The sequence below is a fragment of the Salmo salar genome, chromosome ssa07 (assembly GCF_905237065.1).
Source record: "Salmo salar chromosome ssa07, Ssal_v3.1, whole genome shotgun sequence".
NCBI lineage: Eukaryota > Metazoa > Chordata > Actinopteri > Salmoniformes > Salmonidae > Salmo > Salmo salar.
The window spans coordinates 2183047-2255135 of NC_059448.1; the positions used below are offsets into that span (position 1 = coordinate 2183047).

The 72089-nt window shown below is 46.3% G+C and overlaps 2 protein-coding genes across 2 annotated transcripts in view; one reads left to right on the forward strand and one right to left on the reverse strand.

The window, feature by feature from the left end:
• LOC123743864 (proline-rich protein 2-like) overlaps positions 1-162 on the forward strand; it is a 927-nt gene extending 765 nt beyond the window's left edge. The window contains exon 1 of the mRNA XM_045722570.1: positions 1-162. This exon is cut by the window's left edge and continues 765 nt beyond it. Within this exon, the coding sequence (XP_045578526.1) occupies positions 1-162 (162 nt within the window).
• Positions 163-22367: 22205 nt separating this feature from the next.
• On the reverse strand, positions 22368-40484 carry LOC106608413 (E3 ubiquitin-protein ligase Topors). The gene is made up of 11 exons (XM_045722571.1): positions 40307-40484; positions 39601-39779; positions 37291-37342; positions 36611-36962; positions 32292-32599; positions 30908-31075; positions 30598-30741; positions 28830-30187; positions 23609-24545; positions 22836-22852; positions 22368-22479 (listed from the first exon to the last, which is right to left on the reverse strand). Exons 2-11 carry the CDS (start codon positions 39774-39776, stop codon positions 22368-22370), a joined length of 3624 nt encoding a protein of 1207 aa, XP_045578527.1. The 5' UTR covers positions 39777-39779; positions 40307-40484.
• Between the last annotated feature and the right edge of the window lie 31605 nt (positions 40485-72089).

Consider the following 72089-nt stretch of genomic DNA (forward strand, 5'->3'; position numbering starts at 1 on the left):
CACTTCAATGGGACCACAACCCCACTCCAATGGGACCACAACCCCACTCTAATGGGACCACAACCCCACTTCAATGGGACCACAACCCCACTTCAATGGGACCACAACCCCACTCCAATGGGACCACAACCCCACTCCAATGGGACCACAACCCCACTCTAATGGGACCACAACCCCACTCCAATGGGACCACAACCCCACTCCAATGGGACCACAACCCCACTTCAATGGGACCACAACCCCACTCCAATGGGACCACAACCCCACTCCAATGGGACCACAACCCCACTTCAATGGGACCACAACCCCACTCTAATGGGACCACAACCCCACTCCAATGGGACCACAACCCCACTCTAATGGGACCACAACCCCACTCCAATGGGACCACAACCCCACTCCAATGGGACCACAACCCCACTCCAATGGGACCACAACCCCACTCCAATGGGTCCACAACCCCACTCTAATGGGACCACAACCCCACTCCAATGGGACCACAACCCCACTCCAATGGGACCACAACCCCACTCCAATGGGACCACAACCCCACTCCAATGGGACCACAACCCCACTCTAATGGGACCACAACCCCACTCCAATGGGACCACAACCCCACTTCAATGGGACCACAACCCCACTCCAATGGGACCACAACCCCACTCCAATGGGACCACAACCTCACTCCAATGGGACCACAACCCCACTTCAATGGGTCCACAACCCCACTCCAATGGGACCACAACCTCACTCCAATGGGACCACAACCCCACTTCAATGGGACCACAACCCCACTCCAATGGGACCACAACCCCACTCTAATGGGACCACAACCCCACTTCAATGGGACCACAACCCCACTTCAATGGGACCACAACCCCACTCCAATGGGACCACAACCCCACTCCAATGGGACCACAACCCCACTCTAATGGGACCACAACCCCACTCCAATGGGACCACAACCCCACTCCAATGGGACCACAACCCCACTTCAATGGGACCACAACCCCACTCCAATGGGACCACAACCCCACTCCAATGGGACCACAACCCCACTTCAATGGGACCACAACCCCACTCTAATGGGACCACAACCCCACTCCAATGGGACCACAACCCCACTCTAATGGGACCACAACCCCACTCCAATGGGACCACAACCCCACTCCAATGGGACCACAACCCCACTCCAATGGGACCACAACCCCACTCCAATGGGTCCACAACCCCACTCTAATGGGACCACAACCCCACTCCAATGGGACCACAACCCCACTCCAATGGGACCACAACCCCACTCCAATGGGACCACAACCCCACTCCAATGGGACCACAACCCCACTCCAATGGGACCACAACCCCACTCCAATGGGACCACAACCCCACTTCAATGGGACCACAACCCCACTCCAATGGGACCACAACCCCACTCCAATGGGACCACAACCCCACTCCAATGGGACCACAACCCCACTCCAATGGGACCACAACCCCACTCCAATGGGACCACAACCCCACTCCAATGGGACCACAACCCCACTCCAATGGGACCACAACCCCACTCCAATGGGACCACAACCCCACTCCAATGGGACCACAACCCCACTTCAATGGGTCCACAACCCCACTCCAATGGGACCACAACCCCACTCCAATGGGACCACAACCCCACTCCAATGGGACCACAACCCCACTCCAATGGGACCACAACCCCACTCTAATGGGACCACAACCCCACTCCATTGGGACCACAACCCCACTCCAATGGGACCACAACCCCACTCTAATGGGACCACAACCCCACTCTAATGGGACCACATTAGCACTTATTCCCCTCCTCAGACAGACAGACAGCTCTTATACCTCCTTACCCCAACTTGGAGACTTTACAGTCAGTGGTCCAACCAACTACACTACTACACTACTACTACACTACAGTGGACTACACTACTACTACACTACAGTGGACTACACTACTACACTACTACTATACTACAGTGGACTACACTACTACACTACTACTATAATACATTGGACTAAACTACTACACTACTACTATACTACAGTGAACTACACTACTACTATACTACAGTGGACTACACTACTACTACACTACTGTGGACTACACTACTACACTACAGTGGACTACACTACTACACTACTACTATACTACAGTGGACTACACTACTACACTACTACTACACTACAGTGGACTACACTACTACTACTAATATACTACACTACTACTACTATACTACAGTGAACTACACTACTACTACTATACTACAGTGAACTACACTACTACTACTATTATACTACAGTGGACTACACTACCACTACTACTACTACTACTACTATACTACAGTGGACTACACTACCACTACTACTACTACTATACTACAGTGGACTACACTACTACTACAGTGAACTACACTACTACTACTCCTACTACTACAGTGAACTACACTACTACTACTACCACTACTACTACAGTGAACTACACTACTACTACCACTACTACTACTATACTACAGTGGACTACACTACTACTACTATACTAAAGTGGACTACACTACTACTATACTACAGTGGACTACACTACTACTACTATACTACAGTGAACTACACTACCACTACTACTACTATACTACAGTGGACTACACTACTACTATACTACAGTGGACTACACTACTACTACTACTACTACTACTATACTACCAGGACTTCTCCCTATTTGAAACTATGGATCTTTATTGCCTCACCTCTAACTCCAGACCGTTCTTCAACTCTGGGCTGACCCTTTAACCAGGTCTAAAACCAGGACAATACCAGGACAAAACCAGGACAATACCAGGTCTAAAACCAGGACAATACCAGGGCGAACCAGGTCTAAAACCAGGACAAAACCAGGACAATACCAGGTCTAAAACCAGGACAATACCAGGACAATACCAGGACAAAACCAGGACAATACCAGGGCGAACCAGGTCTAAAACCAGGACAATACTAGGACAATACCAGGTCTAAAACCAGGACAATACCAGGACAAAACCAGGACAATACCAGGTCTAAAACCAGGACAATACCAGGACAAAACCAGGACAATACCAGGTCTAAAACCAGGACAATACCAGGTCTAAAACCAGGACAATACCAGGACAATACCAGGACAATACCAGGTCTAAAACTAGGACAATACCAGGTCTAAAACCAGGACAATACCAGGACAAAACCAGGACAATACCAGGACAAAACCAGGACAATACCAGGACAATACCAGGTCTAAAACCAGGACAATACCAGGTCTAATACCAGGACAATACCAGGACAATACAAGGTCTAAAACCAGGACAATACCAGGACAATACCAGGGCGAACCGTTGGACCATGGATGATGTTATCATGGATTATAACAAGGGTTCTTTTTTTGGAACTCTAAAGACAAGTGTCGTTAGACCAGGACTAACTAACTGGCAAAGGAACAGAACTTTAAGGACTCCAGAAGGTTCCGCTCTTTTCCTCATGTTCCAAGAGGAGTACAACTACAGAACTGTCTGGAATCAACACATAATATTCCAGAAACATTTTGTTTGCATCCCAAAACAGCACCCTATTCCCTATATCGTCCACTACTTTTGAATTTTGCATATAGTGCATTATATAGTGCATTACTTTGAAAGTAGTACACTACATAGGGAATAATAGGGTGCCATTTGGGATCCTTTTCGTTGAATAAGCCCCTCCTCTCTAAACGGTCTGGGGATCCTTTTCGTTGAATAAGCCCCTCCTCTCTAAACTGTCTGGGGATCCTTTTCGTTGAATAAGCCCCTCCTCTCTAAACTGTCTGTCGCATGGATAAAAACGTGTTTTGTTTTTTGAAAGGTTCCAAAACGTTTGTATATTAAACGTTGTGATTCCTCCATGTGTCGAGTAATAAAAAAGTTTGAAATAATCTGTGTGTGTGTGTACACCTGTGTTTGTGAATATGTAGAGAAGTACTGCTATAATACAAAATGGGCCTGGATAGGTATTTTACATATCAGTTAACCACATCATATGTTACAGCAATCTGTCGGTCGATGACGTGGCACGCCTACTCCTGCTCCTTCCCGCCGGCGCTCGACGTCGATGGTCTACTAACCAACGGTCCTGGCAACCATCACACCTGGACTTCATCACCATCCTGTTTACTCTCCCTTCAGAGATGTTCCATCGGGCTCAAGTCCGGGCTCTGGCTGGGCCACTCAAGGACATTCAGAGACTTGTCCCGAAGCCACTCCTGCGTTGTTTTGGCTATGTGCTTAGGGTCGGTGTCCTGTTGGAAGGTGAACATTCGCCCCAGTCTGAGGTCCTGAGCGCTCTGGAGCAGGTTTTCATCAAGGATCTCTCTGTACTTTTCTCCGTTCATCTTTGCCTCGATCCTACCTCTGAAATACTTCCCCACAGCATGATGCTGCCGCCACCATGCTTCACCGTAGGGATGGTGTCAGGTTTCCTCCAGACGTGAAGCTTGGCATTCAGGTCAAAAAGTTTAATCTTGGTTTCATCAGACCAAAGAATCTTGTTTCTCATGGTCTGAGAGTCTTTAGGTCCCTTTTGGCAAACTCCAAGCGGGCTGTCATGTGCCTTTTACTGAGGAGTGACTTCCATCTGGCCACTCTACCATAAAGGCCTGATTGGTGGAGTGCTGCAGAGATGGTTGTTCTTCTGGAAGGTTCTCCCACCTCCACAGAGGAACCCTGGAGCTCTGTCAGAGTGACCATCAGGTTCTTGGTCACCTGCCTGACCAATGTCAGTCGACTTTTCATAGCCGATCATTGAGAGTATCTCTACCGCTCCTGCTGTTTCTAGAGAGTTGAAAACAGCAGGTCTGGGACAGGTAGCACGTCCGGTGAACTGGTCAGGGTTCCAGCAGGTCTGGGACAGCAGGTCTGGGACAGGTAGCACGTCCGGTGAACAGGTCAGGGTTCCATAGCCGCAGGCAGAACAGTTGAAACTGGAGCAGCAGCACGTCCAGGTGGACTGGGGACAGCAAGGAGTCATCAGGCCAGGTAGCCCTGAGGCACGGTCCTAGGGCTCAGGTCCTCCGAGAGAGAGAAAGAAAGAGAGAGAATTAGAGGGAGCATAGTTAAATTCACACAGGACACCGGATAAGATAGAAGAAACACTCCAGATATAACAGACTGGCCCTATCCCCCCGACACAAGCTATTGCAGCATAAATGCTGGAGGCTGAGACAGGAGGGGTTGGGAGACACTGTGGCCCCGTCCGACGATACCCCCGGACAGGGCCAAACAGGCAGGATATAACCCCACCCTCTTTGCCAAAGCACAGCCCCCACACCACTAGAGGGATATCTTCAACCACCAACTTACCATCCTGAGACAAGGCCGAGTATAGTACATGAAGATCTCCGCCACGGCATGAACCCGGGGGGGGAGGGGCGCCAACCTGGACAGGAATACCACGTCAGTGACTCCACCCACTCAAGTGACGCACCCCTCCTAGGGACGGCATGGAAGAGCACCAGTAAGCCAGTGACTTAGCCCCCCGTAATAGGGTTAGAGGCAGAGAATCCCAGTGGAGAGAGGGGAACCGGCCAGGCAGAGACAACAAGGGCGGTTCGTCGCTCCAGTGCCTTTCCGTTCACCTTCACACTCCTGGGCCAGACTACACTCAATCATAAGACCCACTGAAGAGATGAGTCTTCAGTAAAGACTTAAAGGTTGAGACTGAGTCTGCGTCTCTCACATGGATAGGCAGACCATTCCATAAAAATTGAGCTCTATAGGAGAAAGCCCTGCCTCCAGCTGTTTCCTTAAAAATTCTAGGGACAGTAAGGAGGCCTGCGTCTTGTGACCGTAGCGTACGTGTAGGTATGTACGGCAGGACCAAATCGGAAAGATAGATAGGAGCAAGTCCATGTAATGCTTTGTAGGTTAGCAGTAAAACCTTGAAATCAGCCCTTGCCTTAACAGGAAGCCAGTGTAGCGAGGCTAGCACTGGAGTAATATGATCACATTTTTGGGGTTCTAGTCAGGATTCTAGCAGCCGTATTTAGCACTAACTGAAGTTTGTTTAGTGCTTTATCCGGGTAGCCGGAAAGTAGAGCATTGCAGTAGTCTAACCTAGAAGTGACAAAAGCATGGATTCATTTTTCTGCATCATTTTTGGACAGAAAATGTCAGATTTTTGCAATGTTACGTAGATGGAAAAAAGCTGTCCTTGAAACAGTCTTGATATGTTCTTCAAAAGAGAGATCAGGGTCCAGAGTAACGCCGAGGTCCTTCACAGTTTTATTTGAGACGACTGTACAACCATCCAGATTAATTGTCAGATTCAACAGAAGATCTCTTTGTTTCTTGGGACCTAGAACAAGCATCTCTGGAAGATTCGATATAGGCTGATAGTTTTTTATATTTTCTGGGTCAAGGTTTGGCTTTTCAAGAGAGGCTTTATTACTGCCACTTTTAGTGAGTTTGGTACACATCCGGTGGATAGAGAGCCATTTATTATGTTCAACATAGGAGGGCTGAGCACAGGAAGCAGCTCTTTCAGTAGCTTAGTTGGAATAGGGTCCAGTATGCAGCTTGAAGGTTTAGAGGCCATGACAATTTTCATCAATGTGTCAAGAAATAAAGTATTAAAAAACTTGATTGTCTCCCTTGATCCTAGGTCCTGGCAGTGTTGTGCAGACTCAGGACAACGGAGCTTTGGAGGAATACGCAGATTTAAAGAGGAGTCCGTAATTTGCTTTCTAATGATCATGATCTTTTCGTCAAAGAAGTTAATGAACTTCACTGCTGAAGTGAAAGCCATCCTCTCTTGGGGAATGCTGCTTTTTAGTTAGCTTGGCGACAGTATCAAAAATACATTTAGGATTGTTCTTATTCACCTCAATTAAGTTGGAAAAATAGGATGATCGAGCAGCAGTGAGGGCTCTTCGATACTGCACGGTACAGTCTTTCCAAGCTAGTCGGAAGACTGACAGTTTGGTGTAGCTCCATTTCCGTTCCAATTTTCTGGAAGCTTCAGAGCTCGGGTATTTTCTGGAAGCTTCAGGGCTCGGGTATTTTCTGGAAGCTTCAGAGCTCGGGTATTTTCTGGAAGCTTCAGGGCTCGGGTATTTTCTGGAAGCTTCAGGGCTCGGGTATTTTCTGGAAGCTTCAGAGCTCGGGTATTTTCTGGAAGCTTCAGGGCTCGGGTATTTTCTGGAAGCTTCAGGGCTCGGGTATTTTCTGGAAGCTTCAGGGCCCGGGTATTTTCTGGAAGCTTCAGGGCTCGGGTATTTTCTGGAAGCTTCAGGGCTCGGGTATTTTCTGGAAGCTTCAGGGCTCGGGTATTTTCTGGAAGCTTCAGGGCTCGGGTATTTTCTGGAAGCTTCAGGGCTCGGGTATTTTCTGGAAGCTTCAGGGCTCGGGTATTTTCTGGAAGCTTCAGGGCTCGGGTATTTTCTGGAAGCTTCAGGGCTCGGGTATTTTCTGGAAGCTTCAGGGGTCTGGAATTTTCTGGAAGCTTCAGGGCTCGGGTATTTTCTGGAAGCTTCAGGGCTCGGGTATTTTCTGGAAGCTTCAGGGCCCGGGTATTTTCTGGAAGCTTCAGGGCTCGGGTATTTTCTGGAAGCTTCAGGGCTCGGGTATTTTCTGGAAGCTTCAGGGCTCGGGTATTTTCTGGAAGCTTCAGGGCTCGGGTATTTTCTGGAAGCTTCAGGGCTCGGGTATTTCCTGGAAGCTTCAGGGCACGGATATTTTCTGTATACCAGGGAGCTAGTCTCTTGTGGCAAATGTTTTTAGTTTTTAGGGGTGCGATTGCATCTAGGGTATTACACAAGGTTAAATTGAGTTCCTCAGTTAGGTGGTTAACCGATTTATGTACTCTTTATCTGAGAATTTGTAGCACGGCTTTTAATAATCCTTGGTTGGGGTCTGAGTAGATTATTTGTTGCGATTGCAAATGTAATAAAATGGTGGTCCGATAATCCTGGACTATGAGTAAAAACATTAAGATCCACAACGTTTATTCCACGGGACAAAACTAGATCCAGAGTATGACTGTGGCAGTGAGTAGGTCCGGAGACATGTTGGACAAAACCCACTGAGTCGATGATGGCTCCGAAAGCCTTTTGGAGTGGGTCTGTGGACTTTTCCATGTGAATATTAAAGTCACCAAAAATGTGAATATTATCTGCTATGACTACAATGTCCGATAGGAATTCAGGGAACTCAGTGAGGAACACTGCATATGGCCCAGGAGGCCTGTAAACAGTAGCTATAAAAAGTGATTGAGTAGGCTGCATAGATTTCATGTCTAGAAGCTCAAATGTACAGTCTTTTTTTTTGGTAAATTGAAATTTGCTATCGTAACTGTTAGCAACACCTCCGCCTTTGCCGGATGCACGGGGGGGTATGGTCACTAGTGTAACCAGGGGGTGAGGCCTCATTTAACACAGTAAATTCATCAGGCTTAAGCCCGTGTAGCTCAGTTGGTAGAGCTTGGTGTTTGCAACGCCAGGGTTGTGGGTTCGATTCCCACGGGGGGGCCAGTATGAAAAAAATATATATATATCGATGAAATGTATGCATTCATTACTGTAAGTCGCTCTGGATAAGAGCGTCTGCTAAATGACTAAAATGTAAATGTAAAAATGTTTCAGTCAGGCCAATCACATCAAGATTATGATCAGTGATTAGTTCATTGACTATAACTGCCTTGGAAGTGAGGGATCTAACATTAAGTAGCCCTATTTTGAGATGTGAGGTATGACAATCTCTTTCAATAATGGCAGGAATGGAGGAGGTCTTTATACTAGTGAGATTGCTAAAGCGAACACCGCGATGTTTAGTTTTGCCCAACCTAGATCGAGGCACAGACACGGTCTCAATGGGGAAAGCTGAGCTGACTACACTGACTGTGCTAGTGGCAGACTCCACTAAGCTGGCAGGCTGGCTAACAGCCTGCTGCCTGGCCTGCACCCTATTTCATTGTGGAGCTAGAGGAGTTAGAGCCCTGTCTATGTTCGTAGATAAGATGAGAGCACCCCTCCAGCTAGGATGGAGTCCGTCACTCCTCAACAGGCCAGGCTTGATCCTGTTCGAGGGTGAGTCCCAGAAAGCGGGTCAATTATCTACAAATTCTATCTTTTGGGAGGGGCAGAAAACAGTTTTCAACCAGCGATTGAGTTGTGAGACTCTGCTGTAGAGCTCATCACTCCCCCTAACTGGGAGGGGGCCAGAGACAATTACTCGATGCCGACACATCTTTCTAGCTGATTTACACGCTGAAGCTATGTTGCGCTTGGTGACCTCTGACTGTTTCATCCTAACATCGTTGGTGCCGACGTGGATAACAATATCCCTATACTCTCTACACTCGCCAGTTTTAGCCTAACAGGGAACCCAAACCGGCTGTGCGCGCGCGCGCATGTGCGCCATCGTTTATAAATGTATTTTGTCCCCCTACACCAAACGCGATCACGACACGCAGGTTAAAATATCAAAACAAACTCTGAACCAATTATATTAATTTGGGGACAGGTTGAAAAGCATTAAACATTTATGGCAATTTAGTTAGTTAGCTTGCACTTGCTAGCTAATTTGGCCTATTTAGCTAGCTTGCTGTTAAATAACATAGATTTCTAAATTTATTTTGCAATGCTCGCGTCACGTGGTCAGCCTGTTAGCCTTAACGTCGGTAGCCCTGCCCCCTGGTAAACAGTGTATGATCGCTGGATGATTCATTTTAAGTCTAATAATGCGAGTAATGGAGTCGCCAATGACTAGGGTTTTCAATTTGTCAGAGCTAATGGTGGGAAGCTTCGGCATCTCAGACCCCGTAACGGGAGGAGGAGAGACCAGAGAAGGCTCGGACTCCGACTCCGACTCGTTGCTTAATGGGGAAAACCGGTTGAAAGTTTGTCGGCTGAACGAGCGACACCGGTTGAGCATTTCCAGGTAGCAAACTAATTTCAAACGAAACACACAACTAAACAGAATTGGTTGCTTTTGTGAAATAGCAGATGACAGACTTCAACAACTCTCCATTTTTTTTTTTTTTTATCAAATTAAAATTACGATCTCAAACTCATTGTTAAAATTAACAACATATTTATACCATTTGACTGCTGTTTTTTGTTGATTAGACGGTCTCTGTTTCAATCACCGTTCAACCGTAAAGCTGTTGGGATGCTGAAAAACGCTACATTGCTATTGCGTAAATATAGCCCTGATGATTGGTCGTGAGCCTGCTGGGCGAAGCGTTATATTGGTTCTGATGATTGGTCGTGAGCCTGCTGGGCGAAGCGTTATGTTGGTTCTGATGATTGGTCGTGAACCTGGTCGTGAGCCTGCTGGGCGAAGCGTTATATTGGTTCTGATGATTGGTCGTGAGCCTGCTGGGCGAAGCGTTATATTGGTTCTGATGATTGGTCGTGAGCCTGCTGGGCGAAGCGTTATATTGGTTCTGATGATTGGTCGTGAGCCTGCTGGGCGAAGCGTTATATTGGTTCTGATGATTGGTCGTGAGCCTGCTGGGCGAAGCGTTATATTGGTTCTGATGATTGGTCGTGAGCCTGGTCGTGAGCCTGCTGGGCGAAGCGTTATATTGGTTCTGATGATTGGTCGTGAGCCTGCTGGGCGAAGCGTTATATTGGTTCTGATGATTGGTCGTGAACCTGCTGGGCGAAGCGTTATATTGGTTCTGATGATTGGTCGTGAGCCTGCTGGGCGAAGCGTTATATTGGTTCTGATGATTGGTCGTGAGCCTGCTGGGCGAAGCGTTATATTGGTTCTGATGATTGGTCGTGAGCCTGCTGGGCGAAGCGTTATATTGGTTCTGATGATTGGTCGTGAGCCTGCTGGGCGAAGCGTTATATTGGTTCTGATGATTGGTCGTGAGCCTGCTGGGCGAAGCGTTATATTGGTTCTGATGATTGGTCGTGAGCCTGCTGGGCGAAGCGTTGTGGGTTTTTTTTCTCTCCATTCATCTCCCGCCGGGATTCTAATCTCCTCCTTTCTCTAAAATCTATGGCCTCGCCAACCTGCTACAGAAACTAAATTGAAACTCACGAGTGGCAATAAAACTTAACACCGGCTTCATAGTAAAAGACCCAGAGGTGGTGGTGGTATAGGCACAGATCTAGAACCTGATTAATTTAACTCAATCGTTTTCTAACCCACTAGGGTAGGGGAAGACAAAACTGACCCACAATCAGTTTTTTTTCTATGTCAAAAATTGATTGCGTAACACATAGGCTAGAGATGCATATGTACATACAGGTAACTGCCAAAATAATGGAAAACACATCCCATCATGCATTAGGATCACGTATAAATGCTGGGCGGGCCATTATTCCTGCTACCTTGGCTTTGCCCCCCATAGGATGATAATGTCCCCCATCCACAGGGCACGACTGGTCACTGAATGGTTTGATGAGCATGAAAACAAATGCAAACCATAAACCGTGACCCGTCTCAGTCACCAGATCTCAAACCTACAGGAGGATATCTCTCCAGGAACAGGGTTGGAGTGTAAACCTACAGGAGGATATCTCTCCAGGAACAGGGTTGGAGTTAATACCTACTAGAAGAGATCTCAGTGACTTTGAAAGAGGGCTCTCCAAGGACCAAAGGTAGTTTACAGGGTAGGTCTCAGTCACCAGATCTCAACCCCCAATTGAACACTTACGGGGAGATTCTGGAGCGGCGCCTGAGACGGCGTTCTCCACCGCCAACAAAAACACCAAATGATGGAATTTCTCATAGAAGAATGATGTCACATCCCTCCAATAGAGTTCCACTTGTAGAATCCATGCCAAGGCTCATTGAAGCTGTTCTGGTTGGTGGTGGCGCCCAAAAGCCCTATTAAAAAAACACTTTCTGTTAGGGTTTCCTTTATTCTGGCAGTTACACGTAGGGAGCATATTATGACGTCATCGATGACTTCACCACTCTGACACATTACTCTGTGCTTGTGTGTGTACGGTGTGTGCATGCGTGCTTTCCTTAATGTGTGTGAAAACACTTTATTTTTGGATGTTTCCTTTATTCTGGTAATTACATGTACATGACGGATTGAATTGATCAGACAACAAAGTATCAATGAAACAGCAGAAGGTACATGGACGACGATAGCGACTTGATAATATTGAAGTGGTATTATACAGAACGTCCCAGCTAGTCTCACAGATGATGGTTATTATAAAACATTTATTAGGTTTTTATTATTATTATTATTATTATTATTAGGTTTATTATATTTATTAGCTTGTGTGACAATTAGTTACCATACAGCAAGGGTGTCAAACTCATTCCATGGAGGGTCTACTCAGTGGCCGTTCTAGACCATTTCAACTAGGGAGGGGGCCAAGCTGGGGCCAGTTGTACTGTTAGAGGGGCCAGTTGTACTGTTAGAGGGGGGGCCAAGCTGGGGCCAGTTGTACTGTTAGAGGGGGCCAGTTGTACTGTTAGAGGGGCCAGTTGTACTGTTAGAGGGGGCCAGTTGTACTGTTAGAGGGGGGGCCAAGCTGGGGCCAGTTGTACTGTTAGAGGGGGGGCCAAGCTGGGGCCAGTTGTACTGTTAGAGGGGCCAGTTGTACTGTTAGAGGGAGGGGCCAGCTGTACTGTTAGAGGGGGCCAGTTGTACTGTTAGAGGGAGGGGCCAGCTGTACTGTTAGAGGGGCCAGTTGTACTGTTAGAGGGGGGGCCAAGCTGGGGCCAGTTGTACTGTTAGAGGGGCCAGTTGTACTGTTAGAGGGGGGGGCCAGCTGTACTGTTAGAGGGGGGGCCAAGCTGGGGCCAGTTGTACTGTTAGAGGGGGGGCCAAGCTGGGGCCAGTTGTACTGTTAGAGGGAGGGGCCAGTTGTACTGTTAGAGGGGCCAGTTGTACTGTTAGAGGGGGGGCCAGTTACATTAGACGTTATTGTTGTCATATCGTTTTGCATGTGGTACGATACTGCTGTGTTCCATCCTAAATCCGTCCCTCTAGAAGATGTCTGTGTTAAATTAGTGTTCCGCGTTGCCACTGTCTAATAACGGATGTAAAAAAAAAAGAACGATAGCAAAAAATGTGTTATGTAAAAATTATTTCATACTTCACATTTAGGGGGGGCCACAAGGGGGTCCAAAGTTGTTGTCACAGGGGCACTGCCCCCCCCCCCCTCTTACTGAGTTCCTTACTGAGACCTGGACAACCAGGTGAGGAGAGTTCCTTACTGAGACCTAGACAACCAGGTGAGGGGAGACCTAGACAACCAGGTGAGGAGAGTTCCTTACTGAGACCTAGACAACCAGGTGAGGAGAGTTCCTCACTGGGACCTAGACAACCAGGTGAGGAGAGTTCCTTACTGAGACCTAGACAACCAGGTGAGGGGAGACCTAGACAACCAGGTGAGGGGAGTTCCTTACTGAGACCTAGACAACCAGGTGAGGAGAGTTCCTTACTGAGACCTAGACAACCAGGTGAGGAGAGTTCCTTACTGAGACCTAGACAACCAGGTGAGGAGAGACCTAGACAACCAGGTGAGGGGAGTTCCTTACTGAGACCTAGACAACCAGGTGAGGGGAGTTCCTTACTGAGACCTAGACAACCAGGTGAGGGGAGTTCCTTACTGAGACCTAGACAACCAGGTGAGGAGAGTTCCTTACTGAGACCTAGACAACCAGGTGAGGAGAGACCTAGACAACCAGGTGAGGGGAGTTCCTTACTGAGACCTAGACAACCAGGTGAGGGGAGTTCCTTACTGAGACCTAGACAACCAGGTGAGGAGAGTTCCTTACTGAGACCTAGACAACCAGGTGAGGGGGGTTCCTTACTGAGACCTAGACAACCAGGTGAGGAGAGTTCCTTACTGAGACCTAGACAACCAGGTGAGGGGAGTTCCTTACTGAGACCTAGACAACCAGGTGAGGAGAGTTCCTTACTGAGACCTAGACAACCAGGTGAGGGGAGTTCCTTACTGAGACCTAGACAACCAGGTGAGGGGAGTTCCTTACTGAGACCTAGACAACCAGGTGAGGGGAGTTCCTTACTGAGACCTAGACAACCAGGTGAGGGGAGTTCCTTACTGAGACCTAGACAACCAGGTGAGGAGAGTTCCTTACTGAGACCTAGACAACCAGGTGAGGAGAGTTCCTTACTGAGACCTAGACAACCAGGTGAGGAGAGTTCCTTACTGAGACCTAGACAACCAGGTGAGGAGAGACCTAGACAACCAGGTGAGGGGAGTTCCTTACTGAGACCTAGACAACCAGGTGAGGGGAGTTCCTTACTGAGACCTAGACAACCAGGTGAGGAGAGTTCCTTACTGAGACCTAGACAACCAGGTGAGGGGAGTTCCTTACTGAGACCTAGACAACCAGGTGAGGAGAGTTCCTTACTGAGACCTAGACAACCAGGTGAGGGGAGTTCCTTACTGAGACCTAGACAACCAGGTGAGAAGAGTTCCTTACTGAGACCTAGACAACCAGGTGAGGGGAGTTCCTTACTGAGACCTAGACAACCAGGTGAAGAGAGTTCCTTACTGAGACCTAGACAACCAGGTGAGGGGAGTTCCTTACTGAGACCTGGACAACCAGGTGAGGGGAGGTCCTTACTGAGACCTAGACAACCAGGTGAGGGGTGTTCCTTACTGAGACCTAGACAACCAGGTGAGGGGTGGTCCTTACTGAGACCTAGACAACCAGGTGAGGGGAGTTCCTTACTGAGACCTAGACAACCAGGTGAGGAGAGACCTAGACAACCAGGTGAGGGGAGTTCCTTACTGACACCTAGATAACCAGGTGAGGAGAGTTCCTTACTGAGACCTAGACAACCAGGTGACCGGAGTTCCTTACTGAGACCTAGAGAACCAGGTGAGGGGAGACCTAGACAAACAGGTGAGGGGAGACCTAGACAACCAGGTGAGGGGAGTTCCTTACTGAGACCTGGACAACCAGGTGAGGGGAGTTCCTTACTGAGACCTAGACAACCAGGTGAGGGGAGTTCCTTACTGAGACCTGGACAACCAGGTGAGGGGAGACCTAGACAACCAGGTGAGGGGAGTTCCTTACTGAGACCTAGACAACCAGGTGAGGAGAGTTCCTTACTGAGACCTAGACAACCAGGTGAGGAGAGTTCCTTACTGAGACCTAGACAACCAGGTGAGGGGAGACCTAGACAACCAGGTGAGGAGAGTTCCTTACTGAGACCTAGACAACCAGGTGAGGGGAGGTCCTTACTGAGACCTAGACAACCAGGTGAGGAGAGTTCCTTACTGAGACCTAGACAACCAGGTGAGGAGAGTTCCTTACTGAGACCTAGACAACCAGGTGAGGAGAGTTCCTTACTGAGACCTAGACAACCAGGTGAGGGGAGACCTAGACAACCAGGTGAGGAGAGTTCCTTACTGAGACCTAGACAACCAGGTGAGGGGAGGTCCTTACTGAGACCTAGACAACCAGGTGAGGGGAGTTCCTTACTGAGACCTAGACAACCAGGTGAGGAGAGTTCCTTACTGAGACCTAGACAACCAGGTGAGGGGAGTTCCTTACTGAGACCTAGACAACCAGGTGAGGAGAGTTCCTTACTGAGACCTAGACGACCAGGTGAGGAGAGTTCCTTACTGAGACCTAGACGACCAGGTGAGGAGAGTTCCTTACTGAGACCTAGACAACCAGGTGAGGGGAGTTCCTTACTGAGACCTAGACAACCAGGTGAGGGGAGTTCCTTACTGAGACCTAGACAACCAGGTGAGGGGAGTTCCTTACTGAGACCTAGACAACCAGGTGAGGAGAGTTCCTTACTGAGACCTAGACAACCAGGTGAGGGGCGTTCCTTACTGAGACCTAGACAACCAGGTGAGGAGAGTTCCTTACTGAGACCTAGACAACCAGGTGAGGGGAGTTCCTTACTGAGACCTAGACAACCAGGTGAGGAGAGTTCCTTACTGAGACCTAGACAACCAGGTGAGGGGAGTTCCTTACTGAGACCTAGACAACCAGGTGAGGGGAGTTCCTTACTGAGACCTAGACAACCAGGTGAGGAGAGTTCCTTACTGAGACCTGGACAACCAGGTGAGGAGAGTTCCTTACTGAGACCTAGACAACCAGGTGAGGGGAGACCTAGACAACCAGGTGAGGAGAGTTCCTTACTGACACCTAGACAACCAGGTGAGGGGAGTTCCTTACTGAGACCTGGACAACCAGGTGAGGAGAGTTCCTTACTGAGCCCTAGACAACCAGGTGAGGAGAGTTCCATACTGAGACCTAGACGACCAGGTGAGGAGAGACCTAGACAACCAGGTGAGGAGAGGTCCTTACTGAGACCTAGACAACCAGGTGAGGAGAGTTCCTTACTGAGACCTAGACAACCAGGTGAGGAGAGTTCCTTACTGAGACCTAGACAACCAGGTGAGGAGAGTTCCTTACTGAGACCTAGACAACCAGGTGAGGAGAGTTCCTTACTGAGACCTAGACAACCAGGTGAGGGGAGTTCCTTACTGAGACCTAGACAACCAGGTGAGGAGAGTTCCTTACTGAGACCTAGACAACCAGGTGAGGAGAGGTCCTTACTGAGACCTAGACAACCAGGTGAGGGGAGTTCCTTACTGAGACCTGGACGACCAGGTGAGGGGAGTTCCTTACTGAGACCTAGACAACCAGGTGAGGAGAGGTCCTTACTGAGACCTAGACAACCAGGTGAGGGGAGTTCCTTACTGAGACCTAGACAACCAGGTGAGGAGAGTTCCTTACTGAGACCTAGACAACCAGGTGAGGAGAGACCTAGACAACCAGGTGAGGAGAGTTCCTTACTGAGACCTGGACAACCAGGTGAGGGGAGTTCCTTACTGAGACCTAGACAACCAGGTGAGGAGAGACCTAGACAACCAGGTGAGGGGAGACCTTTTACACGTGTCAAGTAGTATCTGGTCCTATCATCATCATCATCATCATCATCATCTCATAAACAGTAGCCCTGATCTGAGCAGGTTTATTTATACCACATTTTTTCAGATCAAGGGATAGTTCAATCAAATTACAAAAAACGTACACCTTAGTTTCCTCACCCTGTATAAAATCCCCCAAAATGTTCAGCAGTGAAGTTCTCAAGATGGACTTTCAGTACAGCGGTGTTCCCCAATCCTGGTCCCAAGGGATGCACACTGTTGTTTTTTTGCCTCAGCACTCACATACCTTATTCAATTCAAAGGTCCTTTTGATCCCCTGGACCAGGAAACACTGCAGTATAGAGCCAATGAGAGGGATGATGCTAATGATATGATAATAATTATAATAATGTTTCTCATTTGTGTCATCATCACTGTTTGCTCTGTACTGAAAGTGCTCCATCTTGAAAACTTGATTTGCTAACATGCACGATTGTTGGGATTATATTAACAATGGACTAAATAAACAAAATACTACAATAAATATTTTGATAAACATCCCATTCATAGCAGCTACCACTCCATTCAGGAAAGCTGTGTCGAGTAACTTTTGCTCCATCGCCTCCACATCCTGCACAGTATTCACAGGGAAACAGCACCCGTCGTATTCACAGGGAAACAGCACCCGTCGTATTCACAGGGAAACAGCACCCGTCGTATTCACAGGGAAACAGCACCCGTCGTATTCACAGGGAAACAGCACCCGTCGTATTCACAGGGAAACAGCGCCCGTCGTATTCACAGGGAAACAGCACCCGTCGTATTCACAGGGAAACAGCACCCGTCGTATTCACAGGGAAACAGCACCCGTCGTATTCACAGGGAAACAGCACCCGTCGTATTCACAGGGAGACAGCACCCGTCGTATTCACAGGGAGACAGCACCCGTCGTATTCACAGGGAGACAGCACCCGTCGTATTCACAGGGAAACAGCACCCGTCGTATTCACAGGGAGACAGCACCCGTCGTATTCACAGGGAAACAGCGCCCGTCGTATTCACAGGGAAACAGCACCCGTCGTATTCACAGGGAGACAGCGCCGTCGGGTTGTGCTGCTGTCACGGTGGTACCACTGTGAGGTCCTGACTCCTCTTCCTCCATGTCTGAGTCAGTCTGAGATCAGAAGTCTCTTCTGCCTTTTTAAAGTTTGATCCGGGCCTGTTCATAGTGTGAAATGAAAACAACCTTCATTATTTAGACTACCGATCTAGAGCAACATTTGTCTTTATCCAAGGACTCTAAATGGATATTTTTTACCAAGTACCTAGAGCCAGACATGGACAAACCTATGTGGGCTACAACATTGTTCCCTATGGCAGCGTTTACACAAGCTGCCCAATTCTGATCATTGTTTCCACCAAATTGGTCTTTTGACCAATCAGATCAGCTCTTTCGCCAAATAAATTGGACAAAATATAAAAATTGGGCTGCCTGTGTAAACGCAGCTAAATGGACCCTTTAGAATTTTTAGTGGGCTGCAGTTGACATAAAGTAACCTTTTTCGCTTATTATTAATTTCATTTGAAAGACCATTTAGAATAAATTCAAGATGATGTCAATTTGAATTTTTCTGGTCAGTCTGTAACAAACCGAGTTAACCAGCTCAATAATTTAACATGGTATTTCAGTTAGTGTAAGATAAAGTTTCTAGTTTAACATTTAGTTTTGGTTTCAGGTTTTTAACATTTTTACGAAACTATAAAAACAACCTTTTATAAAAAATTAAACATTCCACCATTTTCTTTTTTACTTGATCCCATAAAAATAGATTGAACATATTACAGCATGTGAATAATGTCCCAAGCGACTCCTAAACAAGTCAGAGTTTAAAACAGCAGCAGTCATCGGTCCTGTCAAATTATATTTACCTCGGTACAAAATACAGTGAAGACAGTATGATTAGCTAACTATACTGACAAGTTTACACTCAAAAGAACAAAAAAATTAACTCAGCGGCTATAGGGTTTAGCATGGCTGTCTAGCCGACGTTAGCATGGCTGGCTAGCCGACGTTAGCGCAACAAGGCCGGCTATAGGGTTTAGCATGGCTGGCTAGCCGACGTTAGCGCAACAAGGCCGCCAATAGGGTTTAGCATGGCTGGCTAGCCCAGGTTAACATGGCTGGCTAGCCGACGTTAGCGCAACAAGGCCGGCAATAGGGTTTAGCATGGCTGGCTAGCCGACGTTAACATGGCTGGCTAGCCGACGTTAGCGCAACAAGGCCGGCTATAGGGTTTAGCATAGCTGGCTTGCCAACGTTAGCGCAACAAGGCCGGCTATAGGGTTTAGCATGGCTGGCTAGCCGACGTTAGCGCAACAAGGACGGCTATAGGGTTTAGCATGGCTGGCTAGCCGACGTTAGCGCAACAAGGCCGGCTATAGGGTTTAGCATGGCTGGCTAGCCGACGTTAGCGCAACAAGGCCGCCAATAGGGTTTAGCATGGCTGGCTAGCCCAGGTTAACATGGCTGGCTAGCCGACGTTAGCGCAACAAGGCCGGCAATAGGGTTTAGCATGGCTGGCTAGCCGACGTTAACATGGCTGGCTAGCCGACGTTAGCGCAACATGGCCGGCTATAGGGTTTAGCATGGCTGGCTAGCCGACGTTAGCGCAACAAGGCCGGCTATAGGGTTTAGCATGGCTGGCTAGCCGACGTTAGCGCAACAAGGCCGGCTATAGGGTTTAGCATGGCTGGCTAGCCGACGTTAGCATGGCTGTCTAGCCGACGTTAGCGCAACAAGGCCGGCTATAGGGTTTAGCATGGCTGGCTAGCCGACGTTAGCGCAACAAGGCCGGCTATAGGGTTTAGCATGGCTGTCTAGCCGACGTTAGCGCAACAAGGCCGGCTATAGGGTTTAGCATGGCTGGCTAGCCGACGTTAGCGCAACAAGGCCGGCTATAGGGTTTAGCATGGCTGTCTAGCCGACGTTAGCGCAACAAGGCCGGCTATAGGGTTTAGCATGGCTGGCTAGCCGACGTTAGCGCAACAAGGCCGGCTATAGGGTTTAGCATGGCTGGCTAGCCGACGTTAGCGCAACAAGGCCGGCTATAGGGTTTAGCATGGCTGGCTAGCCGACGTTAGCATGGCTGTCTAGCCGACGTTAGCGCAACAAGGCCGGCTATAGGGTTTAGCATGGATGGCTAGCCGACGTTAGCGCAACAAGGCCGGCTATAGGGTTTAGCATGGCTGTCTAGCCGACGTTAGCGCAACAAGGCCGGCTATAGGGTTTAGCATGGCTGGCTAGCCGACGTGAGCGCAACAAGGCCTGCTATAGGGTTTAGCATGGCTGGCTAGTTAGCTAACTCGACACATCATATAGGGGTGTGTGATAAATTAGTTACAAAGCGCTAGTTGGTAACCATGCCAAACATTAGCTAGTTAGTTATACGAGTCTGCAGCTAGGCAGCAGCAGAAAATACCAAAAAACAGATTAGCTAGTTAACAACACGGAACAAACATTACATTTAGTCAGTTCCAATTACCGGTCGAATCACTGTGTAGATGTCCAGCTCCCGTAGTCTGTGCATGGACATGATGTAGCTACAATCCCAATGTTTATATTGTACAATCTATGGTTTAGCATCTGATTTATGAACACCCCCTCCAAAAAATAAAAATCGGCATTAAAAAATGAGACATCACGCACTAGATACAGGCTTTTCAGGAAAACACACAAAACAAAAAGTTGCCAGTTCACTCAGCATATTTGCAGAGGAATTTCATAAGCATTTATAGGATACGTTTTCTCAGTTAAACCCACACAAAAATTAAAATGTTTCCAACTTTATTTTAGCTTCCTCACATTTCATCAGTTGCCGTTTTTAACAGTACGTTAAAACAGTATTCTGGTCGATTTGGGGCCCTCACTATGACCCACATGGGTTTTCTCGTACATGACCCAGGTGGTATGTCCAACAGAGACAATCTCTGACCATATTCACAGCAGATAGCCCATTTAGAAATGGTAAAGTAACCATTTGGTACCATATGTTGTAGCCCACATGGGGTTTTCCCCCATGTGTGACTCAGTTGGTATACCCAACTCAAGTTTTACATTTAAATGTCAAGTAAAGTGAAATGCCTTTCTACCCAACAATGCAGTAATCAATATCAATCCAGTACTGGGTCCCATAGACAGTCCCTGACCATATTCACAGCATATAACCATTTATAAATGGGCTGTAAAGTAGGCAAAAGGCCAACATTATAAACTACACAGGTTTGTTCATGTCTGGCCCCAAATGTTAACCCACTCAGTACCACCTAAGATAACCGCTTAGAACCCGTAACAAGCTGAAACCCATATAAACTTAGGTGGAGCCCCACTTGGACACGTTGGCTACGGAACAAGGCGCCATGTGGGAGATAATCATTAGTGTAAAGGCCCAATGGATGTCACCTGGATGGATTATCTTATCAAAGGAGAAATGCTCACTAACAGGGATGTAAACAAATACATGCACAAAATTGGAGCTTATTAAGTTTGTTGTGAATATGGGAAATCTTTTATTTCAGTTCATGAAACATGGGACCGACACTTTACATGTTGCGTTTATATTTTTTTGTTCAATATTCATTTCCACACTATGAGTTTGGAATAATAATGTGAAATTGTGAAAATGATATGTCGTTTTAGTGTAAGTGCTGTTTGAAAAGGCGGTCTGAAATTTCAGCCTGTTTTGGTGGGATGGAGTTTTTGCCAAGTTGATAGACCAATGAGAAAGAGAGTTCCAAACCTCTCTGCCAATAACAGCTAGTTTTCCCCTTTACTAAGAAGGTATGTTTATTTTGACAATTTTAATTGAAAACAAAATCACAGTAAGGTACCTAATTGTTACCCATAAATGATTGGATCTTCTACCAATGGTTTCAGAGATGAGAAGACAAAACAGATGACATTTTAAAACTACAGGGTTAGTCTGAAATGGCACCCTATTCCCTATATAGTGCACTACCTCACCAGGGCCCTATATAGTGCACTAACTTACCAGGGCCCTATATAGTGCACTACCTTACCAGGGCCCTATTCCCTATATAGTGCACTACCTTACCAGGGCCCTATTCCCTATATAGTGCACTACCTTACCAATGGCCCACGTGTAGCAAGTGGCAAAATACTGTACTGAAAATACTGTACTGAAAATACTGTACTGAAAATGCAGTACGCTGCACCTGAAATTGATCAAACGTAACAAGAGAAAAGAAAATGATCGTCAAATGTGATTTTATTTCTATTAGATTTTTTTCTTCTGCAGAAAGATAGTTTCATTCACGAGTCCATCTTGGTAGAAGACAACAGGTTTTTAATCAAATAACGAACGGTTAAACAACCTCAGCATATTCAGATGGTGACTGTGCCAGAATGTGTATGTGTGTGTGTGGGGTAGTTCGTGTAGTAGTGTGTGTGTGTGTGTGTGTGTGTGTGTGTGTGTGTGTGTCCAGGTGATCAGTCAGCGCTGTATACTGCGTTAGGCCCCTCCTGATCACGACTGGCCGACACAGGACTGGCCGACACAGGACTGGCCGACACAGGACTGGCCGATACAGATGATCCAGTGCTAGAAGGTAAGCAGGGGTTTTCTACCGATATAGAACCAGCTATGGGTGATGATAAAGGACTGTCAGAATGGTGGACAACGGGTGATACTGCACTAGAGTTGTGATGTACAGGACTATCAGAGTGACCTATAGGAGATATAGGACTAGCAGGGTGACCTACAGGAGATATAGGACTAGCAGGGTGACCTACAGGAGATATAGGACTAGCAGAGTGACCTACAGGAGATATAGGACTAGCAGGGTGACCTACAGGACCGGCAGAGTGACCTATAGGACCGGTAGAGTGACCTACAGGACCGGTAGAGTGACCTACAGGACCGGCAGAGTGACCTACAGGACCGGCAGAGTGACCTACAGGACCGGCAGAGTGACCTATAGGAGATACAGGACAGGCAGAGTGACCTATAGGAGATCTAGGACCGGCAGAGTGACCTACAGAGTGACCTACAGGACCGGCAGAGTGACCTACAGGACCGGCAGAGTGACCTACAGGACCGGCAGAGTGACCTATAGGAGATATAGGACTAGCAGGGTGACCTACAGGAGATCTAGGACTAGCAGGGTGACCTACAGGACTAGGAGAGTGACCTACAGGAGATATAGGACTAGCAGGGTGACCTACAGGAGATATAGGACTAGCAGAGTGACCTACAGGAGATATAGGACTAGCAGAGTGACCTACAGGAGATATAGGACTAGCAGGGTGACCTACAGGAGATATAGGACTAGCAGAGTGCCCTACAGGAGATATAGGACTAGCAGGGTGACCTACAGGAGATATAGGACTAGCAGGGTGACCTACGGAGAAGGACTAGCAGAGTGACCGACAGGAGATATAGGACTAGCAGGGTGACCGACAGGAGATATAGGACTAGCAGGGTGACCGACAGGAGATATAGGACTAGCAGGGTGACCTACAGGAGATATAGGACTAGCAGAGTGACCGACAGGAGATATAGGACTAGCAGAGTGACCGACAGGAGATATAGGACTAGCAGGGTGACTTACAGGAGATATAGGACTAGCAGAGTGACCTACAGGAGATATAGGACTAGCAGGGTGACCTACAGGAGATATAGGACTAGCAGGGTGACCTACAGGAGATATAGGACTAGCAGGGTGACCTACAGGAGATATAGGACTAGCAGGGTGGTAGTCTGTGAATGATTCAGAACTCGGAGAGTGATTGGCTGTAGGTGAAACAGGGCTGTTGAAGTTAGTCTCTCCCTCAGAGGACCAATGAGTCGGTGCGATCTCTCTGGCCGGCCTGGCGTTCTCTCCCTCAGAGGACCAATGAGTCGGTGCGATCTCTCTGGCCGGCCTGGCGTTCTCTCCCTCAGAGGACCAATGAGTCGGTGCGATCTCTCTGGCCGGCCTGGCGTTCTCTCCCTCAGAGGACCAATGAGTCGGTGCGATCTCTCTGGCCGGCCTGGCGATCTCCCTGTGGTCCGGTGTAGTTGAATTACGGCTGTGGTTAGGGTCTGGGTTCAGGTTGGGGAAAAAGGTCAGGTTAGGGAGCGTGATGTGTTCCAGGTCCTGTAGGATGGTCGCTAGGAGACGAGAGTCAGAGGTCGCGACCCCAGGGTCACAGCTCAGATTGACCTGGTGGAGAACATGACCTTCCTTGACGTTGACAGAAAGGCCAACCGCACAGTCGTCGTCGACATTCGTTTCACGGTCGATGACGTCATTGTGGTCGATGTCCGAGTTACGGTCCGAAACGCTCAGAGAACGGTCGAGAATATCGACCGCAAAATCGCTGATATCAACCCCCGTGTCCAGGTTGTGATCGCCTAGCGGAAGACCAGGCACGGTCAGAGAACGGTCAGATAAATCCAGAGCGCAGTCATCTTCCAGCGTGGACGTTTGGACCGTGTGTTTGTTGTCGCTGTCGCTGTCTATAGTGATGACCATGGGAGAGTGTTGGAGGGTGAGGTAGTGACGTTGTTTTCTCCGGCGTTTGTGGTTGTGTTTGATTGGTAAAGGGCTAACAGCGGTCACGGTCACCCCTTCATAGATGATTTCAACACTTGGGCTGCGGGAATGACGTCTCCTCTTCTTCACACTGGGGACGGACGGACGGACGGACACACAAAAAGACAAGACAAAGACAGACGGAGTCAGAAATGACATACCTAGTCAGAACACACTACAGGAGACGTTTGTTAGGAATAAAAACCAACAGTGGATGTGTACCAAATAGCACCCTAGCCCCTCAAACCACCCTTTTTTTTTTTTTTTTTTTACATCGTTCCCCTCGAATCAGGGACTGATTTAGACCTGGGACACCAGATGGGTGCAGTTCATTATCAGGTAGAACAGAGATCAGCAAACTCTGGACCTCGTGGGGTAAGAGGTGAATACCCCTGCCCTACATAGTGCACTACACATAGGGCTCTGGTCTAAAGTAGTGCACTACCCCATAGGGCTCTGGTCTAAAGTAGTGCCCTACCCCATAGGGCTCTGGTCTAAAGTAGTGCACTACCCCATAGGGCTCTGGTCTAAAGTAGTGCACTACACATAGGGCTCTGGTCTAAAGTAGTGCCCTACCCCATAGGGCTCTGGTCTAAAGTAGTGCCCTACCCCATAGGGCTCTGGTCTAAAGTAGTACACTACCCCATAGGGCTCTGGTCTAAAGTAGTGCACTACCCCATAGGGCTCTGGTCTAAAGTAGTGCACTACCCATAGGGCTCTGGTCTAAAGTAGTACACTACCCCATAGGGCTCTGGTCTAAAGTAGTGCACTACCCCATAGGGCTCTGGTCTAAAGTAGTGCCCTACCCCATAGGGCTCTGGTCTAAAGTAGTGCCCTACCCCATAGGGCTCTGGTCTAAAGTAGTGCCCTACCCCATAGGGCTCTGGTCTAAAGTAGTGCACTACCCCATAGGGCTCTGGTCTAAAGTAGTACACTACCCCATAGGGCTCTGGTCTAAAGTAGTACACTACCCATAAGGCTCTGGTCTAAAGTAGTGCACTACCCATAGGGCTCTGGTCTAAAGTAGTGCACTACCCCATAGGGCTCTGGTCTAAAGTAGTGCACTACCCCATAGGGCTCTGGTCTATAGTAGTACACTACCCCATAGGGCTCTGGTCTATAGTAGTACACTACCCCATAGGGCTCTGGTCTAAAGTAGTGCACTACCCATAGGGCTCTGGTCTAAAGTAGTTCACTACCCCATAGGGCTCTGGTCTAAAGTAGTACACTACCCCATAGGGCTCTGGTCTAAAGTAGTGCACTACCCCATAGGGCTCTGGTCTAAAGTAGTGCACTACCCCATAGGGCTCTGGTCTATAGTAGTACACTACCCCATAGGGCTCTGGTCTATAGTAGTACACTACCCATAGGGCTCTGGTCTATAGTAGTACACTACCCCATAGGGCTCTGGTCTATAGTAGTACACTACCCCATAGGGCTCTGGTCTAAAGTAGTACACTACCCATAGGGCTCTGGTCTAAAGTAGTGCACTACCCCATAGGGCTCTGGTCTAAAGTAGTACACTACCCCATAGGGCTCTGGTCTAAAGTAGTACACTACCCCATAGGGCTCTGGTCTATAGTAGTACACTACCCCATAGGGCTCTGGTCTAAAGTAGTACACTACCCCATAGGGCTCTGGTCTATAGTAGTGCACTACCCCATAGGGCTCTGGTCTAAAGTAGTACACTACCCCATAAGGCTCTGGTCTATAGTAGTACACTACCCCATAGGGCTCTGGTCTAAAGTAGTGCCCTACCCCATAGGGCTCTGGTCTATAGTAGTGCACTACCCCATAGGGCTCTGGTCTAAAGTAGTGCACTACCCCATAAGGCTCTGGTCTATAGTAGTACACTACCCCATAGGGCTCTGGTCTATAGTAGTACACTACCCCATAGGGCTCTGGTCTATAGTAGTACACTACCCCATAGGGCTCTGGTCTAAAGTAGTTCACTACCCCATAGGGCTCTGGTCTAAAGTAGTGCACTACACCATAGGGCTCTGGTCTATAGTAGTACACTACCCCATAGGGCTCTGGTCTAAAGTAGTGCCCTACCCCATAGGGCTCTGGTCTAAAGTAGTACCCTACCCCATAGGGCTCTGGTCTAAAGTAGTACACTACCCCATAGGGCTCTGGTCTATAGTAGTGCACTACCCCATAGGGCTCTGGTCTAAAGTAGTACACTACCCCATAGGGCTCTGGTCTATAGTAGTGCACTACCCCATAGGGCTCTGGTCTATAGTAGTACACTACCCCATAGGGCTCTGGTCTAAAGTAGTGCACTACCCCATAGGGCTCTGGTCTATAGTAGTGCACTACCCCATAGGGCTCTGGTCTATAGTAGTGCACTACCCCATAGGGCTCTGGTCTAAAGTAGTGCACTACCCCATAGGGCTCTGGTCTATAGTAGTGCACTACCCCATAGGGCTCTGGTCTAAAGTAGTGCCCTACCCCATAGGGCTCTGGTCTAAAGTAGTGCACTACCCATAAGGCTCTGGTCTAAAGTAGTGCACTACCCCATAGGGCTCTGGTCTATAGTAGTGCACTACCCATAAGGCTCTGGTCTAAAGTAGTGCCCTATATAGTGCCTTCAGAAAGAATTCAGACATCTTGACTTTTTTCAATTTTATTTCGGTTACAGCCTTATTCAAAAACAGGTTTTTCAAAATTGTTAATTTATTAAAAATAATAACTGAAATATCACATCTACATAAGTATTCAGACCCTTTACTCAGTACTTTGTTGAAGCACCTTTGGCAGCGATTACAGACTCGAGTCTTCTTGGGTATGACGCTACAAGCTTGGCACACCTGTATTTGGGGAGTTTCTTCCGTTCTTCTCTGCAGATCCACTCAAGCTCTGTCAGGTTGGATGGGGAGCGTCGCTGCACAGCTATTTTCAGGTCAAACCAGAGATGTTAGATCAGGCTCAAGTCTGGGCTCTGGCTGGGCCACTCAAGGACATTCAGAGACTTGTCCCGAAGCCACTCCTGTGTTGTCTTGGCAGTGTGCTTAGGGTTGTTGACCTGTTGGAAGGTGAACCTTCGCCCCAGTCTGAGGTCCTGAGCGCTCTGGAGCAGGTTTTCATCAAGGATCTCTCTATACTTTGCTCCATTCATCTTTGCCTCAATCCTGCTGCTGAAAAACATCCCCACAGCATGATGCTGCCACCACCATGCTTCACCATAGGGATGGTGCCAGGTTTCCTCCAGACGTGAAGCTTGGCATTCAGGCCAAAGAGTTCGATCTTGGTTTCATCAGACCAGAGAATCTTGTTTCTCATGATCTGAGAGTCCTCTAGATGCCTTTGGGCAAACTCCAAGTGGGCTGTCATGTGCCTTTTACTGAGGAGTGGCTTCCGTCTGGCCACTCTACCATAAAGGCCTGATTGGTGGAGTGATGCAGAGATGGTTGTCCTTCTGGAAGGTTCTCCCATCTCCACAGAGGAACTCTGGAGCTCTGTCAGAGTGACCATCGGGTTCTTGGTCACCTCCCTGACCAAGGCCCTTCTCCACCGATTGCTCAGTTTGGACGGGCAACCAGCTCTAGGAAGAGTCTTGGTGGTTACAAACGTCTTCCATTTAAGAATGATGGAGGCCACTGTGTTCTTGGGGACCTTCAACGCTGCAGAAATGTTTTGGTACCCTTCCCCAGATCTGTGCCTCGACACAATCCTGTCTCGGAGCTCTACGGACATTTCCTTCGACCTCATGGCTTGGTTTTTGCTCTGACATGTACTGTCAACTGTGGGACCTTATATAGACAGGTGTGTGCCTTTCCAAGTCATGTCCAATCAATTGAATTTACCACAGGTGGACTCCAATCAAGTTGTAGAAACATCTCAAGGATGATCAATGGAAACAGGGATGCACCTGAGCTCAATTTAGAGTCTCATAGTAAAAGGTCTGAATACTTATAGAAATAAGATATTTTAAATTTTGTATTTTTTTATGCAAAAATTTCAAAAGAACCTGTTTCCGCTTTGTCATTATGGGGCATTGTGTGTAGATTTATGAGGAAATGTTTTTACTTCATCCATTCTAGAATAAGGCTGTAATGTAACAAAAATGTGGAAAAAGTCAAGGGGTCTGAATACTTTCTGAAGGCGCTGTATAAGGAATGAGGTGACATTTCCCCAGTATGTTATGGTATAGACTAGCCCCTCTCCAAGCCCCAGTCCTCCTCACCTCTCTTCCAGACTGCCGCCGCTCTTCCGGAAGCTAGCGGTGCCCTCTGTCCCGCCTCTCCCCTTCTCTCGCTCCCCGCCTCTCCCCTTCTCTCGCTCCCCGCCTCTCCCCTTCTCTCGCTGCCCGCCTCTCCCCTTCTCTCGCTGCCCGCCTCTCCCCTTCTCTCGCTGCCCGCCTCTCCCCTTCTCTCGCTCCCCGCCTCTCCCCTTCTCTCGCTCCCCGCCTCTCCCCTTCTCTCGCTCCCCGCCTCTCCCCTTCTCTCGCTCCCCGCCTCTCCCCATCCGTGTCCGTGCAGAGCTGGGCGGCTCCCAGGAAGGGTCTTCCAGATGCCGTGTCTTGTATTTCCTCTTCCCTCCCGGCTTGTCGGAGCGCGGGGAACGTCGGGAATGCTGTCTGTCTGCAGAGAGATGGGACAGGGAGCTGGAGGAAGAGAGGCTGTCGGAGGACCGGGAATGCTGGTGTTCCCTAGGAGATTCTGGTCCTTGCTGGCTACTCCGGGATAAGGACGGGGAATGGGATAAGACGCTGTTTTCCAGACTGAAGAATATTCCCGTGTTAGAATATTGTGACCTGGCTGGTTCATATGGAATCCTTTCTCTCTCTCTACCTCTGCTCCTCTCACTTCCTCCACTGGTCTCTCTCCTGCGTTGTCTACAGGATCCTCTGTCGTGGGAATCTCTTCCTCTTCCTTTCACCCGTCTCCTTTTCTCTCGCCCTCTCGCCCGTCTCTTCCGGCGCCGTTCCTGGCTGCTGTCATCGCTCCGTACGGACACGGGGCTCCGTGCTGACCAGCTCCGTTCAGAACTCCTGGATCGACCGGACCGTGACCGATGTCTGCTTCTAGACCGCGACCCTGACCAGGACCGCTCTCGGTGTCTGCCCTCCCTCCTCTCCCCTAGAGGGCAATAGAGGAGTCTCTCTTCTACCTGCTCTCTCCCTCTGTCTAGATGGCTAACTCCCACTCCTCTCTCCCCTCCCTGTCTCTCCCCTCCTCCTCCCTGTCTCTCCCCTCCTCCTCCCTGTCTCTCCCCTCCTCCTCCCTGTCTCTCCCCCCCTCCTCCCTGTCTCTCTGTGCTGGCGTTTGTAAACAGAGCGATGGGGGGAACAGGAGTGGAGAGGGGAGGGATAACGAGAGAGAGAGGGTTTAACGCCGTTTGTGGAACAGTCTCTTTCTTCTCCTGTTTCTCCCCCTCTTCGTCTGAGGGGTCAGAGGAGAGTTGGACCAGTTCAGGAGTTCTCTCAGCCATGGCTTTAACAAACCCTACTATCATACATTGTTCCCCCTCTTCTTCCTCTCCTCCTTCCTCAACCCTCTCTCCATCTCCTGCCGCTGTCGTGTCCTGAGCAGGATTCTGATTAGCCCCCGCTGGACCACAGTCCCGCCCCCCTGGGCTGATCGACAGCGGCATGGGGGATTGGGACGGCTTAGCTGTAGAGTAGGAGGGTCCTGGTGTTTCACCGTCCCAAGCAGATTGGCTCAGAGCGCTACTTCCTGCTACGGACAACGGCCGTCTCTCTCGTTCTCCCTCCGACCCTCCTTCCTCTTCCTAGATAGACAGACAAGACATATTCCTGAGAGGAAATTTCTTACTTCCTCCTTCCTAGATAGACAGACAGACATATTCCTGAGAGGAAATTTCTTACTTCCTCCTTCCTAGATAGACAGACATATTCCTGAGAGGAAATTTCTTACTTCCTCCTTCCTAGATAGACAGACAGACAGACAGACATACTCCTGAGGGGAAATATCTTACTTCCTCCTTCCTAGATAGACAGACAGACATATTCCTGAGGGGAAATATCTTACTTCCTCCTTCCTAGATAGACAGACACAGACATATTCCTGAGAGGAAATGTGTCCACAGTACAATGACATGCTTACTCACCAACTCTTCTCTCAAGGGGTAAAACAACTATTTAAAAAGTAGTAGTAATAAAAAAATATTTTAAAAAAAACCTCTTCATCCGAGATGGCGATGACGGAGTCGTCAGTGTCGCTAGATGATGACGTCATCCTGTCCTCGTAGGACGGCGCTGGAGGGTCGTAGATGGACAGCTGGTCATACACTTCCATACTGAGAGGGGAACGTGCAAAACTGATCTGGAGGGACACACACACACACACACACACACACACACACAAGGGTTAGTGAGGGTGTGAGTGAGTGCGTGATTGGTTTAGGGAGAGGGTGTGTGTGTGTGTGTGTGTGTGTGTGTGTGTGTGTGTGTGTGTGTGTGTGTGTGTGTGTGTGTGTGTGTGAGCTCACAAGCTCGTGAAGGAAGTGATCAGTCCTCGCCAGCAGGAAGGGACGGAGTTCGTCCTGGATGGCCCCACCCCCTCCCTCCATGTCGTGACGTGTGATTCGCGAGGTGATGATGCGCTGGACGATGTTGACCAATGAGCCGTGGGCGCCGTACAGCACCGTCAGCTCCCGCTGTAACCAGGGGTCAAGGGTCATAGGTCAAGGGTTAGGGGTGTCTAATAGTAGGGAATCAACTAAATGTATTGAACTTTGTAGGGAACCAACTAAATGCATTAAACTTAGTAGGGAATCAACTAAATGCATTGAACTTAGTAGGGAATCAACTAAATGCATTGAACTTAGTAGGGAATCAACTAAATGCATTGAACTTAGTAGGGAATCAACTAAATGCATTGAACTTAGTAGGGAATCAACTAAATGCATTGAACTTAGTAGGGAATCAACTAAATGCATTGAACTTAGTAGGGAATCAACTAAATGCATTGAACTTAGTAGGGAATCAACTAAATGCATTGAACTTAGTAGGGAATCAACTAAATGCATTGAACTTAGTAGGGAATCAACTAAATGTATTGAACTTAGTAGGGAATCAACTAAATGCATTGAACTTAGTAGGGAATCAACTAAATGTATTGAAAATTAATTTTCCCAAGTTGATCATAAGACATGAACAGAACACATCAGTGATACAAATTTCCTGAATCTTTCTGAAGAGGCAAACAGAATTCAGATTTTTAATTAGGTCCCTGTACGAAAGTATTATTGTGATTCATAATAAATCGGAATGTTTAGTCAATGAGTATTGTAAACTCAGCACAAAAAGAAACGTCCCTTTTTCAGGACCCTGTCTTTCAAAAGATAATTCATACAAATCCAATTAACTTCACAGATCTTCATTGTAAAGGGTTTAAACACTGTTTTCCCATGTTTGTTCAATGAACCATAAACAATTAATGAACATGCACCTGTGGATCGGTCGTTAAGACACTAACAGCTTACAGACGGTAGGCAATTAAGGTCACAGTTATGAAAACTTAGGACACTAAAGAGGCCTTTCTACCGACTCTGAAAAACACCAAAAGAAAGATGCCCAGGGTCCCTGCTCATCTGCGTGAACGTGCCTTAGGCATGCTGCAAGGAGGCATGAGGACTGCAGATGTGTCCAGGGAAATAAATTGCAATGTCCGTACTGTGAGACGCCTAAGACAGCGCTACAGGGAGACAGGACGGACAGCTGATCGTCCTCGCAGTGGCAGACCACGTGTAACAACACCTGTACAGGATCAGTACATCCGAACATCACACCTGCGGGACAGGTACAGGATGGCAACAACAACTTTCCGACGCACTGTAAGTGGAAACAGCATCTGTAACCACACAAACACACCTGTAACCAGGGGAGGAGTCTATGGAGAGCCACCGGGTTCCGCTGGTAAAACGCCGCAGTGATGTCACGGGGCCTCTCGCAGCCCCCGCGGGCGTTCCTGACACGAACGCCACTGCGGTAGAGCGCCCGGCGGAAAGCGAGCATCTCCCGTGGTCGGAGCGGTCTCACGGAGCGGCCCTCTCTCTGAGATCGTCGCCTGACGGCCAGGCGCACCATGAGACGCTGCACCCCTCGATCGTGAGGTGGGGGCGCGGACGCCCCCGTCAGCCCATCAAAGATGACCCCCGGGTCCTCTCCATCCATCTCTCCTGAGAGGAAAGGGGGAAAGAGAGAGAGAGAGAGAGAGAGAGAGAGAGAGAGAGAGAGAGAGAGAGAGAGAGAGAGAGAGAGAGAAAAAAGCTTTTGACTCAATTTGGCATGAGGGTCTGCTATACAAATTGATGGAAAATGGTGTTGGGGGGGGGGGGGGGGAAACATCCGACGTTTTAAAATTCATGTACACAAACAACAAGTGTGGGGTTAAAACTGGCAAAAAAATACACACATTTCTTCCCACAGGGCCGTGGGGTGAGACAGGGATGCAGCTTAAGCCCCACCCTCTTCAACATATATATAATGAATTGGCGAGGGCACTAGAACAGTCTGCAGCACCCGGCCTCACCCTACTAGAATCTGAAGTCAAACGTCTACTGATTGCTGATGATCTGGTGCTTCTGTCCCCAACCAAGGAGGGCCTACAGCAGCACCTAGATCTTCTGCACAGATTCTGACAGACCTGGGCCCTGACAGACCTGGGCCCTGACAGACCTGGGCCCTGACAGACCTGGGCCCTGACAGACCTGGGCCCTGACTGACCTGGGCCCTGTCAGACCTGGGCCCTGACAGACCTGGGCCCTGTCAGACCTGGGCCCTGACAGACCTGGGCCCTGACAGTAAATCTCAGTAAGACTGTGTTCCATAAAAGGTCCAGCTGCCAGGACCACGAATACAAATTCCATCTAGACACCGTTGCCCTGGAGCACACAAAAAACTATACATACCTCGACCTAAACATCAGCTCAGAAAACTATACATACCTCGGCCTAAACATCAGGAACTGTATGTCCTACAGGCTACGGTACCCACACTGGGGTGGTATATAACCCCTACAGATGAAGGTACCCACACTGGGGTGGTATATAACCCCTACAGATGAAGGTACCCACACTGGGGTGGTATATAACCCCTACAGATGAAGGTACCCACACTGGGGTGGTATATAACCCCTACAGATGAAGGTACCCACACTGGGGTGGTATATAACCCCTACAGATGAAGGTACCCACACTGGGGTGGTATATAACCCCTACAGATGAAGGTATCCACACTGGGGTGGTATATAACCCCTACAGATGAAGGTACCCACACTGGGGTGGTATATAACCCCTACAGATGAAGGTACCCACACTGGGGTGGTATATAACCCCCTACAGATGAAGGTACCCACACTGGGGTGGTATATAACCCCTACAGATGAAGGTACCCACACTGGGGTGGTATATAACCCCTACAGATGAAGGTACCCACACTGGGGTGGTATATAACCCCTACAGATGAAGGTACCCACACTGGGGGTGGTATATAACCCCTACAGATGAAGGTACCCACACTGGGGTGGTATATAACCCCTACAGATGAAGGTACCCACACTGGGGTGGTATATAACCCCTACAGATGAAGGTACCCACACTGGGGTGGTATATAACCCCTACAGATGAAGGTACCCACACTGGGGTGGTATATAACCCGTACAGATTAAGGTACCCACACTGGGGTGGTATATAACCCCTACAGATGAAGGTACCCACACTGGGGTGGTATATAACCCCTACAGATGAAGGTACCCACACTGGGGTGGTATATAACCCGTACAGATGAAGGTACCCACACTGGGGTGGTATATAACCCCTACAGATGAAGGTACCCACACTGGGGTGGTATATAACCCCTACAGGCTGAGGTACCCACACTGGGGTGGTATATAACCCCTACAGATGAAGGTATCCACACTGGGGTGGTATATAACCCGTACAGATGAAGGTACCCACACTGGGGTGGTATATAACCCCTACAGATGAAGGTATCCACACTGGGGTGGTATATAACCCCTACAGATGAAGGTACCCACACTGGGGTGGTATATAACCCGTACAGATGAAGGTACCCACACTGGGGTGGTATATAACCCCTACAGATGAAGCTACCCACACTGGGGTGGTATATAACCCGTACAGATGAAGGTACCCACACTGGGGTGGTATATAACCCCTACAGATGAAGGTACCCACACTGGGGTGGTATATAACCCCTACAGATGAAGGTACCCACACTGGGGGTGGTATATAACCCCTACAGATGAAGGTACCCACACTGGGGTGGTATATAACCCCTACAGATGAAGGTACCCACACTGGGGTGGTATATAACCCCTACAGATGAAGGTACCCACACTGGGGTGGTATATAACCCGTACAGATGAAGGTACCCACACTGGGGTGGTATATAACCCCTACAGATGAAGGTACCCACACTGGGGTGGTATATAACCCCTACAGATGAAGGTACCCACACTGGGGTGGTATATAACCCCTACAGATGAAGGTACCCACACTGGGGTGGTATATAACCCCTACAGATGAAGGTACCCACACTGGGGTGGTATATAACCCGTACAGATGAAGGTATCCACACTGGGGTGGTATATAACCCCTACAGATGAAGGTATCCACACTGGGGTGGTATATAACCCCTACAGATGAAGGTACCCACACTGGGGTGGTATATAACCCCTACAGATGAAGGTACCCACACTGGGGTGGTATATAACCCCTACAGATGAAGGTACCCACACTGGGGTGGTATATAACCCCTACAGATGAAGGTATCCACACTGGGGTGGTATATAACCCCTACAGATGAAGGTACCCACACTGGGGTGGTATATAACCCCTACAGATGAAGGTATCCACACTGGGGTGGTATATAACCCCTACAGATGAAGGTACCCACACTGGGGTGGTATATAACCCCTACAGATGAAGGTACCCACACTGGGGTGGTATATAACCCCTACAGATGAAGGTACCCACACTGGGGTGGTATATAACCCCTACAGATGAAGGTACCCACACTGGGGTGGTATATAACCCGTACAGATGAAGGTACCCACACTGGGGAGGTATATAACCCGTACAGATGAAGGTATCCACACTGGGGTGGTATATAACCCCTACAGATGAAGGTACCCACACTGGGGTGGTATATAACCCCTACAGATGAAGGTACCCACACTGGGGTGGTATATAACCCCTACAGATGAAGCTACCCACACTGGGGTGGTATATAACCCCTACAGATGAAGGTACCCACACTGGGGTGGTATATAACCCGTACAGATGAAGGTACCCACACTGGGGTGGTATATAACCCCTACAGATGAAGGTACCCACACTGGGGTGGTATATAACCCCTACAGATGAAGGTACCCACACTGGGGTGGTATATAACCCGTACAGATGAAGGTACCCACACTGGGGTGGTATATAACCCCTACAGATGAAGGTACCCACACTGGGGTGGTATATAACCCCTACAGATGAAGGTACCCACACTGGGGTGGTATATAACCCCTACAGATGAAGGTACCCACACTGGGGTGGTATATAACCCGTACAGATGAAGGTACCCACACTGGGGAGGTATATAACCCGTACAGATGAAGGTATCCACACTGGGGTGGTATATAACCCCTACAGATGAAGGTACCCACACTGGGGTGGTATATAACCCCTACAGATGAAGGTACCCACACTGGGGTGGTATATAACCCCTACAGATGAAGCTACCCACACTGGGGTGGTATATAACCCCTACAGATGAAGGTACCCACACTGGGGTGGTATATAACCCGTACAGATGAAGGTACCCACACTGGGGTGGTATATAACCCCTACAGATGAAGGTACCCACACTGGGGTGGTATATAACCCCTACAGATGAAGGTACCCACACTGGGGTGGTATATAACCCGTACAGATGAAGGTACCCACACTGGGGTGGTATATAACCCCTACAGATGAAGGTACCCACACTGGGGTGGTATATAACCCCTACAGATGAAGGTACCCTAGTCTAGACCAACCTCAGGCACTGAATTTAATTTATTTGGGTAAAAAAAAACAAAAGACCACTTAAAAATATGAATGAAAATACATCTTTCCAAAATATTCCTCAAAAAAGGTAACAACAAATCACACCTAAGGATTAAAAGACAAGGTTACCTCTCATCCCTCCATCCTCGGGCCTGGGTAGAAGAGGAGGATGAAGAGGAGGGAGAGGAGGTTCAGAAGACAGACCCCTCCCTCTCCACAGTCGTCCTGACTGTCTCCTCTCTCTCCCTCCTCTCCCCTGTCCTCCTCCTCTTCTCCGCGTCCTCCTTCGTTCTCCATGACTACCACCTACCCTGGCGGTCACCAAGGCAGCGGCTGCTGCTGCTTCGGCAGCTGCGATCATTGCGGTTCCGTTCTCCGCAGGAACAGGTGGTGGTCTGAGAGTGAACTCTTTAAAGTTGTCCTGGGCCTTGATCGAGTGAAGGATGGAGGAGAACGGCTGCTTACACAGCGGACACTCCACCTGAAGATCAGGATCAGAAATAACACCGCAGATTCTTTATTCATCCCAGAGGGCAAATCGGTTTGTCCATCATTTCAGTAATCAAAATGCTACTCAGAGCAATGATATTATAAAACACACACAAAAGTCTAGCCTAGTACTTGCTCTGTGCACAAAAAATGTAGTGCTCTAAATAGGGAATAGGGTGCTATTTGGGACGTATTGGGGTCTGATCAAAAGGTAGTGCACTACATAGGGAATAGGATGGTATTTGGGACGTATAGGTGTCTGATCAAAGGCAGTGCACTACATAGGGAAATAGGGTGCTAATTGGGGGACACGCACATACCTTGTTGTTGCTCCACTCCTGTATGCATTGGAAGCAGAAGCGATGGAGGCACCTGTTCAGGTAATGAAGAAACAGGTGAAAAGGGGCGACATCCTAAACCGACGTGGAAATGGCTAGCTAGTTAGCGGTGGTGTAACCGATGTGGAAATGGCTAGCTAGTTAGCGGTGGTGTAACCGATGTGGACATGGCTAGCTAGTTCGCGGTGGTGTAACCGACGTGGAAATGGCTAGCTAGTTAGCGGTGGTGTAACCGATGTGGAAATGGCTAGCTAGTTAGCGGTGGTGTAACCGACGTGGAAATGGCTAGCTAGTTAGCGGTGGTGTAACCGACGTGGAAATGGCTAGCTAGTTAGCGGTGGTGTAACCGATGTGGACATGGCTAGCTAGTTCGCGGTGGTGTAACCGACGTGGAAATGGCTAGCTAGTTAGCGGTGGTGTAACCGATGTGGAAATGGCTAGCTAGTTAGCGGTGGTGTAACCGATGTGGAAATGGCTAGCTAGTTAGCGGTGGTGTAACCGACGTGGAAATGGCTAGCTAGTTAGCGGTGGTGTAACCGATGTGGAAATGGCTAGCTAGTTAGCGGTGGTGTAACCGATGTGGAAATGGCTAGCTAGTTAGCGGTGGTGTAACCGATGTGGACATGGCTAGCTAGTTAGCGGTGGTGTAACCGACGTGGAAATGGCTAGCTAGTTAGCGGTGGTGTAACCGATGTGGAAATGGCTAGCTAGTTAGCGGTGGTGTAACCGATGTGGAAATGGCTAGCTAGTTAGCGGTGGTGTAACCGATGTGGAAATGGCTAGTTAGTTAGCGGTGGTGTAACCGATGTGAAATGGCTAGTTAGTTAGCGGTGGTGTAACCGATGTGGAAATGGCTAGCTAGTTAGCGGTGGTGTAACCGATGTGGAAATGGCTAGTTAGTTAGCGGTGGTGTAACCGATGTGAAATGGCTAGTTAGTTAGCGGTGGTGTAACCGATGTGGAAATGGCTAGTTAGTTAGCGGTGGTGTAACCGATGTGGAAATGGCTAATTAGTTAGCGGTGGTGTAACCGATGTGGAAATGGCTAGCTAGTTAGCGGTGGTGTAACCGATGTGGAAATGGCTAGTTAGTTAGCGGTGGTGTAACCGATGTGGAAATGGCTAATTAGTTAGCGGTGGTGTAACCGATGTGGAAATGGCTAGCTAGTTAGCGGTGGTGTAACCGACGTGGAAATGGCTAGCTAGTTAGCGGTGGTGTAACCGATGTGGAAATGGCTAGTTAGTTAGCGGTGGTGTAACCGATGTGGAAATGGCTAGCTAGTTAGCGGTGGTGTAACCGATGTGGAAATGGCTAGCTAGTTAGCGGTGGTGCGCGCTAATAGCGTTTCAATCAGTGACGTCACTCGCTCTGAGACCTTGAAGTAGTTGTTCCCCTTTGCGTTGCAAGGGCCGCGGCTTTTGTGGCGCGATGGGTAACGATGCTTCGTGGGGTGGCAGTTGTTGGTGTGTGCAGAGGGTCCCTGGTTCGAGCTCAGTTAGGGGGGGCGAGGAGAGGGACGGAAGCTACACTGTTACATTCAGGTGCGGCAAAGAAGGACTTACGCAAAACGGCAGTTGGTCCAAAACTTAGAAGCGCGTATTGATTGCACTTACATGTACACGGATGGCAAACGTCAATGACACGGATGTCAATCTCTCCTGGTTCAAAGTTCAGGAGAGATTGACTGCATCACAATTGGTCTTTGTTGTGAGGCGTTGATGGTAACCAAAAACGGGTCTGTTCAAGCAGTATGGCAACACAGTTCAGACACTCATCTGTACAACACAAGACATGCAACCAGAGGTCTGTTTTCACAGTTCCCAGGTCCAGAACAGAGGCTGGGAAACAAAACAGTATTAAATGCATTTTGCATTGTATTATGTATATGTAATATGTGGGTGTCTCGCTGCACTAGCTGTGGGAATGGATAAATTGTAATGTAAAATGTAGTGATATGTATATTATGCACTTTATTTATTGTTTCCTGTTTGGGACCCCAGGAAGCCTCCTGCCTCCTGTTTGGGACACCCCGGGAACCCTCCCGTTTGGGACACCCCGGGAACCCTCCCGTTTGGGACCCCAGGAACCCTCCCGTTTGGGACCCCAGGAACCCTCCCGTTTGGGACCCCGGGAACCCTCCCGTTTGGGACCCCAGGAACCCTCCCGTTTGGGACCCCAGGAACCCTCCCGTTTGGGACCCCAGGAAGCCTCCTGCCTCCCATTTGGGACCCCAGGAACCCTCCCGTTTGGGACCCCAGGAACCCTCGGCAGCAGGCTAATTGGGATCCTAATACCTGTCCAGATAAGACATGTTGTTGAAGCGGTCCAGACAGATTGGGCATTTGGAGTCAGGAGACGCCTCGGCCGAAACCGACTGAGAGGAAGCCTTAGAGGTCTCTTCCTGTTCCTGACCACCTCCTCCTCCGCTCTCCCTCCTCCGCACACGCAGTTTCATCTTGGTAGGGGTCATCTTCTAGAGGGGGGGGGAAGTTGTCAGTCAGTCGATACACCTCCCAGACACATCAATTGGAAAACATTTTTGCTACAGCGCATGTATGTAAGTTTGAGATGAATGTAGGTTAGCCTACTATGAGGACGTGAGTCAATGAACATGTTACCAGTGGGTTAGTCTAGGGCCTAACCCTTCACCGTGACTCTCTGTTCCATTACATTACACATATGAGTCATTGGACGAAGGCTGAAACGCTTGGGTCTGAACAATAAACAGGCATCGCTTGGGGTATGGGTTTGGAAACATAAGAATATATATATTTTTTTTTTTAAAGGTTAAATTGATACACAATTTTATAGGGTTCCCACACGGACATAGTTCCATGTTTACAGCGCTTGTTTGTGTTAAAAGTCAAGTACATTTGCTCGTTTGCTATCTGCGTCTTCCGAACAACCGTGTTAAAACGGAAGACCGAAGCCAAACGTGTTGTCACTGGAAAAACACTGAAGGAAGTTGTCAAGATAGCAAGGTTTGTGTTTTTCACCTACCGTCAACCCTCACCATGTCAACGCGTAACTATACAGAGCCTCCTCCGCGTTGTTAACAACATTTGAGAGGCTCACGGCGATGCGGTTCAGAGTTCAACTTGGCCTCTCCGTACCTACCGAGGCTCCGCATTGCGTCACACCACCCATACGGTGCCTCAGAAACACATTTTCAGATCAACCATAAAGGGTCTCTTATTGTGTTTTTAATAAGCGACCAGATCTAACACACACACATATATATATATATATATACTTCACAGCTGGCTTTGGTAACGCCGTGCTGCTTCCGCTTCCGTGTCTGTCCAGTTAGTTAGCTAGCTAGCTAGCCAACCCTGAATGCTAACCATCAGTACCCTGGTTCAGTCACTCACTAGCTACAAAGATAGCTAGGTAGCTGCATCACTAACTAGGACCAATAATGATAATCAAACAATAACAACAACAAAAGAGGTTGATAGCTAGCTCGTTAGCTGGCAGGCTAGCCCGAGTAACGTTAGCCAGCTAGCATAGTTAGCTAACGTCTTCTCTTCCTACCTGACAACTGGAATCCATTTTCAGATCAACCATAAATTGTCTATTATTGTGTTTTTAAGCGACCAGATCTAGCAGCATCACTAGTTAGCACCAATAATGATAATCAAACGAAACAACAACAAAAAGAGGTTGATAGTTAGCTGACAGGCTAGCCCGGGTAACGTTAGCCAGCTAGCATAGTTAGCTAACGTCTTCTCTTCCTACCTGACAACTGGAATCCCTGTAGAGATCTCCGGTTCGCGTTACCACCGAAATCCGTTAGTGTCGCTCGTCAGCTAGCTATCCGACGACATTACGGCGAATTCAGACCTAAAGAAAAGTTAGAAATTGTAAAATATCGGTAGGTAGGATATCGGCGAGTTTAGCAAAGTTGTTAATTTCTGAATCGGAAAGCAGAGCGCTAATCGGTAACCAAGAGGATTATGGGATACTGGAGGACTTTCCCTCCGCGCAGCCGCACAGCCGCACCGCTTTACTCATGGCCAGGGAACATACATTTTACATTTTAGTCATTTAGCAGACGCTCTTATCCAGAGCGACTTACAGTAGTGAATACATTTCATTTCATGCATTTAAAAAAAAATAATATATATATATATATATATATATATATATATATATATAGTACTGGCCCCCAGTGGGAATCGAACCCACAACCCTGGCTTTGCACACCAAATGAGTTACAAGGAAGAGGTTTATCTTTGATTTATTGAGTTCACATTTGTTGTTGTTGGTAGAAACGATTTAATCTTGCCTTCTTAGAATTACACGTACAATTCCCCATTTAGAAATGAGCAAATTGTCATGTAATTGTTCGATTTCAGAGCTGGGTCCAGTTTCCCGATAGTGATGGAATTTAGGCTTCCCGAGTGTTTTAACGATGTCACTGACGCTCGTTTCAAAGCGTCGTTACAGGAGCTGGCCTGTGCTGAAAATTAAATAATAAAAACGACTTTGTCTTGAATCCGTCAATAGTCTAGGTGTGTGGAGGTAACTACAATATGAGGAGGAAACTATAAATTATAGTAATTAAACAGTGGAGGCTCCTCAGAGGTGGAAAGGGGAAAACAGCGAATGAAAAATAGAAATAGGTCAACATAAAAAAAAGTTATGCTTTTTTGGATAAAACTATACCCTTTACTCAATACTTTGTTGAAGCACCTTCGGCAGTGATTACAGCCTGGAGTCTTTTTTTAAATTTTTTATTTTATTTCACTTTTATTTAACCAGGTAGGCCAGTTGAGAACAAGTTCTCATTTACAACTGCGACCTGGCCAAGATAAAGCAAAGCAGTTTGACAACATACAACAACACAGAGTTACACATGGAATAAACAAAACATACAATCAATAATACAGTAGAAAAATATATATACAGCATGTGCAAATGAGGTAGGATAAGAGAGGAGAAGGCAATAAATAGACCATGTTGGCAAAGTAATTACAATATAGAAATTAAACACTGGAATGGTAGAATGTGCAGAAGATCAATGTGCAAGTAGAGATACTGGGGTGCAAAGGAGCAAGATAAATAAATACAGTATGGGGATGAGGTAGATTGGATGGGCTGTTTACAGATGGGCTATGTACAGGTGGTTGGGCAAGAGGAGATAGAGGCAGCGAAAGCGGAACGGCGATACTGGGAGGAACAGGCAAGGAAACAACGGAATCCCGAGAGGCAGCGCCCCAATTCTTTTTGGGGGGGGTGGGGCACATGGGGAGAGTCAGGTTGGAGACCTGAGCCAACTCCCCGTGCTTACCGTGGGGAGCGAGTGACCGAGCAAGCACCGTGTTATGCCGTGATGCGCACTGTGTCGCCAGTGCGCACTCACAGCCCGGTGCGCTCGGTGCAAGCTCCTCACCGTTGCCGTGCTAGAGTTGGCCGGCAGCCAGGAAGAAGTGTGCCGGCTCAGCGTTCCTGGTCTCCAGTGCGGCTCTTCGGCCCAGGTTATCCTGCGCCAGCTCTACGCACGGTACCCCCCTGCAGCACAGTTCGTCCTGTACCAGCGCTCCGTCCGTGCTCGGCGAGATTATCCATCCAGCCAGGATGGGGTGTGTCAGCCCCAAGCTCCAGACCTCCAGTGCGCCTCCATAGCCCAGTACGTCTTGTGCCTGCTCCTCGCACTCTTCCTCCTGTAGGCCTCCATAGCCTGCTTTGAGCACTCGGTCCTCAGTGCGTCTCCCCAGTCCGGAGCCTCCAGCGACGGTCCGCAGCCCCGAGCCTTCAGCGGCGGTCCGCAGCCCCGAGTCTTCAGCGGCGGTCCGCAGCCCCGAGTCTTCAGCGGCGGTCCGCAGCCCCGAGTCTTCAGCGACGGTCCGCAGACCCGAGCCTTCAGCGGCGGTCCGCAGCCCCGAGTCTTCGGTCGGCAGTTCAGAGCCTCAGGCGATGATCCACGGTCTGGTTCCTCCGGCGACACAGAAGCGGGGGGATCAGCGGGCGGTGTGGAGGCTACGCCCCGAACCAGAGCCGCGGCCAAGTATAGATGCCCACCCGGACCCTCCCCTATAGGTTCAGGTTTGCGGCCGGGGGGGGGGGGGTACTGTCACGCCCTGACCTCAGAGAGAGGGTTTGTTTCTCTATGTGGTTAGGTCAGGGTGTGGGGTGGGCATTCTATATGTTGTATTTCTATGTGTTGAGCCGAGTATGGTTCCTAGTATGGTTCCAGCTGTCTATCGTTGTCTCTGATTGGGAACCATACTTAGGCAGCCTTTTTTCCACCTTTAGTTGTGGGATCTTGTTTTTGTGTAGCAGGCCAGAACGTCACGTTTCGTTTTCTTCTGTATTGGTTTTTGGTGAGTTTCTTATTTATTAAACATGTGGAACTCTAAGTACGCTGCGCCTTGGTCCATTCATTTTGACGACCGTGATAGAAGATCCCACCACCAAAGGACCAAGCAGCGTGGGCCAGATGACTGGACCTGGGAAGAAATCCTGGATGGGGCAGGACCCTGGACAAGGCCTGGGGAAAAATACAATCATTCACTAAACCCTAAATCTAAACTAAATCTTCTAATAAATAATGTGGAAATTGAGCAAGTTGAGATGACTAAACTGCTTGGAGTAACCCTGGATTGTAAACTGTCATGGTTAAAACATATTGATGCAGTAGTAGCTAAGATGGGGAGAAGTCTGTCTATAATAAAGTGATGCTCTGCCTTCTTAACAACACTATCAACAAGGCAGGTCCTACAGGCCCTAGTTTCTACCTTCTTAACAACACTATCAACAAGGCAGGTCCTACAGACCCTAGTTTCTACCTTCTTAACAACTCTATCAACAAGGCAGGTCCTACAGGCCCTAGTTTCTACCTTCTTAACAGCACTATCAACAAGGCAGGTCCTACAGACCCTAGTTTCTACCTTCTTAACAACACTATCAACAAGGCAGGTCCTACAGGCCCTAGTTTCTACCTTCTTAACAACACTATCAACAAGGCAGGTCCTACAGACCCTAGTTTCTACCTTCTTAACAACACTATCAACAAGGCAGGTCCTACAGGCCCTAGTTTCTACCTTCTTAACAGCACTATCAACAAGGCAGGTCCTACAGACCCTAGTTTCTACCTTCTTAACAACACTATCAACAAGGCAGGTCCTACAGGCCCTAGTTTCTACCTTCTTAACAGCACTATCAACAAGGCAGGTCCTACAGGCCCTAGTTTCTACCTTCTTAACAACACTATCAACAAGGCAGGTCCTACAGGCCCTAGTTTCTACCTTCTTAACAGCACTATCAACAAGGCAGGTCCTACAGACCCTAGTTTCTACCTTCTTAACAACACTATCAACAAGGCAGGTCCTACAGGCCCTAGTTTTGTCGCACCTTGACTAATGTTCCGTCGTGTGGTCAGGTGCCACAAAAAATTATTTAGGAAAATTGCAATTGGCTCAGAACATGGCAGCACGGCTGGCCCTTGGATGTACACAGAGAGCTAATATTAATAATATGCATGTCAATCTCTCCTGGCTGAAAGTGGAGGAGAGATTGACTTCATCACTACTTTTATTTATGAGAAGTATTGAAAGCACCGAGCTGTCTATCTAAACTACTGGCACACAGCTCGGACACCCATGCAGACATGCCAGAAGAGGTCTCTTCACAGTTCCACAAGTCCAGAACAGACTATGGGAGGCACACAGTACTACATAGAGCCATGACTACATGGAACTCTATTCCACATCAAATAACTGACACAAGCATTAAAATTAGATTAAAAAAACATTAAAAAACACCTTATGGAACAGCGGGGACTGTGAAGCAACACAAACACTGGCACAGACAATTGCATGCACACACACACACACACACACACAATAACATACGCACTATACATACACATGTATTTAGTACTGTAGATATGTGGTAATGGTGGAGTAGGGGCCTGAGGGCACACAGTGTGTTGTGAAATCTGTAAATGTAATGTCATGTTTAAAAATGTATAAACTGCCTTAATGTTGCTGGACCCCAGGAAGAGTAGCTGCTGCTTTGGCAGGAACTAATGGGGATCCATAATAAACCCCAGGAAGAGTCCCATATTAATATATTTAACCTTACAAATAAGGTTCATGAAATCAATAACTTGCTAACATCAGATAATATTAATAGATTAGCCATTTCTGAGACTCATTTGATGATCCTGCCTGTTTGTATCGGCCTTGTCTCAGGATGGTAAGTTGGTGGTTGAAGGTATCCCTCTAGTGGTGTGGGGGCTGTGCTTTGGCAAAGTGGGTGGGGTTATATCCTACCTGTTTGGCCCTGTCCGGGGGTATCATCGGATGGGGCCACAGTGTCTGCTGACCCCTCCTGTCTCAGCCTCCAGTATTTATGCTGCAGTAGTTTATGTGTCGGGGGGCTAGGGTCAGTCTGTTATATCTGGAGTGTTTCTCCTGTCTTATCCGGTGTCCTGTGTGAATTTAAGTATGCTCTCTCTAACTTCTCTCTCTCTCTCTCTCTCTCTCTCTCTCTCTCTCTCTCTCTCTCTCTCTCTCTCAGAGGACCTGAGCCCTAGGACCATGCCTCAGGACTACCTGGCATGATGACTCCTTGTTGTCCCCAGTCCACCTGGCCATGCTGCTGCTCCAGTTTCAACTGTTCTGCCTGCGGCTATGGAACCCTGACTTGTTCACTGTGATTACTATTATTTGAACATGCTGGTCAATAATGAATATTTGAACATCTTGGCCATGTTCTGTTATAATCTCCACTCGGCACAGCCAGAAGAGGACTGGCCACCTCTTATAACCTGGTTCCTCTCTAGGTTTCTTCCTAGGTTTTGGCCTTTCTAGGGTGTTTTTCCTATCCACCGTGCTTCTACACCTGCATTGCTTGCTGTTTGGGGTTTTAGGCTGGGTTTCTGTACAGCATTTCGAGATATCAGCTAATGTAAGAAGGGCTTTATAAATTGATTTGATTTAATGATTTGATGATACATCAGTAGCAATACAAAGATATAACATTTATAGAAGAGACAGGAATGCTTATGGGGGAGGTGTTGCTGTATATATTCAGAGCCATATCCCTGTAATGCTTAGAGAAGATCTTATGTCCAGTGTTATTGAAGTGTTGTGGTTGCAGGTTCACTTGGCACATCTAAAGCATTTTCTTTTGGGGTGTTGCTATAGGCCACCAAGTGCTAACAGTCAGTATCTAAATAATATGTGTGAAATGCTTGATAGTGTGTATGTGATGTAAACAGAGAGGTCTACTTTCTTGGGGACCTGAATATTGACTGGTTTTCATCAAGCCGTCCGCTCAAGAGGAAGCTTCTGACTGTAACCAGCGCCTGTAATCTGGTTCAGGTTATTAATCAAACCTACCAGGGTGTTTACAAAACACTACAGGGACAAGATCATCCACATGTATTGATCACATTTTTACTAATACTGTAGAACTTTGTTCTGAAGCTGTATCCGTACCCATTGGATGCAGTGATCACAATATAGTGGCTATATCCAGGAAAGACAAAGTTCCAACAGCTGGGCCTAAAATAGTGTATAAGAGATTTTGCTGTGACTCTTATGTGGATGATGTTAAAAATATGTGTTAGTCTGATGTGATTAATGAGGAGCATCCAGATGCTACACTTGATGAATTTATAAAATTGCTTCTTCCAATTATTGATAAACATGAACCTGTTAAGAAACGGACTGTTAGAACTGTTAAGGCTCCATGGATTGATGAGGAATTGAAAAACGGTATGGTTGAAAGAAATGGGGCTAAAAGGAAGTGGCTAATAAGTCTGGCTGCAGGTCTGACTGGCTGACTTCCTGCAAAATGAGAAATGATGTGACTAAACTCAACAAAAAGAAGAAACTGTATTATGAAGCCAAGATCAATGTTAATGTATAGATGTGTGTGTGTGATTACTAACATAACAGGTTAGGATTACTAACATAACAGGTTAGGATTACTAATGGAGCAGGTTAGGATTACTAAAGTAGCAGGTTAGGATTACTAATGGAGCAGGTTAGGATTACTAAAGTAGCAGGTTAGGATTACTAATGGAGCAGGTTAGGATTACTAAAGTAGCAGGTTAGGATTACTAACATAGCAGGTTAGGATTACTAAAGTATCAGGTTAGGATTACTAACGTAGAAGATTAGGATTACTAACATAACAGGTTAGGATTACTAATGGAGCAGGTTAGGATTACTAAAGTAGCAGGTTAGGATTACTAACATAGCAGGTTAGGATTACTAAAGTAGCAGGTTAGGATTACTAACGTAGCAGATTAGGATTACTAACATAGCAGGTTAGGATTATTAACATAGCAGGTTAGGATTACTAAAGTAGAAGATAAGGATTACTAACGTAGAAGATTAGGATTACTAACATAGCAGGTTAGGATTACTAAAGTAGCAGTTAGGATTACTAACGTAGCAGGTTAGGATTACTAAAGTAGCAGGTTAGGATTACTAAAGTAGCAGGTTAGGATTACTAAAGTAGAAGAGTAGGATTACTAAAGTAGCAGGGTAGGATTACTAAACTAGCGGGTTAGGATTACTAAAGTAGAAGATTAGGATTACTAATGTAGCAGGTTAGGATTACTAAAGTAGCAGGTTAGGATTACTAAAGTAGGAGGTTAGGATTACTAAAGTAGCAGAGTAGGATTACTAAAGTAGCAGTTAGGATTACCAACGTAGCGGGTTAGGATTACTAAAGTAGTGGGTTAGGATTACTAACGTAGAAGGTTAGGATTACTAAAGTAGCAGGTTAGGATTACTAAAGTAGAAGGTTAGGATTACTAAATTAGAAGGTTAGGATTACTAAAGTAGCAGGTTAGGATTACTAAAGTAGAAGGTTAGGATTACTAAAGTAGAAGGTTAGGATTACTAAAGTAGAAGATTAGGATTACTAAAGTAGAAGGTTAGGATTACTAACATAGCAGGTTAGGATTACTAAAGTAGCAGATTAGGATTACTAAAGTAGAAGGTTAGGATTACTAAAGTAGAAGGTTAGGATTACTAACGTAGCAGGTTAGGATTACTAACGTAGAAGGTTAGGATTATTAATGTAGCAGGTTAGGATTACTAAAGTAGCAGGTTAGGATTACTGAAGTGGCAGGTTAGGATTACTAAAGTAGAAGGTTAGGATTACTGAAGTGGCAGGTTAGGATTACTAAAGTAGAAGGTTAGGATTACTAACGTAGCAGGTTAGGATTACTAACGTAGAAGGTTAGGATTATTAATGTAGCAGGTTAGGATTACTAAAGTAGCAGATTAGGATTACTGAAGTGGCAGGTTAGGATTACTAAAGTGGCAGGTTAGGATTACTGAAGTGGCAGGTTAGGATTACTAAAGTAGAAGGTTAGGATTACTAAAGTGGCAGGTTAGGATTATTAAAGTATCAGGTTAGGATTACTAAAGTAGCAGGTTAGGATTACTAAAGTAGCAGGTTAGGATTACTGAAGTGGCAGGTTAGGATTACTAAAGTAGCAGGTTAGGATTACTAAAGTGGCAGGTTAGGATTACTAAAGTATCAGGTTAGGATTACTAAAGTAGAAGATTAGGATTACTAAAGTAGCAGGTTAGGATTACTGAAGTGGCAGGTTAGGATTACTAAAGTATCAGGTTAGGATTACTAAAGTATCAGATTAGGATTACTAAAGTAGCAGATTAGGATTACTAAAGTAGAAGGTTAGGATTACTAAAGTGGCAGGTTAGGATTACTAAAGTATCAGGTTAGGATTACTAAAGTATCAGATTAGGATTACTAAAGTAGCAGGTTAGGATTACTAAAGTAGCAGATTAGGATTACTAAAGTAGCAGGTTAGGATTACTAAAGTAGCAGGATTAGATTATTTTTAAAGGCGGTTATGGAATTGTAATTCTGGTTGTTTAATGTTTCAGGGACTCCTGAAACAACCAGTCTGTCGTCTTGTGAAACAGTGGATGTAAAGAATCTAGCTAGCTAAAGCGTTTACTGCAAATTGAATGTACAATTTTGCTGAAATTTTACCATGCAATGCAGATGAAGTAACTAGCTAGCTAACTCTTTTTCTCACTTATTGTGCAGTGGAGGATAAAAAAAAAATAAGACCTGTATTCCTATGGATGTGTAGCTAGCTGTCTAGCCGATCTGTGTATGAAACCTAAAACGTTTGGTATACACATTAGTTCAGAACCTAGCTATGAACCTCAGCTATCATTAACGATGGGGAAAACTTTTGGTGAAGTACTTTAAATAACATTAATGTCAGAAAGACAAATTCAACTCCATTTTTCATCGAATCCGATGGTTTATTCATCACAAAACCGGTTGATGTTGCCAATTATTTTTTATGATGACTTAATTGGCAAAGCGGGCAAACGCAGGAAATACCAACAATGAAAACAATGAGCCAGCATAAAAAAAATAATAAACAATGAAAGAAAAGCGCATTGCAAGCTCGAATTTTGTAAAGTTAGTTAGTGTGGGAGAGGTGGAAAAACAATTGTTATCGATCAATAATGACAAACCTCCTGGCATTGACGACTTAGATGGGAAGCTACTGAGGATGGTAGCTGACTCTATAGCCACTCCTATCTGTCATATCTTTACTCTGAGCCTAGAGGAAAGTCTTTGTCCTCAGGCCTGCTGGGAAGCCAAAGTAATTCCGCTACCCAAGAGTGGTAAAGCCGGCCTTTACTGGCTCTAACAGCAGACCTATCAGCTTGTTGCCAGCTCTTAGAAAAACTGTTGGGAAAAATGGTGTTTGACCAAATACAATGCTATTTCTCTGTAAACAAATTAACAACAGACTTTCAGCATGCTTATTAGAGAAGGCCACTCAACATGTACTGCACTGACACAAATGACTGATGATTGGTTGAAAGACTTTGATAATAAGTAGATTGTGGGAGCTGTACTGTTAGATTTCAGTGCAGCCTTTGATATTATTGACCATAACCTGTTGTTGAGAAAACATATGTGTTATGGCTTTCCAAGCTCTGCCATATTGTGGATTCAGAGCCACCTCCAGGTGTCACCTGGTTTCCTCATTAGTCCCTGGGTATTTATTCCTGTGTTCTCTGTTTGCCTGTTGCCAGTTCGTCTTGTTTTGTCAAGTCAACCAGCATGGTTTTCTGTGCTCCTGCTTTTTCCCCCTCTTTTTTTTGTTTGTTGCTAGTACCTCCCGGTTTTGACCCTTGCCTGCCTTGACTCTGAACCCGCCTGCCTGACCATACTGCCTGCCCTGACCTCGAGCCTGCCTGCCACTCTGTACCTCCTGGACTCTGACCGTGTTATGATCTTTTGCCTGTCCCTTGGATTATAATAAATATCAGAGACTTGAACCATCTGCCTCTCGCATCTGGGTCTCGCCCTGTGCCCTTATAAGAACTGAAAGGATTTGTCTTTAATGGAAGCTTCTCTAATGTCAAACATGTGAAGTGTGGTGTACCGCAGGGCAGCTCTCTAGGCCCTCTACTCTTTGCTATTTTTTACCAATGATCTGTCACTGGCATTAAACAAAGCATGTGTGTCCATGTGTGTCCACAGCTAATGAAGTCACTGAAACCCTTAACAAAGAGCTGCAGTCTGTTTTGGAATGGGTGGCCAGTAATAAACTGGTCCTGAACATCTCTAAAACTAAGATCATTGTGTTTGGTACAAATCATTCCCTAAGTTCTAGACCTCAGCTGAATCTGGTAATGAATGGTGTGGCTGTTGAACAAGTTGAGGAGACTAAATTACTTGGCGTTACCTTAGATTGTAAACTGTCATGGTTTAAACATATATATTCAATGATTGTAAAGATGTTCTGATTTTTTTTGACACCACACTCCACAAAGCAAGTCCTGCAGGCTCTAGTTTTGTCTAATCTTGATTATTGTCCAGTCGTGTGGTCCAGTGCTGCAAGGAAAGCACTAGTTAAACTGCAGCTGGTCCAGAACAGAGCGACACGTCTTGCTCTTCACTGTAATCAGAGGGCTGATATAAATACTATGCATGCCAGTCTCTCTTGGCTGAGAGTTGAGGAGAGACTGACTGCATCACTTCTTCTTTTTAAAAGAAACATTAATGTGTTGAAAATCCCAAATTGTTTGCATAGTCAACTTACACACAGCTCTGACACACACACACACTTACCCCACCAGACATGCCACCAGGGGTCTTTTCACAGTCCCCAAATCCAGAACAAATTCCAGAAAAACAGATAAAGCAACGCCTCTCCGCTATTTGACCCAGATAGATCGTGTGTATGTATTGATATGTAGGCTATTGGACCCAGATAGTTTGTGTATATGTATTGATATGTAGGCTATTTGACCCAGATAGTTTGTGTGTATGTATTGATATGTAGGCTATTTGACCTAGATAGTTTGTGTGTATGTATTGATATGTAGGCTATTTGACCCAGATAGTTCGTGTGTATGTATTGATATGTAGGCTACGTGTGCCTTTTTAAAACATTTTGATGTAGTTCCCGTCTTTGAGCTGTTCTTGTCTAATGATGTTCTGTATTATGTCGTTCTGTATTATGTTTCATGTTTTGTGTGGAACCCCAGGAAGAATAGCTGCTATTGGGGATCCTAATAAAATACCAAATAGGCTAGGTCAGTCCAAAAGGGAGAGATGCTGGATCCGGTTCAAATTAATCACTGGACAGAGGTTAAAGGTCAGAGGTTAGGGGACAGGGGGTAAAGGAATAGAGGTCAAGGGTCAGGTGTAAAGGTTACGTTGGGAATCTCTACCAAAGATGATCTATTATATTGACAAGATGGTCGAGTAGCCGCTCTAACAATGGAAATACATGTCCTCAAAGACGGAAGGCAGGTCGGGAGGAGGCGAGACCAGGTGGAATCGTTCTAGCCAATGAGAGAGCAGAAGCACGTATGTATAACAGGCACGACTAAGTCGTTTTTTTGTCAAAGTTGCTGGAATGTCACGTGCATCCACTTATATCAGTACATTAGTAACAGCCTAAACATTACAAAACGTATATTAGATCAAATAAGCCTCATGTAATTCGACACTCTCAAAGACCTCCATACAAAAAAAAAATCCCCACTTGGTCTGTTTATCACACAAGGACAGATTTTGGGAGGAGTAAATCCCTTTCGCCTCTTCTTCTCTGATCTCCATACAACCTCAAAAGAACTTACATAGGTTGGTCCAACTCTCTACAAGCAGGTAAAAATACACAATTTTATTAAAATGACAAGGTAGTTAGTTGTCTGTTTTATCAAGTTATATGCCAGACGGGGTTGGGGTCAATTTGACAGTAAATTCAGGAAGTGATTTGAGGCGCAATTTTGCCTGGCATAGAAAATATGCTCTCTCGTCAGGTCACTGTTGTTCAGGGGAGCTAGCCAACAACACAGCTAAACACAATCACTTCAAACTGAAGCTGGAAAGACCGCAAACTAGCTGCACTTCATATCGTTTTACCTTTTTTCAATTGACATTTGTTTATGTATATCCATAAAAAAATGATGTCAGCTGATTCATGATTTCGATTGGCTGAGAAACGCTGTCTCGTCCCGACTCCCGACACGTTCATTACTATTGGACAGCTGGAGATCGAATTTGAATATTAAAACAATGTTGCAAATGTCAGAGAGATAGACAGCAAGGTTTATACATGTTTATATATGTTGAAAACAAAATGTTATCCTAAAAGAAATGGGAGATAATGTCTAGATGCTTTTTATAGTGGAGATCAAGTTTATAAATTGCCTGGCTGGGCTGATGAGACGGTGGATTGCGTAATCAGATGGAACAGAGTAAATAGACATTTTAAAGTCATAGATTTAGCCAGTGGTAATAGACACCGGCTAGAATGTGGTTTTAACCTATCAGCATTCAGGATTAGAACCACCCTTTGTATTGTCCTGTGTGGCTCAGTTGGTAGAGTGTGGTGTTTGCAACGCCTGGGTTGTGTGTTCGATTCCCGCGGGGGACCAGTATGGATTTTTTTTTAATGAAATGTATGCATTCACTACTGTAAGTCGCTCTGGATAAGAGCGTCTGCTAAATGACTAAAATGTATAATGACCTATATACTTGATAAATGCAAACAGCTCAGTGCCTTAATGGAGTGGAACACTGAGCGACTGAGAATAGGGTTGTAAGAGAACGTCCATCCAGGGTCTCTGGGAATCAACAACCCCCCTCCTCCCATGGAAGCCATTTTCCTGAGTTCCATTGTCCGGGATATGGTGGTTACCGGGGCAAAGACTTTCTGCTTCTCTGGAGCCATGGTGTGTGACATTAACTTTCGGCTTACAACATTACCTTTCGGTTTACAACATTACCTTAGCTTACGCAGTGGTAGAAAAAGTACTCAATTGTCATACTTGAGTAGAAGTAAAGATAACTTCATAGAAAATAACTGAAGTGAAATTGAAAGTCACCCAGTAAAATACTACTTGAGTAAAAGTATTTGTTTTAAAATATACTTAAGTATCAAAAGTGAAAATGAAACTATAAATAATTTTATATTAAGCAAAAATGTTCTCTTTTTTTTAAATTATTGACTGACAGCCAGGGGCACACTCCAACACTCAGACATCATTTACAAAGGAAGCATTTCTGTTTAGTGAGTGGAGTTGTTGGGGCCTATTCCTACACACGATCGTGGAGTTGATGGGGCCTATTCCTACACACGATCGTGGAGTTGATGGGGCCTATTCCTACACACGATCATGGAGTTGTTGGGGCCTATTCCTACACATGATCATGGAGTTGTTGGGGCCTATTCCTACACACGATCGTGGAGTTGTTTCGGGCCAATTCCTACACACGATCATGGAGTTGTTGGGGCCTATTCCTACACACGATCATGGAGTTGTTGGGGCCTATTCCTACACACGATCATGGAGTTGTTGGGGCCTATTCCTACACACGATCATGGAGTTGTTGGGGCCTATTCCTACACACGATCATGGAGTTGTTGGGGCCTATTCCTACACACGATCATGGAGTTGTTGGGGCCTATTCCTACACACGATCATGGAGTTGATTGTTTCTCCCGGCTATTTACATTGGACTCTTGGATGAAGTCGAAACTCTACCTCGAAAGAGCTGTGGGGGAATTATTCTAATCAAATCAAATCAAAGTTTATTTGTCACATGCGCCGAATACAACAGGTGTAGTAGACCTTACAGTGAAATGCTGAATACAACAGGTGTAGTAGACCTCACAGTGAAATGCCGAATACAACAGGTGTAGTAGACCTCACAGTGAAATGCTGAATACAACAGGTGTAGTAGACCTCACAGTGAAATGCTGAATACAACAGGTGTAGTAGACCTCACAGTGAAATGCTGAATACAACAGGTGTAGTAGACCTCACAGTGAAATGCTGAATACAACAGGTGTAGTAGACCTCACAGTGAAATGCTGAATACAACAGGTGTAGTAGACCTCACAGTGAAATGCTGAATACAACAGGTGTAGTAGACCTCACAGTGAAATGCTGAATACAACAGGTGTAGTAGACCTCACAGTGAAATGCTGAATACAACAGGTGTAGTAGACCTTACAGTGAAATGCTGAATACAACAGGTGTAGTAGACCTTACAGTGAAATGCTGAATACAACAGGTGTAGTAGACCTCACAGTGAAATGCTGAATACAACAGGTGTAGTAGACCTCACAGTGAAATGCTGAATACAACAGGTGTAGTAGACCTCACAGTGAAATGCTGAATACAACAGGTGTAGTAGACCTCACAGTGAAATGCTGAATACAACAGGTGTAGTAGACCTCACAGTGAAATGCTGAATACAACAGGTGTAGTAGACCTCACAGTGAAATGCTGAATACAACAGGTGTAGTAGACCTCACAGTGAAATGCTGAATACAACAGGTGTAGTAGACCTCACAGTGAAATGCTGAATACAACAGGTGTAGTAGACCTCACAGTGAAATGCTGAATACAACAGGTGTAGTAGACCTCACAGTGAAATGCTGAATACAACAGGTGTAGTAGACCTCACAGTGAAATGCTGAATACAACAGTGAAATGCTTACTTACAGGCTCTAACCAATAGTGCAAAAAAAGGTATTAGGTGAACAATAGGTAGGTAAAGAAATAAAACAACAGTAAAAAGACAGACTATATACAGTAGAGAGGCTATATACAGTAGAGGCTATATACAGTAGAGAGGCTATATACAGTAGAGAGGCTATATACAGTAGAGAGGTTATATACAGTAGAGAGGCTATATACAGTAGAGGCTATATACAGTAGAGAGGCTATATACAGTAGAGAGGCTATATACAGTAGAGAGGCTATATACAGTAGAGAGGTTATATACAGTAGAGAGGCTATATACAGTAGAGAGGTTATATACAGTAGAGAGGCTATATACAGTAGAGGCTATATACAGTAGAGAGGCTATATACAGTAGAGAGGCTATATACAGTAGAGAGGTTATATACAGTAGAGAGGCTATATACAGTAGAGAGGCTATATACAGTAGAGAGGCTATATACAGTAGAGAGGCTATATACAGTAGAGAGGCTATATACAGTAGAGAGGCTATATACAGTAGAGAGGCTATATACAGTAGAGAGGCTATATACAGTAGAGAGGCTACATACAGTAGAGAGGCTATATACAGTAGAGAGGCTATATACAGTAGACAGGCTATATACAGTAGCGAGTTTATAAAAGTAGCGAGGCTACATACAGAGACACCTGTTAGTCAGGCTGATTGAGGTAGTATGTACATGTAGATATGGTTAAAGTGACTATGCATAGATGATGAACAGAGAGTAGCAGTAGTGTAAAAGAGGGGGTTGGCGGAGAGACTTTTAGATTTCCTCAAAACAATTTAACTTTCTTATTTAATTAGTGCAGTAATGGAGTTGGTCGGTAATCACCCCTGGAGGTGATGCCTGAGAACTCAGAGGAGTTACAGTTCTTGATAGCAAAGACACATCCTTCTGAATACATGACAAACAACAGATGTGTGGAATGGGTCAAAAAGGTTAGGATTATTATGAAAGAAATGAATAATTCAATCTGTTCTCATTGTAAGGGGTTTCGTTATAGACCATAGCGAGGTTTCTCCCAACCCGAGCCATCTCTCCCTGGTACCTTCCAGTCAGACCGGAGCCATCTCTCCCTGGTACCTTCCAGTCAGACTGGAGCCATCTCTCCCTGGTACCTTCCAGTCAGACTGGAGCCATCTCTCCCTGGTACCTTCCAGTCAGACCCGAGCCATCTCTCCCTGGTACCTTCCAGTCAGACCCGAGCCATCTCTCCCTGGTACCTTCCAGTCAGACCCGAGCCATCTCTCCCTGGTACCTTCCAGTCAGACTGGAGCCATCTCTCCCTGGTACCTTCCAGTCAGGTCACTAACCCCTAGACATAATGAGTCAGGTTACAGACCATGTAACTAGGACCCCTAGACATAATGAGTCAGGTTACAGACCACGTAGCTAGGACCCCTAGACATAATGAGTCAGGTTACAGACCATGTAGCTAGGACCCCTAGACATAATGAGTCAGGTTACAGACCATGTAGCTAGGACCCCTAGACATAATGAGTCAGGTTACAGACCACGTAGCTAGGACCCCTAGACATAATGAGTCAGGTTATAGACCATGTAACTAGGACTAGGACCCCTAGACATAATGAGTCAGGTTATAGACCATGTAGCTAGGACCCCTAGACATAATGAGTCAGGTTATAGACCATGTAGCTAGGACCCCTAGACATAATGAGTCAGGTTACAGACCATGTAGCTAGGACCCCTAGACATAATGAGTCAGGTTACAGACCATGTAGCTAGGACCCCTAGACATAATGAGTCAGGTTACAGACCATGTAGCTAGGACCCCTAGACATAATGAGTCAGATTACAGACCATGTAGCTAGGACCCTAGACATAATGAGTCAGGTTATAGACCATGTAACTAGGACCCCTAGACATAATGAGTCAGGTTATAGACCATGTAACTAGGACCCCTAGACATAATGAGTCAGGTTACAGACCATGTAGCTAGGACCCCTAGACATAATGAGTCAGGTTATAGACCATGTAGCTAGGACCCCTAGACATAATGAGTCAGGTTATAGACCATGTAACTAGGACTAGGACCCCTAGACATAATGAGTCAGGTTACAGACCATGTAACTAGGACCCCTAGACATAATGAGTCAGGTTACAGACCATGTAGCTAGGACCCCTAGACATAATGAGTCAGGTTATAGACCATGTAACTAGGACCCCTAGACATAATGAGTCAGGTTATAGACCATGTAGCTAGGACCCCTAGACATAATGAGTCAGGTTACAGACCATGTAGCTAGGACTAGGACCCCTAGACATAATGAGTCAGGTTACAGACCATGTAGCTAGGACCCTAGACATAATGAGTCAGGTTATAGACCATGTAACTAGGACCCCTAGACATAATGAGTCAGGTTATAGACCATGTAGCTAGGACTAGGACCCCTAGACATAATGAGTCAGGTTACAGACCATGTAGCTAGGACACCTAGACATAATGAGTCAGGTTACAGACCATGTAGCTAGGACCCCTAGACATAATGAGTCAGGTTACAGACCATGTAGCTAGGACCCCTAGACATAATGAGTCAGGTTATAGACCATGTAGCTAGGACCCCTAGACATAATGAGTCAGGTTATAGACCATGTAGCTAGGACCCTAGACATAATGAGTCAGGTTACAGACCATGTAGCTAGGACCCCTAGACAAAATGAGTCAGGTTATAGACCATGTAGCTAGGACCCCTAGACATAATGAGTCAGGTTACAGACCATGTAGCTAGGACCCCTAGACATAATGAGTCAGGTTACAGACCATGTAGCTAGGACCCCTAGACATAATGAGTCAGGTTATAGACCATGTAACTAGGACTAGGACCCCTAGACATAATGAGTCAGGTTATAGACCATGTAACTAGGACCCCTAGACATAATGAGTCAGGTTACAGACCATGTAGCTAGGACCCCTAGACATAATGAGTCAGGTTATAGACCATGTAACTAGGACCCCTAGACATAATGAGTCAGGTTATAGACCATGTAACTAGGACCCCTAGTCATAATGAGTCAGGTTATAGACCATGTAACTAGGACTAGGACCCCTAGACATAATGAGTCAGGTTATAGACCATGTAGCTAGGACCCCTAGACATAATGAGTCAGGTTATAGACCATGTAACTAGGACCCCTAGACATAATGAGTCAGGTTACAGACCATGTAGCTAGGACCCCTAGACATAATGAGTCAGGTTACAGACCATGTAACTAGGACCCCTAGACATAATGAGTCAGGTTATAGACCATGTAGCTAGGACCCCTAGACATAATGAGTCAGGTTATAGACCATGTAGCTAGGACCCCTAGACATAATGAGTCAGGTTACAGACCATGTAGCTAGGACTAGGACCCCTAGACATAATGAGTCAGGTTATAGACCATGTAGCTAGGACCCCTAGACATAATGAGTCAGGTTACAGACCATGTAGCTAGGACTAGGACCCCTAGACATAATGAGTCAGGTTATAGACCATGTAGCTAGGACTAGGACCCGTAGACATAATGAGTCAGGTTATAGACCATGTAGCTAGGACCCCTAGACATAATGAGTCAGGGTACAGACCATGTAGCTAGGACCCCATAGACATAATGAGTCAGGTTACAGACCATGTAGCTAAGACCCCTAGACATAATGAGTCAGGTTATAGACCATGTAACTAGGACCCCTAGACATAATGAGTCAGGTTACAGACCATGTAGCTAGGACTAGGACCCCTAGACATAATGAGTCATGTTATAGACCATGTAGCTAGGACTAGGACCCCTAGACATAATGAGTCAGGTTACAGACCATGTAGCTAGGACCCCTAGACATAATGAGTCAGGTTACAGACCATGTAGCTAGGACCCTAGACATAATGAGTCAGGTTATAGACCATGTAACTAGGACCCCTAGACATAATGAGTCAGGTTACAGACCATGTAGCTAGGACTAGGACCCCTAGACATAATGAGTCAGGTTATAGACCATGTAACTAGGACTAGGACCCCTAGACATAATGAGTCAGGTTACAGACCATGTAGCTAGGACCCCTAGACATAATGAGTCAGGTTACAGACCATGTAGCTAGGACCCCTAGACATAATGAGTCAGGTTACAGACCATGTAGCTAGGACCCCTAGACATAATGAGTCAGGTTATAGACCATGTAGCTAGGACCCCTAGACATAATGAGTCAGGTTATAGACCATGTAACTAGGACCCCTAGACATAATGAGTCAGGTTACAGACCATGTAGCTAGGACCCCTAGACATAATGAGTCAGGTTATAGACCATGTAACTAGGACCCCTAGACATAATGAGTCAGGTTACAGACCATGTAACTAGGACCCCTAGACATAATGAGTCAGGTTACAGACCATGTAGCTAGGACTAGGACCCCTAGACATAATGAGTCAGGATACAGACCATGTAACTAGGACCCCTAGACATAATGAGTCAGGTTATAGACCATGTAACTAGGACCCCTAGACATAATGAGTCAGGTTACAGACCATGTAGCTACGACCCCTAGACATAATGAGACAGGTTACAGACCATGTAACTAGGACTAGGACCCCTAGACATAATGAGTCAGGTTACAGACCATGTAACTAGGACCCCTAGACATAATGAGTCAGGTTACAGACCATGTAACTAGGACCCCTAGACATAATGAGTCAGGTTATAGACCATGTAGCTAGGACCCCTAGACATAATGAGTCAGGTTACAGACCATGTAACTAGGACCCCTAGACATAATGAGTCAGGTTATAGACCATGTAGCTAGGACCCCTAGACATAATGAGTCAGGTTATAGACCATGTAGCTAGGACTAGGACCCCTAGACATAATGAGTCAGGTTATAGACCATGTAGCTAAGACCCCTAGACATAATGAGTCAGGTTACAGACCATGTAGCTAGGACTATGCCCCTAGACATAATGAGTCAGGTTACAGACCATGTAACTAGGACCCCTAGACATAATGAGTCAGGTTATAGACCATGTAACTAGGACTAGGACCCCTAGACATAATGAGTCAGGTTATAGACCATGTAGCTAGGACCCCTAGACATAATGAGTCAGGTTATAGACCATGTAACTAGGACTAGGACCCCTAGACATAATGAGTCAGGTTATAGACCATGTAACTAGGACCCCTAGACATAATGAGTCAGGTTACAGACCATGTAGCTAGGACCCCTAGACATAATGAGTCAGGTTATAGACCATGTAGCTAGGACCCTAGACATAATGAGTCAGGTTACAGACCATGTAGCTAGGACCCCTAGACAAAATGAGTCAGGTTATAGACCATGTAGCTAGGACCCCTAGACATAATGAGTCAGGTTACAGACCATGTAGCTAGGACCCCTAGACATAATGAGTCAGGTTACAGACCATGTAGCTAGGACCCCTAGACATAATGAGTCAGGTTATAGACCATGTAACTAGGACTAGGACCCCTAGACATAATGAGTCAGGTTATAGACCATGTAACTAGGACCCCTAGACATAATGAGTCAGGTTATAGACCATGTAACTAGGACCCCTAGTCATAATGAGTCAGGTTATAGACCATGTAACTAGGACTAGGACCCCTAGACATAATGAGTCAGGTTATAGACCATGTAGCTAGGACCCCTAGACATAATGAGTCAGGTTATAGACCATGTAACTAGGACCCCTAGACATAATGAGTCAGGTTACAGACCATGTAGCTAGGACCCCTAGACATAATGAGTCAGGTTACAGACCATGTAACTAGGACCCCTAGACATAATGAGTCAGGTTATAGACCATGTAGCTAGGACCCCTAGACATAATGAGTCAGGTTATAGACCATGTAGCTAGGACCCCTAGACATAATGAGTCAGGTTACAGACCATGTAGCTAGGACTAGGACCCCTAGACATAATGAGTCAGGTTATAGACCATGTAGCTAGGACCCCTAGACATAATGAGTCAGGTTACAGACCATGTAGCTAGGACTAGGACCCCTAGACATAATGAGTCAGGTTATAGACCATGTAGCTAGGACTAGGACCCGTAGACATAATGAGTCAGGTTATAGATCATGTAGCTAGGACCCCTAGACATAATGAGTCAGGGTACAGACCATGTAGCTAGGACCCCATAGACATAATGAGTCAGGTTACAGACCATGTAGCTAAGACCCCTAGACATAATGAGTCAGGTTATAGACCATGTAACTAGGACCCCTAGACATAATGAGTCAGGTTACAGACCATGTAGCTAGGACTAGGACCCCTAGACATAATGAGTCATGTTATAGACCATGTAGCTAGGACTAGGACCCCTAGACATAATGAGTCAGGTTACAGACCATGTAGCTAGGACCCCTAGACATAATGAGTCAGGTTACAGACCATGTAGCTAGGACCCTAGACATAATGAGTCAGGTTATAGACCATGTAACTAGGACCCCTAGACATAATGAGTCAGGTTACAGACCATGTAGCTAGGACTAGGACCCCTAGACATAATGAGTCAGGTTATAGACCATGTAACTAGGACTAGGACCCCTAGACATAATGAGTCAGGTTACAGACCATGTAGCTAGGACCCCTAGACATAATGAGTCAGGTTACAGACCATGTAGCTAGGACCCCTAGACATAATGAGTCAGGTTACAGACCATGTAGCTAGGACCCCTAGACATAATGAGTCAGGTTATAGACCATGTAGCTAGGACCCCTAGACATAATGAGTCAGGTTATAGACCATGTAACTAGGACCCCTAGACATAATGAGTCAGGTTACAGACCATGTAGCTAGGACCCCTAGACATAATGAGTCAGGTTATAGACCATGTAACTAGGACCCCTAGACATAATGAGTCAGGTTACAGACCATGTAACTAGGACCCCTAGACATAATGAGTCAGGTTACAGACCATGTAGCTAGGACTAGGACCCCTAGACATAATGAGTCAGGATACAGACCATGTAACTAGGACCCCTAGACATAATGAGTCAGGTTATAGACCATGTAACTAGGACCCCTAGACATAATGAGTCAGGTTACAGACCATGTAGCTACGACCCCTAGACATAATGAGACAGGTTACAGACCATGTAACTAGGACTAGGACCCCTAGACATAATGAGTCAGGTTACAGACCATGTAACTAGGACCCCTAGACATAATGAGTCAGGTTACAGACCATGTAACTAGGACCCCTAGACATAATGAGTCAGGTTATAGACCATGTAGCTAGGACCCCTAGACATAATGAGTCAGGTTACAGACCATGTAACTAGGACCCCTAGACATAATGAGTCAGGTTATAGACCATGTAGCTAGGACCCCTAGACATAATGAGTCAGGTTATAGACCATGTAGCTAGGACTAGGACCCCTAGACATAATGAGTCAGGTTATAGACCATGTAGCTAAGACCCCTAGACATAATGAGTCAGGTTACAGACCATGTAGCTAGGACTATGCCCCTAGACATAATGAGTCAGGTTACAGACCATGTAACTAGGACCCCTAGACATAATGAGTCAGGTTATAGACCATGTAACTAGGACTAGGACCCCTAGACATAATGAGTCAGGTTATAGACCATGTAGCTAGGACCCCTAGACATAATGAGTCAGGTTATAGACCATGTAACTAGGACTAGGACCCCTAGACATAATGAGTCAGGTTATAGACCATGTAACTAGGACCCCTAGACATAATGAGTCAGGTTACAGACCATGTAGCTAGGACCCCTAGACATAATGAGTCAGGTTATAGACCATGTAGCTAGGACCCTAGACATAATGAGTCAGGTTACAGACCATGTAGCTAGGACCCCTAGACAAAATGAGTCAGGTTATAGACCATGTAGCTAGGACCCCTAGACATAATGAGTCAGGTTACAGACCATGTAGCTAGGACCCCTAGACATAATGAGTCAGGTTACAGACCATGTAGCTAGGACCCCTAGACATAATGAGTCAGGTTATAGACCATGTAACTAGGACTAGGACCCCTAGACATAATGAGTCAGGTTATAGACCATGTAACTAGGACCCCTAGACATAATGAGTCAGGTTATAGACCATGTAACTAGGACCCCTAGTCATAATGAGTCAGGTTATAGACCATGTAACTAGGACTAGGACCCCTAGACATAATGAGTCAGGTTATAGACCATGTAGCTAGGACCCCTAGACATAATGAGTCAGGTTATAGACCATGTAACTAGGACCCCTAGACATAATGAGTCAGGTTACAGACCATGTAGCTAGGACCCCTAGACATAATGAGTCAGGTTACAGACCATGTAACTAGGACCCCTAGACATAATGAGTCAGGTTATAGACCATGTAGCTAGGACCCCTAGACATAATGAGTCAGGTTATAGACCATGTAGCTAGGACCCCTAGACATAATGAGTCAGGTTACAGACCATGTAGCTAGGACTAGGACCCCTAGACATAATGAGTCAGGTTATAGACCATGTAGCTAGGACCCCTAGACATAATGAGTCAGGTTACAGACCATGTAGCTAGGACTAGGACCCCTAGACATAATGAGTCAGGTTATAGACCATGTAGCTAGGACTAGGACCCGTAGACATAATGAGTCAGGTTATAGATCATGTAGCTAGGACCCCTAGACATAATGAGTCAGGGTACAGACCATGTAGCTAGGACCCCATAGACATAATGAGTCAGGTTACAGACCATGTAGCTAAGACCCCTAGACATAATGAGTCAGGTTATAGACCATGTAACTAGGACCCCTAGACATAATGAGTCAGGTTACAGACCATGTAGCTAGGACTAGGACCCCTAGACATAATGAGTCATGTTATAGACCATGTAGCTAGGACTAGGACCCCTAGACATAATGAGTCAGGTTACAGACCATGTAGCTAGGACCCCTAGACATAATGAGTCAGGTTACAGACCATGTAGCTAGGACCCTAGACATAATGAGTCAGGTTATAGACCATGTAACTAGGACCCCTAGACATAATGAGTCAGGTTACAGACCATGTAGCTAGGACTAGGACCCCTAGACATAATGAGTCAGGTTATAGACCATGTAACTAGGACTAGGACCCCTAGACATAATGAGTCAGGTTACAGACCATGTAGCTAGGACCCCTAGACATAATGAGTCAGGTTACAGACCATGTAGCTAGGACCCCTAGACATAATGAGTCAGGTTACAGACCATGTAGCTAGGACCCCTAGACATAATGAGTCAGGTTATAGACCATGTAGCTAGGACCCCTAGACATAATGAGTCAGGTTATAGACCATGTAACTAGGACCCCTAGACATAATGAGTCAGGTTACAGACCATGTAGCTAGGACCCCTAGACATAATGAGTCAGGTTATAGACCATGTAACTAGGACCCCTAGACATAATGAGTCAGGTTACAGACCATGTAACTAGGACCCCTAGACATAATGAGTCAGGTTACAGACCATGTAGCTAGGACTAGGACCCCTAGACATAATGAGTCAGGATACAGACCATGTAACTAGGACCCCTAGACATAATGAGTCAGGTTATAGACCATGTAACTAGGACCCCTAGACATAATGAGTCAGGTTACAGACCATGTAGCTACGACCCCTAGACATAATGAGACAGGTTACAGACCATGTAACTAGGACTAGGACCCCTAGACATAATGAGTCAGGTTACAGACCATGTAACTAGGACCCCTAGACATAATGAGTCAGGTTACAGACCATGTAACTAGGACCCCTAGACATAATGAGTCAGGTTATAGACCATGTAGCTAGGACCCCTAGACATAATGAGTCAGGTTACAGACCATGTAACTAGGACCCCTAGACATAATGAGTCAGGTTATAGACCATGTAGCTAGGACCCCTAGACATAATGAGTCAGGTTATAGACCATGTAGCTAGGACTAGGACCCCTAGACATAATGAGTCAGGTTATAGACCATGTAGCTAAGACCCCTAGACATAATGAGTCAGGTTACAGACCATGTAGCTAGGACTATGCCCCTAGACATAATGAGTCAGGTTACAGACCATGTAACTAGGACCCCTAGACATAATGAGTCAGGTTATAGACCATGTAACTAGGACTAGGACCCCTAGACATAATGAGTCAGGTTATAGACCATGTAGCTAGGACCCCTAGACATAATGAGTCAGGTTATAGACCATGTAACTAGGACTAGGACCCCTAGACATAATGAGTCAGGTTATAGACCATGTAACTAGGACCCCTAGACATAATGAGTCAGGTTACAGACCATGTAGCTAGGACCCCTAGACATAATGAGTCAGGTTATAGACCATGTAACTAGGACCCCTAGACATAATGAGTCAGGTTATAGACCATGTAACTAGGACCCCTAGACATAATGAGTCAGGTTATAGACCATGTAACTAGGACCCCTAGACATAATGAGTCAGGTTACAGACCATGTAGCTAGGACCCCTAGACATAATGAGTCAGGTTACAGACCATGTAACTAGGACCCCTAGACATAATGAGTCAGGTTATAGACCATGTAACTAGGACCCCTAGACATAATGAGTCAGGTTATAGACCATGTAGCTAGGACTAGGACCCCTAGACATAATGAGTCAGGTTACAGACTATGTAGCTAGGACCCCTAGACATAATGAGTCAGGTTACAGACCATGTAGCTAGGACCCCTAGACATAATGAGTCAGGTTATAGACCATGTAACTAGGACCCCTAGACATAATGAGTCAGGTTACAGACTATGTAGCTAGGACTAGGACCCTTAGCCAGTGCAACAATATTAGTAGGCTAGTTATAGATCTACATAGGGCATTACTTCTGACCAGGGCCCATAGGGGTAGTTAGGGTATGGGACCATCGATAGGGCCCTGGTCTAAAGTAGTGCACTATATAGGGAGTAGGGAGACCCATAGGGCCCTGGTCTAAAGTAGTGCACTATATAGGGAATAGGGTTCTATAGGGCCCTGGTCTAAAGTAGTGCACTATATAGGGAATAGGGTCCCATAGGGCTCTGGTCTAAAGTAGTGCACTATATAGGGAATAGGGTTCTATAGGGCTCTGGTCTAAAGTAGTGCACTATATAGGGAATAGGGTCCCATAGGGCTCTGGTCTAAAGTAGTGCACTATATAGGGAATAGGGTTCCATAGGGCTCTGGTCTAAAGTAGTGCACTATATAGGGAATAGGGTCCCATAGGGCTCTGGTCTAAAGTAGTGCACTATATATAGGGAATAGGGCCCTATAGGGCTCTGGTCTAAAGTAGTGCACTATATAGGGAATAGGGCAATGTTCTTTTGGACTACAACCTGCATGTGTCTGGTTGGCCGTATGTCTGTCTATTCGAGGCCCATATGTCAGTGTTTATGTTTATTAGTAAGTGCATCGGTGACTTTGTACCCACTGTGACTATTAAAACCTTCCCTAACCAGAAACCGTGGATTGATGGCAGCATTCACGCAAAGCTGAAAGTGTCGACTGGAAACATGACCAAATACAACCAGTGTAGCTATTCCCTCCAATGTATTTAACTAGGCAAGTCAGTTAAGAACAAATTCTTATTTTCAATGACAGCCTAGGAACAGCAGGTTAACTGCTTTGTTCAGGGACAGAACCACAGATTCGTAACTTGTCAGCTCGGGGATTTGAACTTTCAACCTTTGGGTTACTTGTCCAACGCTCTAACCACTAGGCTACGCTGCCGCCGCAATCAAACAAGCAAAGTGTCAGTATAGAGACAAAGTAGAGTCGCAATTCAACAGCTCATACACAAGATGTATGTGGCAGGATCTACAGACAATCACGGATTACTAAAATAAAACCAGCCCCAATGCGGACACTGACGTCTTGCTAGCAGACAAACTAAACAACTTATTTTCTCGCTTTGAGGACAATACAGTGCCACTGACACGGCCCGCTCCCAAGGACTGTGGGTACCTCCTTCTCTGTGGCCAACGTGAGTAAAACATTTAACTGTATGAACCCTCGCAAGGCTGCCGGCCCAGACGGCATCCCTAGCCGCGTCCTCAGAGCATGCGCAGACCAGCAGGCTGGTGTGTTTACGGACATATTCAATCTCTCCCTATCGCAGTCTGCTGTTCCCACATGCTTCAAGATGGCCACCATTGTTCCTGTTCCCAAGAAAGCAAAGGTAACTGAACTAAATGACTATCGCCCCGTAACACACACTTCCGTCATCATGAAGTGCTTTGAGAGACTAGTCAAGGATCATATCACCTCCACCCTACCTGACACCCTAGACCCACTTCAATTTGCTTACCGCCCCAATAGGTCCACAGACGACGCAATTGCCATCACACTGCACACTGCCCTATCCCATCTGGACAAGAAAAATACCTATGTAAGAATGCTGCTCATTGACAACAGCTCAGCATTTAACACCATAGTACCCTCCAAACTCATCATTAAGCTCGAGACCCTGGGTCTCAACCCCGCCCTGTGCAACTGGGTCCTGGACTTTTTGACGTGCCGCCCCCAGGTGGTGAGGGTAGGAAACAACATCTCCACCCCGCTGATCCTCAACACTGGGGCCCCACAAGGGTGCGTTCTCAGCCCTCTCCTGTAGTCCCTGTTCACCCATGACTGCGTGGCCATGCACGCCTCCAACTCAATCATCAAGTTTGAAGATGACACAACAGTAGTGGGCTTGATTACCAACAACGATGAGACGGCCTACAGGGAGGAGGTGAGGGCCCTCGGAGTGTGGTGTCAGGAAAACAACCTCTCACTCAACGCCAACAAATCAAAGGAGATGATCGTGGACTTCAGGAAACAGCAGAGGGAGCATCTCCCTATCCACATCGACGGGACAGTAGTGGAGAAGGTGGAAAGTTCCTCGGCATACACATCATGGACAAACTGAAATGGTCCACCCACACAGAGAGCGTGGTGAAGAAGGCGCAGCAGCGCCTCTTCAACCTCAGGAGGCTGAAGAAATTCGGCTTGTCACCTAAAACACTCACAAACTTTTACAGATGCACAATCGAGAGCATCCTGTCGGGCTGTATCACCGCCTGGTACGACAACTGATCCGCCCACAACCGCAAGGCTTTCCAGAGGGTAGTGTGGTCTGCACAATGCATTACCGGGGGCAAACTACCTGCCCTCCAGGACTCCTACACCACTCCTACTCCTACACCACCCGATGTCACAGGAAGGCCAAAAAGATCATCAAGGACAACAACCACCCGAGCCACTGCCTGTTCACCCCGCTATCATCCAAAAGGCGAGGTCAATACAGGTGCATCAAAGCTAAGACCTGAGAGACTGAAAAACAGCTTCTATCTCAGGGCCATCAGACTGTTAAACAGCCATCACTAACTCAGAGAGGCTGCTGCCAACATACAGACTCAAATCACTGGACACTTTAATTCATGGACTTAATAAAGGTATCACTAGTCACTTTAAATAACGCCCCTTTAATAATGTTTACATACCCTACATTACTCACCTCATATGTATATACTGTATTCTATACCATCTACTGCATCTTGCCTATGCCGCACGGCCATCGCTCATCCATATATTTATATGTATAGTTGAAGTCAGAAGTTAACATACACTTATGTTGGAGTCATTAAAACTTGTTTTTCAACCACTCCACACATTTCTTGTTATCAAACTATAGTTTTGGCAAGTCGGTTAGGACATCTACTTTGTGCATGACACAAGTAATTTTTTCAACAATTGTTTACAGACAGATTATTTCACTTATATTTCACTGTATCACAATTCCAGTGGGTCAAAAGTTTACATACACTAAGTTGACTGTGCCTTTAAACAGCTTGGAAAATTCCAGAAAATGATGGCATGGCTTTAGAAGCTTCTAATAGGCAAATTTACATAATTTGAGTGAATTGGAGGTGTACCTGTGGATGTATTTCAAGGCCTACCTTCAAACTTAGTGCCTCTTTGCTGGACATCATGGGAAAATCAAAAGAAATCAGCCAAGACCTCAGAAAAAAATGGTAGACCTCCACAAGTCTGGTTCATCCTTGGGAGCAATTTCCAAACGCCTGATGGTACCACGTTCATCTGTACAAACAATAGTACACAAGTATAAACACCATGGGACCACGCAGCCGTCATACCGCTCAGGAAGGAGACGCGTTCTGTCTCCTAGAGATGAACGTACTTTGGTGCGAAAATTGCAAATCAATCCCAGAACAACAGCAAAGGACCTTTTGAAGATGCTGGAGGAAACAGGTACAAAGTATCTATATCCACAGTAAAACGAGTCCTATATCGACATAACCTGAAAGGCCGCTCAGCAAGGAAGAAGCCACTGCTCCAAAACCGTCATAAAAAAGCCAAACTACGGTTTGCAACTGCACATGGGGACAAAGATCGTACTTTTTGGTGAAATGTCCTCTGGTCTGATGAAGCAAAAATAGAACTGTTTGGCCATAATGACCATCGTTATGTTTGGAGGAAAAAGGGGGAGGCTTGCAAGCCGAAAAACACCATCCCATCCATGAAGCACGGGGGTGGCAGCATCATGTTGTGGGGGTGCTTTGCTGCAGGAGGGACTGGTGCACTACACAAAATAGATGGTGTCATGAGGATGGAAAATTATGTGGATATATTGAAGCAACATCTCAAGACATCAGTCAGGAAGTTAAAGCTTGGTCGCAAATGGGTCTTCCAAATGGACAATGACCCCAAGCATACTTCCAAAGTTGTGGCAAAATGACTTAAGGACAACAAAGTCAAGGTATTGGAGTGGCCATCTTAAAGCTCTGACCTCAATCCCACAGAAAATTTGTGGGCAGAACTGAAAAAGCGTGTGCGAGCAAAGAGGCCTACAAACCTGATTCAGTTACACCAGCTCTGTCAGGAGGAATGGGCCAAAATTCGCCGACTTATTGTGGGAAGCTTGTGGAAGGCTACCCGAAACGTTTGACCCAAGTTAAACAATTTAAAGGCAATGCTACCAAATACTAATTGAATGTATGGAAACTTCTGACCCACTGGGAATGTGATGAAAGAAATAAAAGCTGAAATAAATCATTGTCTCTACTATTATTCTGACATTTCACATTCTTAAAATAAACTGGTGATCCAAATGACCTAAGACAGGGAATTTTTACTAGAACTAGAAGCACAAGCATTTCGCTAGACTAGACAATAACATCTGCTAACCATGTGACCAATAACATCTGCTAACCATGTGACCAATAACATCTGGTAACCATGTGACCAATAACACCTGCTAACCATGTGACCAATAACACCTGCTAACCATGTGACCAATAACATCTGCTAACCATGTGACCAATAACATCTGCTAACCATGTGACCAATAACATCAGCTAACCATGTGACCAATAACATCTGCTAACCATGTGACCAATAACATCTGCTAACCATGTGACCAATAACATCTGCTAACCATGTGACCAATAACACCTGCTAACCATGTGACCAATAACATCTGCTAACCATGTGACCAATAACATCTGCTAACCATGTGACCAATAACATCTGCTGACCATGTGACCAATAACATCTGCTAACCATGTGACCAATAACATCAGCTAACCATGTGACCAATAACATCTGCTAACCACGTGACCAATAACATCTGCTAACCATGTGACCAATAACATCTGCTAACCATGTGACCAATAACATCTGCTAACCATGTGACCAATAACATCTGCTAACCACGTGACCAATAACACCTGCTAACCATGTGACCAATAACACCTGCTAACCATGTGACCAATAACATCAGCTAACCATGTGACCAATAACATCAGCTAACCATGTGACCAATAACATCTGCTAACCATGTGACCAATAACATCTGCTAACCATGTGATCAACAACACCTGCTAACCATGTGACCAATAACACCTGCTAACCATGTGACCAATAACATCTGCTAACCATGTGACCAATAACATCTGCTAACCATGTGACCAATAACACCTGCTAACCATGTGACCAATAACATCTGCTAACCATGTGACCAATAACATCTGCTAACCATGTGACCAATAACATCTGCTAACCATGTGACCAATAACATCTGCTAACCATGTGACCAATAACACCTGCTAACCATGTGACCAATAACACCTGCTAACCATGTGACCAATAACATCTGCTCACCATGTGACCAATAACATCTGCTAACCATGTGACCAATAACATCTGCTGACCATGTGACCAATAACATCTGCTAACCATGTGACCAATAACATCTGCTAACCATGTGACCAATAACATCTGCTAACCATGTGACCAATAACACCTGCTAACCATGTGACCAATAACACCTGCTAACCATGTGACCAATAACACCTGCTAACCATGTGACCAATAACACCTGCTAACCATGTGACCAATAACATCTGCTAACCATGTGACCAATAACATCTGCTAACCATGTGACCAATAACATCTGCTAACCATGTGACCAATAACACCTGCTAACCATGTGACCAATAACACCTGCTAACCATGTGACCAATAACATCTGCTAACCACGTGACCAATAACATCTGCTAACCATGTGTATGTGACCAATACAAGTTGATTTGATTTGGTTTGATTTTGTAGGCACAAAATCAAGGTCTTTGCACCTGTAGGCACTACATTACATTTTGAGCCCATATAGGAAAACATTTGAAACATCCCAAGAGCCCAACACGTTTAATCGTATAATGTGATGTTAATTCTATAGGCTATTAAATTCCTTTTCGATTGACAGACACCAGTTGTGAAATGTACGAA

Coding starts and splice junctions, on each gene's coding strand:
- LOC106608413 (XM_045722571.1), bottom strand. CDS start 39,776: ATGACCCCTACCAAGATGAAACTGCGTGTGCGGAGGAGGGAGAGCGGA. Junction 31,076..32,291: donor GACTCCTCCCCTGGTTACAG/GTGTGTTTGTGT, acceptor CCCTGGTTACAG/CGGGAGCTGACGGTGCTGTA. Junction 24,546..28,829: donor AAGGGGAGAGGCGGGGAGCG/AGAGAAGGGGAG, acceptor GTCCGTCCCCAG/TGTGAAGAAGAGGAGACGTC.